General features: G+C 44.7%; 3 protein-coding genes across 4 annotated transcripts in view; 2 read left to right on the forward strand and 1 right to left on the reverse strand.

The window, feature by feature from the left end:
• The window catches only part of pdhx (pyruvate dehydrogenase complex component X), a 30,051-nt gene extending 29,071 nt beyond the window's left edge, over window positions 1-980 (forward strand). The window contains exon 11 of the mRNA XM_035522434.1: window positions 174-980. Coding sequence (XP_035378327.1) covers window positions 174-444 — 271 coding nt within the window. The 3' untranslated portion in view covers window positions 445-980. The remainder of the gene's footprint in view (window positions 1-173) is intronic.
• Window positions 981-9,110: 8,130 nt separating this feature from the next.
• On the forward strand, window positions 9,111-26,125 carry cd44b (CD44 molecule (Indian blood group) b). Its single transcript, XM_035523756.1, has 8 exons — window positions 9,111-9,706; window positions 15,862-16,030; window positions 16,521-16,657; window positions 16,882-16,965; window positions 23,175-23,522; window positions 24,232-24,336; window positions 25,000-25,078; window positions 25,362-26,125. The coding sequence occupies exons 1-8, from the start codon at window positions 9,265-9,267 to the stop codon at window positions 25,573-25,575; spliced, it is 1,578 nt and encodes a 525-aa protein (XP_035379649.1). The 5' UTR covers window positions 9,111-9,264; the 3' UTR covers window positions 25,576-26,125.
• Window positions 26,126-32,715: 6,590 nt separating this feature from the next.
• Window positions 32,716-59,662, reverse strand: slc1a2b (solute carrier family 1 member 2b). Of its 2 annotated transcripts, none has more exons than XM_027029097.2 (11): window positions 59,407-59,662; window positions 43,012-43,151; window positions 41,371-41,523; window positions 41,026-41,276; window positions 40,774-40,924; window positions 40,540-40,666; window positions 40,170-40,403; window positions 39,684-39,878; window positions 39,093-39,227; window positions 38,560-38,794; window positions 32,716-36,836 (listed from the first exon to the last, which is right to left on the reverse strand). In XM_027029097.2, the coding sequence occupies exons 2-11, from the start codon at window positions 43,139-43,141 to the stop codon at window positions 36,762-36,764; spliced, it is 1,686 nt and encodes a 561-aa protein (XP_026884898.2). In that variant the 5' UTR covers window positions 43,142-43,151; window positions 59,407-59,662; the 3' UTR covers window positions 32,716-36,761. The 2 variants fall into 2 exon arrangements, with proteins under 2 accessions (XP_026884898.2, XP_026884899.2); XM_027029098.2 differs by having other exon boundaries at window positions 36,746-36,836; window positions 38,606-38,794; window positions 59,407-59,661.
• Between the last annotated feature and the right edge of the window lie 1,286 nt (window positions 59,663-60,948).

The following is a 60,948-nucleotide window of genomic DNA, read 5'->3' on the forward strand; positions in this document are numbered from 1 at the left end:
GTAACCACTTGAGCAACCGTGCAAGAGACACTTCCGTTTGTCGGTCACCATTTCCTTACGAAAGTGTTCACCCCATGGGGAAGCGAGAGGGTCATCCACTTTCGCGCGATGGCGAAACGCGTACGTCTGGGCCGCGCCTCGCCTGACCACCCGCTCCCCTCTGCTCCCTGCAGCGTCTCCAACCTGGGCATGTTTGGCATCAGCAGCTTCAGCGCCGTGATCAACCCCCCGCAGGCCTGCATCCTGGCTGTGGGGTGCACCAGGGAGGAGCTGGAGCCGGCCGCGGACACCCAGGACGGTCCGCCGCCTGGACTCCGCACCCGCCAGCTAATGACCGTAACGCTGTCCAGCGACGGGCGGCTGGTGGACGACGAGCTCGCATCGCGCTTCTTGGACAAATTCCGCGCCAACCTGGAAAAACCCGAGCGCATGGCTCTGGCCTAGTGAGAGATGTAGGGGGTGGGGGGGGCATCGGATCACACCAGTCCAGTGGTGAGGCAGGACTTGCAGAGTTCAGCTAACAGATGTTAATTCTTCCTATGTCTGGATTTATTGTAGATCACTATTGACCCACTAAGCTGCATAAAAGCAGTTGCACAGACAGCAGCATTTTGGCACAGACTGTCTGTGAGCCTTTTTCCTGTCTATTCTTTAAGCAGCATTTATTGTTAATTCCTTTAAAAGAAAAACAAAAGGTCTGTCAATAAGCTTATAATGTGTGAGGGTCTATTTTGTAAATTTAGACTTATTGAGGTATTTATGGTGGTATAACATGGTGTCATGGTATCTCAGCAATGGATTAGTGTAAAAGTATGGCACTTTCTTCTTTGTTGAGGTCAATTTCATCTTGTATGCTGGACTTTTTTTAGTCAATACTACAGTAATCCTGTTCTTTCCCTCTAACCACAGACTGAAAAACCACAAAATCTTCTGTAGTGTCATAAGAGTCAAGCAAATAAAATCACATCTGCTGTATTAAACTGAAGTGCTGGTGTATAATTCATCAGTCTGATGCAAAGACCTGCACGCCAGAGCTGTGCCAGCAGATGTTGCCGTAGGAACGGAACAGTGCAGTGGCTGGATAACGGTGAGCCGCTGCAGGCGCGGCTCTCCTCACCCACCAGCGGCAGGCACAGAGTGTTCTGACACACGTGCTTTCCGCACTCGGGGGTGCACGGAGTTAGACGCACGGGTGTGCGAGAACTGGCGGGCTGAATAGCGTGTGCATGCTCATGTGTTTTTGTGTGGGTGGGGGTGTGTGGAGGTTTTTTTTTTTTTGGGGGGGGGGGGTTGTTTTTTGGAGGTTTTTTTGTTTTGGTTTGGTTTTTTTAAGGCTTTTTGCTCCTCACAGCTGCCTGCTACAGTGTACCCACTGTTCTACTGTTTCCCTGTGCACCCCTTCACGGTCTCCTAGTAACCACTGGGATGGAAGGGGTAAGGAGGAAGAAAATAAGGGGGGGGGGAAGCTCCCCTTCATGACAATAGACTGGGGTTGTAAGCGAGTCTTGAAGGATTTCTCACTGGTAGTGCTGCAGTCATATTCTCACACAAACTGTCATCCACTGCGCCTTCGTAGCACAACCACGCCCTACCAGACCACAGAGGGAATCACAAACCGCGGTTATCGGGCCTTTTTGTTCTCTAGAAAACCGTTTGAAAGACGAAATGGCCTTGTTAATTACTAATGGAGGAAGGGTAATTGAATTGGGGGCTAACATTAAAGAGCCGAGTCAGGCCGGAGAGCGTAAGACTCAGTAATTACCTTGTTAGCCTCCCTGCTGCACAATCACTGGATTCTAAGGATACTGTGCGTTTTAAAAACGCACGGGGCACGAGTCAGCGCTAAGTCCGCTGAAATTAAATTGGGGAAATCTTGTGGAAAGCCTCCAAGAATTAGTCACATTTACATGGAAAGCGGAATGTGACATTTTGCCTGCCCCCAGCTTCAGTTTGACATTCTGTGCTTTGGGTAGGGAAGCAGGGTAGGGATATCTCATTACAAAAGCAGTTGGAGGTGAGAATGATAGGAAATCAGATTTGCCTTTGGCTTCATTTGGCTTCTTGTATATGATGCAAAAATCTTTATTGCCTGGTAAATGCAACGGGTTTTGAAGGCTTTTCCTATGTATAAAGTGATTTGGGGTGATTGGTTTACTGGCACAAATACACGAGACAGTCCACTTGCACTTCAGGGATAGCACAGTTAAAAGGTGCTGTCATAGTGCTGTTCTGACTTTGTTCTGACCTTTTCTCATGCTCCCAGGAAGCATGCGGGGGTCAAACTTCCCTTTTGCATTCATTATTCAGTTTTAAGGAGAAACGGACCACTGTCCTGTTTGAATCCACCTCAGTATCACCCGAGTAAAGCTAACAGGCCGTGCTGAGAAAAAAAGGAGGATAAACTTCCCCTGTTTGTACAGGACCCAAACCTCTCGTCTCCCCGAGCTCACTTCAAGAGGCTTGACGAGAAGAACCGAGGCTCACGTTTCATCAGAACAAGGCTCTGGAGAGACGTCCCAGCTTGTCTGACGCTTCAAAAAGAACGTTCATCCTTGGAATGATTTTCTAACAATGCCCAGTGGCTGAACCTTAAATGCATACACATCTGCTTTCAAATGTTGGTTATTGATCACTAAAACAACAGTGAAGTTTAATGACACAATAGCAGAAATGGCAGAGAGGTAGGAAGACTGTCCTCAGGTGCTCTTTCTAACGAACATGTTAAAAAAAAAAAACCTTGAGCGTCTCCAAATGGGAGCTCCTCCTCCACTGACATTGTTCTGGTGAAGGTTGAAGGTTTTTAATTTTAACTTTCTGCCTGATCTGTAAAGCACCTCAGAGGTGGTGTCCCCCCTCCCAACGCACCATAATTTGACTGCCATGATTTGTTTTTAAACAAACCCTGCAGTGGTAGCAATTTAGTGGTATAGGCTGTCTATAGAAGAGTATATTTGGAAATGAAAGAAATCTGGCCCTGTAAAATTACCTTGTGTTATTAACATGAAATTGCTTATAAAGCTGGCGGTTTCACATCCTGTGTCTACTGTATAAGGTGGCTCTGAAAGCTTCTGGTGTAAGTGTAGTCCTGACGCCTGTCTTTGTGACTGACGCACACGGTGCATATACATACACATTAACAAACCCTTGTCATCTTGACATCTTTGTTGTTGGTTTACACAGATTAGCATGTTTCAACTAAGCCAAGTTAAAGAAGGCTTGCAACGTTGCTTGCGGTTTCAGCGAGCCATCTCCCCGTGATGCGTTCCCTGTGCTAGCCTACTGTTTGTTTTTGGGCTTCCTTAGCAACTGTGGTGTGACTCTCTATTAGTCAAGTATATGAAAACATAGCGAGAGCACCTGCATGTAGACGGTAACTATTTCTGACATCTCTGTCCAGACGACACTCTCTGGACCTCCCTTCCTTGTTCGTGCACCCAAAGCCTGTGTTTGTACTGCACAAACCCCGACCTTCGCTGGGCCCAACTCATGCTGCTACCACTCCAGTGGCTCTTCACAGCTACGGGGGTGAGAGAAACCCTCTGCAAATGAAGAAAAATAAATGTTAAACCACCTTCTTCTACCCTCTTGTCTTTAAAACTCTTGCATTGGTATGGACAACCCTTTCCACCCACAGTAAACCTTGCCTATTTTTTTCTCTAAATTTATGGCTGAAAGTTTCAATTTCATGTTTAACCAAAGAAAGTCCCTCTTGCTGTATGATTAATGCTGTTTGACTAAGGGTGTGATGAACAGTATGTCTATGGCATTTTCTTCCGTTGTGTTTCGTGGTGCTATTTCATACCACCAGAAACCCTCCACTTCTACCATGTGCCACATGATGTCACCACGTTGAGACTTGCACTTAAAATTTGCATCCCTGAGGAGGTTTCACCAGCTCCTATTCATCTCTTCTTTTTTTTTTTTTTTCTTTTTTTTTTACCGCATTCAAGCAAACCATTTGGGTTTTTACGGTCTGGTCCAAAGTTTTAAGCATCAGTCAAAACGCGTCGAGGCCGTGTGCGCGTCGAACTCGCATGTGGCCTTGGCGTGCTGCAGTGCTAGCCAATTTGGGCTTAAAAATGAAAAGCCATGTCACTCTGGAGCAATGCAAAGCAAGTTCCTTGAGTCTGCAAGAGCATTACGGCAGGCAAGGCATGCCGACCACGAGACGATATTAAAGGCTCATATCCCATAAGTCGTGTCAGAGACCGCGCTGGTGGAAGGCTGTGTTGTATGACTTTCTGCTGAGTGAACGGTCTAATGTGTAATTTTTGGATAAACTTTTTGGCAAGCCTGATAAACCTCCTCTACTGTTAGAGCGCTGGCATAGCAAGGATCTAATTAGAATAGGTCCGATTCTTTTAGGGTTGTCCTCATCCTCATTTTCCGTTAGTAAATAGCTAAATATCATTGGTTAAAGAACGGGGATGGTTATCTTCCCCAAAAAATCTAATTTTAGGCTCACATTTACCATGTGGTTTTACCCATGTTTGTTACATTAACTGTTACAGTGTTGACTGATGCTGGAGCAAAAACATTTGACTAAAGGAAATCAGTTTCCGCTTCAAAGGAAAAACAAGTTTGTTTGATGAAACTAATACTTTGGCCTTAACAATATAGAAGGTTTAGGCTGAAAAAACCTCACTTCTGAGAAATGGATTTCAAAGCTATTTATGAGAAATGATTGAGAATTAGTCTGCCTATTACTAATCCCCAGATGCACAAAAGTCATCTTGATGGAAGAAGCCTCACTGTCAGAATAAAGAATCAGAATAAAGGGATGATGCATTTGGCTTCGTCGCCTTATCTAATAATCCACCTGTGGCTATATGTTCCTAATCTTTATTTTCTGAAACAAAGGACTAACGAGGGTTTGCTTTCTGCATTCATATATATAATGTGTGTGTGTGTGTGTGTGTGTGTGTGTGTGTGTTTGTTACAGATTTTATTTCTTTAATTCCTTTTTTATGCTGTAAACCTTATTTTTAATGATACCTTTTATTCCCAGAGATTAGGTAAAATATTTGCATTATGTTTACCTCTAAAATTATTGGGAAATATTGAACCACCAGTGTGTTATGGGCATAAACACAAATACTCGACAAATCTTACCCACCTAAGGAACATAGTGGTGATGTTTTAGAAGCTGATGTAATTCCCCTGAAGAGGGAAAATGGGGTGGCTTTTGTTCTCGGAGGTGTTCTGAAACCGTGTGGGTGTTGCCTTGGCTTGTTTGTTTTTGTGTTACGTTTATTCGAGGTCTTGTGTGTAATTTCCTAGTCCCATTTTTGCCTCAACAATCTACCGGCTCACCATGTATAACAAAGAACAGGAAGAGGAAGACAGGCTGGTCGTGTCAGCAGTGATACTGGTGTGGTGGCGTCGCTGTGCTCTCGTGCCTGCATTTGGCTTGTTTTGCCTTTCTTTAACTTGCAACTCGGTGTATGACTTTGTATTCTGTCCCTGGCTAGCTAGTTAAATTCTCTCCCTCTAAATCTTTGCATTTTGCATATCTATTCTGTTGTAAATATCTTCATAGGTGTGGATATAAGTACAATTATATACAAGTACAGTGGTGGTGGACCATGGTGTTCTAAAGAGGGGCTGCCAGTTTGTTTGGGTAGTGGGTTTTGTCTGTTTTTGGTGATGGGGAGTGAGTGTAGGCTGTTTGTGTTTTCTTTTGGTGGAGAATAGACAGCTGTCTTGTTCCTTTCTAGCGTGTTTAGTTTGTTTCATTGGCCTTGGTCCCTCCTGACGTTGTTACACCGATCCCCTGTATGTTTGTATATTTATTCCAACTCTTTGTATTACACTTCTTATTCGCTGTGTTGACTTTGTCTGTTTCGTTTGTCATTCCACTCACCAATCATTCACTATCATCAGGAGTGTTTCTCGGGGTGGGGCAGAGGGCAGGGATGTCACTGGAATATGTTCGGTGTCAGAAACCCTGTCTGCCGTACGCCAGATTCCAGCCCTATGCTGGTGCTCAGGGTAAAGTTGGAGCTGGAGATTAAAAAGCAGGAGCGTGAGGCAGAGATCGTGGGCCTTGTACCTCAAGGCTAAAAGGGTTGACAAGGAGGCAGCGCTCCAGAGTTGGAGCGTAGGTCCGGAGGGTCCGACGCCGCGACCCCAGAGTTTCTCCTCCCCGATCCAGGACGGCTTGGCTAACGGTGGAATTCCGGTGTTCAGTCCAAAAACTCCGACGACTCCTGCTGTTCCTGATCGCTCCAGTGGCCCAAAGCTATGAGGTAAGTCGGCAAAAGTTTAGTTCCTGCCTTCCTTGAGAATGAAATTGATGCGTACTTTCCTATGTTTGAGCATATCGCAACTGCTTTGAATTGGCCCAAAGAACACGTTGGACGCTTGCATTGCAAAGTAAGGGAAAAGCACGGGAAGTATGCTCATCCCTGAACAGAGTTTCAGCCATGAGCTTGTGTAAACCTTGTTACTTCAGGCTTATGAACGGGGGCATACCGGTAGACTTTTCCGCGCCTTAGAAAAAAAACAAAAAAACAACCAGACCCACATAGGATTTGCCAGGAAGAAATTTTGTCTCATTTGAGAAGGGGAGCGCAGCCAGTAATGTGGAGGCATTTGAGCAGCTCAAAGGACTCATCCTGCTCGAAGAATTGAAGAATTGCCTTCCTGATGCCATTGTGGGGTATCTGACTGAATAAAAAGCGAGTAGGTCGACTGGGGCGGCATTCTGGCAGCTGAGGCCGTCTTATCTCACAAAGCAGATGTGTGCCATTCACCTGTCGCTAATCCTAGACCTCCCCAGAAACTGCCCATACACCTGCTTCTTCACCTGTAGAAATGAGGGATTGTTTTTATTGTCACGACGTGGGACTTATTGCTTCTTGCCCGGCGTTGAGGCTCAAATCGGCGCGCACAGCTAAAAAGGTGAAAATACTTTGTGCTTTGCCCCTCGACAAGCCTGCAGGCGTAGAGCCTGCGTTCATATTCCTGAGGCTCGGACTCTTACTGAGGGAGAGGGTTGTCCGCTAGGCCATCCTGGGTTTGAGGGTTACAGGAGGTGACTGTGTCTGTCATCTAGAGTGTGTTGCCTTTTCCCTCATCCAGTGGAAATCATGTGTCGGTAGAGGGCATGGGTCTGAGTGTGACGAAGCTTCCTGTGCATAACACATTCCTACGAGCCCATGCTTATACAAGACCGGCTAAGGTCGCCGTACGATCCGAGCTATTGGTTAATGGTGTCTCACGCATTTTGGGCAACGACTTAGCTAGCGGTATTGTATTTTCCATTCCTGAAGTGGTAGAAAATCTTGTTGAGACGGTAAACTCAGACCCAGGGGGGTCTACTTTGCGTCCCGCATGTCTTTTAACCCGTGCTCAAACTTGGAAACTTGGCAACGTAGTTCACTTAGATGGAACATTTATGTGGGATGTACTTGACGAGCCCGTTACTGCCGCTATGACCCCTGTTGACCGTGGACAACACTGTGCCTGTCGACCCCGATTCGAAAGAATGGGATTTGACGTCCTGAGAGGATCTTGCCAAAGCCCAGAAATCCTACAGTACCTTGGCACACTGTTTCACCCTCACTAATCAAAAAGGTGGAACAACGAGACATGATGGTGAATATTATGAGGGAAATTATATTTTAATGAGCAAATGAGTGCCATTAGAGATGGGTTGCACAGGTTGTCGTGCCTCTTAAATACCGATCGCATATTGTCTGGCCAGCGTATTTTGGAGCACTTTTAGCCATCGAGCAGGAGCAATGTTGCGTAGTACTGTCGATCCTGTCCTACCGTCTGCACCATGTCTATTCCTGCAGTGGGTGAACCCTTGTTCAGATGGACTGTGTGGGCCCCTTTCCTAGAAACGTGAGTGGGTCATTGTTACTTGCTAATTTTAATGGGTGCAGCTACATCCGGAAGTGATTGCACTCCGTTCGCTTAAATCTAAAACTGTCGTGAAAGCGTTGCATCCTGAATACTTTAGTCCACACCCAGGACTGATTCTGGGCTGATTGACTTCTTTGCTTTCGCACACATGAACTCTGTCTGAACTGTGCATCAACTGTACAGTTTTAATCACCACTTTTCTGCACATAGATTCGCGAAATGGTCAGAAGAAGCGTCGGTGGGGGTGGACTAGTGTGTAAACACCCTAAAAATGTGTAACATTGTAATATACAAAGAGAGAGACTCATGCAATCTTTCCCACAAAAAAAGTGTTACAATTCTGCTTTGATATTCGTATTGCAATATATTTCATGTGAATTTATCAAACAGTGTACCTATACAAAGGAAAAGGGGACCTTTTTGCAGACCGTGTGTGTATGTGTGTGTGTTGTGAAGACTTAAGTGAACTAGGAACTTCACCAGATGCATGTACTTTTCTTTCTATCTTATCAGGCTTATGGGCATATTCGTCATGATAAAAAGGGAAAAACAAACCGTCATTTCTATGGCAACAGCAGAAACAGGAAGTGAACAAGGGAGGATGTGTGAAACCTATGCAGCTGGGTTACTCATTGCTTGTATATCAAACATCACCAGTGTAAGCAGTTGGCCGCTTAAGGTCATGTGACGTTTTGGTCGACACCTGCGAGGCCAGCCATGGTTGAGGGGTGTTGTGTTGGAGAGGGGGCTGGTTGAAGGGTGTTGGGTTGATGAAGGTTTTTTTTTTTTTTCTATTCCCTAAACATCCATTGCAATTACTCTGTGTGAGTAATATGAGCCATTACTATCAATTAAAACATTTCCAACATTGTGCTGCCAATTGCCAACCTGTATGTTTTAGCCATTATTTTAATTTCTCTAAAACACTTTGACAATGTGGGCTGCGAGAGACATTAAAGCACATCTGTCCTTCTGGTTTTAATTTGTGATAACTTGGCTATCTTAACTAGTCCTGATCTAGTTTAACAAGGTCATTGAATAGCCTACCTATAGTCTATACCTAGTCTAACTGGAATCCGTTGTAGTTCCATACAGAACGTTTTTTTTTGTTGTTGTTTTTCCCTTCCAGAGGTATCCCACGCAGCCGTGAAGCGCAAGGTAACAGTTCGATTCTGATTCCATCCTCACATTCAAGAGAGGAGGGTGAGGGGAGGGAGGCTGAGAAACGGTATTGAATTGAGAGTGGTTTCAGTGAGAAGGCAAACACAAAGGTGCAGATGTGTGCACAGTTGATGTTGAGGACTCCAGCCTAGAGGAGAAGGAAGGAGGCAGAGGTATCGACAGAAGAATGGAAGACTTGGTTTTAAAACCACAGAAACTAAGGCTGAATATATGAGAGAGAGAGAGAGAGAGAGAGAGAGAGAGAGAGAGAAGGGCGTGTCCATGTATGCACCACCCTCTACCTCCATCAGAGCCGCAATAGTGAGATCTCTCCCTTACTCGCACACCCGCACCATTCAAAAGTTCAAGCAAAGTCTCTCGGCTCCAACAGGCTTCCAGCCACCCGTGACAAACTCCACCCCAGGGCAGTGGACTCGTGCGCCCTCGACGCCTCTCTCTCTCTCTCTCTCTCCTCTCACTCACTCCCTCATGCACTCACTCATTCAGTCCAAATCTCAACACCCTCGCTTGTCACCGGGGAGGACGCAGACATACAGGAGAGCCCCTCCACCACAGCTCCTTTGCCCTCTGCCTCAGTCAGCCAGCATGTGGATTCTACTCCTTGGACTTACCTCTGGATTCCTGGCCACTTCTTGGGCGGACACCAATCAAGGTGAGAAGACTCTCCTCGTTGAGGAGAGAAAGAAAAGCATTTCTGGTGGTTGTGGATTTTTCCTTTTGCTGAAGGAAAGGAGTGGATGTTTTTGTTGTTTGATAGTGGCATGGCATCTATTGGGGAGTGCTTGTGATTGTGTGTGTGTGTGTGCGTGTGTGTGTGCGTGCGTGCGTTGGGGGAGCGGTAAGTATGGAATATATGGATGCCGACAAAGCAGCGTGCGTTTCGTCTGGCAGACAGAACAGACAAAGGAGACGACTGCTTACTTGCTATCCAGAGACAGACAGAGGCGAGAGACGCACAGAGAGTGGGAGAGAGAGATAGACGGAGACAGACGGAGGAGAGGCAGAGAGACAAAGACAGTGTGAGAGAGACAGGACAGGGAGAGAAATTGAGACAAATGCCTAGAGAGAGAGAGAGAGAGGGAGATGTTGGGAGAGACACTGGCAGATAGAGAGACAGGCAACGCAGACGCTGAATCTGTGCCTCGGATATGTGGGATAATCGTTTTGTTATCGTTTCTATCAGTTCTCATTGTGTGCCGCCTCCACGTTAGCCCTGGATGAGCAGGGCTGTCTCGTGTTCTGCTCGGCGGGTTTAGCACGGCAGCTCCTTTCACGGCTTAACCACAGCCAGGACTCAGCTACACAAAGGAAATTGATCGGCTGCACAGCCATTCTACTTCTGCCTTTCACTGTTTCGCTTTAGTTCTCTCTCTCATCTGGAGTTGGGATTTTTTAAATTGAGTCATGACAGGACACCTTAGTATGGGAATTTGCTAGTGACTCCAATTGATCTGCCTGTGCATCTTTAAATGGGAACTTGGCTGTGTGTGTGTGTGTTTTGGGGGAGTGTTGGGGGCAGAGTCTGACTGACTGCCACTCAGCCACCAGCTTTAAATTTCTGTTCTGTAAATGCAAACAGAAGCCAGGTTTTATAACAGCCAGTGTGGGATTGGGGGCTTTGTATACTTCTGTGTAAAAGTGAAAGGAGAGAGTAGCATCAGAGGCAGAGAGCAGAGACAAAGTGAAGGGTAGACAGGGTGCACCAGGCTGGCAGACGCACTCCAAGGTGTGCTGGGAAAATGAGCTGAATGTGGAGATTTCCCCTGGGGAAATCTTGGCTCCACGCGCTCCATCACACCCTCGGGCAGCCTGGGTGGTATGGAGGCGAAACGAGGGCCATACAGGAGCCCCTACCCAACATGGCCCCCGCGTGCAGACTAATTGGGTGCCTGGTGCGACCCTGGCCTGCTCTGGGAAAGCCTGGGTGCACTGCCCGTCTACTCGTTATGCGCCAGACAGACAGACACGCGCGCGCACACACCCCCTGCTTCCCGCACACACACCGCTTTCCTGCTGCTTAACTCAACCCATCTGTGATGTAACCTTGGCTTTACATGTGCAAGGACATTGACACTCTTGACAAAAAAGAAAAACGTATACCGTCTTTCGACTTTTCTTTTCTTTCTTTTTTTTTTTCCTGTAGTAAAAAAAAAAAATTTGTTTCGATTCTTGTTCTCCAGAATGATTATCTTTCCGTAATCCGTTATGACCGAGCCCTGACTCGTCTGTGGGCTTTCCCATCTATAAACTAAACAGATGTTTATTTGGTCAGTGGAAACTCTGCATTTTCCTCCTCCGTTAGTCACTCCTCAGAGGAATGTGGGATTTGAGGAGGCGTCCTGCTTCTGATTCAGACGCGCAGACCTCCCTGCTGGCTGGTGTCTGTCTGCTCGTGCTCATGCCTACAGCCATGTGTCTGTGCATGTGTGTCTGTCTCTGGGTTTGCCTAAGGCAGCTTTGGCCTATAGCCAGCCCTGCCAGACTCCGGCAAGCTGCTCAGCAGCTGCGGTCATCCTAGACAAGGAGCATTTGGTCAGAGCCCTACTCTCAGGTATGTGCAGGGAAAGGAATGGCCCCCCTGCACGCACACACACACGCATGTAGTCCCCCAGTCTGCTGGTGGAGTCAGGTTTCGGGGAGAGGAAGGCCATGCGCTCCCTAGTCCAGCCCTCCCAGAGGCATGTGCACGCGTGTCCTCTTAACTGGAAGCCTGGACCAGCAAACCTCTAAACCTGCTCACATATACGTTCATGTGTACCAGCATGTGTCATCCGGGCCTCATACATGTGTTTCCCATAAAGGACAGGATGTGGAGAGTTCAACCCCAGACCTCGTCAAATAGCTTTAGAGCTCTTCTGCCCTCATGCCTCTCTCTTTCTCTTTCTTTCATTCTGTCTCTCTCTCATTCTCTCACTCTCTCGTGCCCCCAGCCCCAGACACTAATCTGTGTTTACACAGGTCTTAAAGGTTGTGAAAGGACTCTCATATTTCAGCTGAACTGCGTCTCCCAGAATGCTGCTAAACCCATTCATTACGTTTTAAAGCCTTTCACTGGGGCTGAGTCTCCCGGCTGCGCGCCTCAAGTCTTGCTCATTTTAATACACACACAGCCCTTTGTGGAGTGGAGAGCAGCACTGCAGAACAAGCTTTGTGCAGGCTTCCTGTGCACCTCTGCCCTGCCATACACACACACACACACACACACACACACACACACACACACAAAAAAAAAAAACACGTCTGTAGACTTCATCCATAACAGTGTCAGTGGCGAAAGGCACAAAAAGGCATAAAAAATGTGATGCTTCGTAGCTGCATGAATCACTGCTGCATTAATGGGTTTGGTAAAAGCAAACACGGTTAAATAATTTTGCTTGTAGAGAAACTTCCCACAAAACTTGAGCTAACAGGCAGCAAATAAAGAGAGAAAAAAGGGTATGTGCTTAGCGAGAGAGAGGGAGTCCGCTTTCAAGAAAGGCCCTTTGATGCCCGCGTCCTTCAGGAACAGTGCAGAAGCAGAGGGTTGGAGTGTGTCCTTCAGGTGCTTTTGCATGGCTGTCTTTGCACTCTGTGTGCTCTCTAGTTTCATTTGTGCAGCCTGCCCTTCCACCCGTGACTGGCAGTGGGGCGTGCAGACAGAGCCAGGCTGTGGGCACCGTTCACCTGGACGAAACACCCGAACACCTGCTCACACTTCTTTAAAAATTGATACTTTACATTAAAGTACTGTTAGTGTAACCATTACAGTTTAACACAAATTGTTGGGCTGTGCTTACATAATGGGAAACAGAGTATGAATGTTACATGTTTTTACTCAGTATTTAACACTTAATGGTAGAGTTACACAGTAACAGTGGCGATGTGAATTGTTTCTCTTTTCGGTATCAAATTGGCTCATTAAAGGTGACTTTACTTCACACATTTAACTTAAAAACAAGATAAAAACCAAGATTTAATGTAGCTCCATACTAGAAAATAACACTGCTGTTGCTGTGGCGGTGTGTGTTTTAATTAGAAGCCAAAACACCAAAGCAGAGATACACACTCCATAGAGCAGCTGGAGTTATTGGCACTCTCTATAGAAAACTCTGTTCTCTAGTCCTCTCTCTCTCTCTCCCTCCCTCCCTCACTTGCTTTCTCTTGTCTGTCCTTTTTCCTTTCACATCATTTGTTTAATACCCCAATCCCTTAACGTCATTAAAGGGGCTCCTTTGAAAACAAGCCCCTTTGGTTGGGCAGGACGGGACTCGGCACTTTGTGCCGACGGGCTTGGTTACTCATTCGGCATGCAGATGCAGCCGCGTCGGCTGTTGCGGGCATGCTCTTTGATCCAAGGTACCTCTGCAGGCCCAGAGGCTGTCTCTCCTTTGGAACACTGGGCACCGCAGGTCTCCTGGACCACCGCTGGGTCTAAGCTAAAGAGAGCCAGAATGGACGTAATAACGCTCAGCCCAACCACCATTAACGGCCACATGCGTGAGGCTTCCTCTTTGAGTTCCTGATCCGGACCCACGCAGTGCAGGCAAACTGAATAATGTACTGTCTTTTCCCTCGTGCCCAGAGCTCAGCACCAGATTTCGGTTGCTGTTTGGCTTGGACACTGTTGTCAGTGCATATGTGCCACCTGACCAACATTCTTATTGGCTGTGTTTTTTTAAACTTTGGCACAAGCTTTTAAAGACATTTAAAATAGCTGGACTATGGAGTCCTGTGTAGCTCAGTGCACTGGGAGAACTGGATCATACCAGCCATCTCTACAGTAACTGCTTTATATGTTTATATATGTCCATAAAGAGTATCATTATGCCAAAACCGAAAAGTACAGGGAACTGAAATTTAGAAAAAATAGGGTGTAAAACAAACATACCGAGATTGTTATATCTCATACAGTGTGCAACACATATTACATGTATTGAAATGTATATTTTGATTTTGCTATATATCCAAAGAATATTGTAATATGACCATTTTCATATATAATATATAACCTGCCATATGACAGTGTTAAAAATGCACTACAAATGAAAATTGATTTATGAAAGTAAACATGTACCCAAATCAAATATTGCATACATACATTCCAGCTCATAGAGGGTGCGTGTGTAAGTGTGTGTGTGTAATCATATGAGCCGTCAGCACTGGTCTAGGCTGGGTTTCAGGTGGCCGTTACTTCTGCTGGGGACAGTATTCCAGCACAGATTGCAGACAGTCTTCTGCTTCAGACTAGCACAGCTTGCTTTTCAGCGTGTTGCGGGAATGATCATGTTCCATTACAAAATAAATGGACTAATTAGTGTATTTCAGTTTAGGTGGCATGCTTGATGTAAATGAAACTCAAAATGTAAAGTGGTGTTTGTAAATATCACCATGGTAACCCGCAGACAGCACAGCCTGGTGGTGGAGCAGATGATGACAGACATCCTGAAGTTGCATGAGGTGCTGAGAAAAGCAGATGTCATCACAGGATATGCAAAATCTGCAAAAGCTTGTGTGCTGATTTCTGATAGCTTAGTAGCAGTTGTTGTGAAACAGACCACATGAGGACAAACGATAGACATCCTGATACATGGTGTCTGTTAACAATGTAATGTCAAATCTTCCAGCAATGAACTGCATCCTCCAAAATGACTAGGACAGCAGAGCTGGACGAGGGTCAGTGCAAAAGAACGTTTTCTTACAGCACACAAGATTACATCAGGAATCCAGGTGTCCGCAGTCTAGAGGCAGACAGGGACGTGTGTCCATGGCGACCAAACCATGTGGCGCTTTTAAGTGAAAATTTCAAATCGCCGTGGCCACCATGGTGCAGCCAACACTGAGGCTGTAGAAGATGAAGAATCCGAACTTCCCTACCTGCCTACCTCTCGGGCTGTTTTCTGCTCACCTTGGTTGTTGTTTTCAATTGCTGTTACAATGAGATTTCATCATGTGCTTTCTGTCTGATAATGTCTGCGTGCTTGTCTGTCGCCCGTCCGCTCGTCTCTATCTGCGCACCTCTTTTTCAGTCTTTGTTTGATGTGCGTTTCATTGGCGATAATCGCGTTTGACGCTAGCGGGAGCGGTTGGAGCGTTCTCCCTCCCTGCTGCTTCCGCCAGGGCTCACATGACTGGGCTGAGAGGAAGCGGGTTTATCCCCTGACTCTGACACGTTTCGACTCCGTTCATGAGGGACATGATAATTATGCGATGAGTATAATTTCTCTAAGTCAAGTCTTAGAGAAACAGGAGAAACACAGAAATGCAGTGTAAAAGTGTTTTGTGTGCATCATTGCCCAATTCGCAGTATTGTGTTATATGGTGAAAACCAAGGCAATTAATACAATACAGCATAAAAGTCCAATTTAATTATCAGCCACACTGACTACTAGTTGATGACCTCTTTCACAATAATAATAATAATTCTCAACCTTGGAGATGACATCATCCCAATCTTGGATATTGGTCGGAATCATATTTCTTTGCCACAATAATGTAGGAATTTGTTCTATGTGTAGGCTTGTTGGGAGGATTAAGCTTCTGGAGTGATTTCTGACGTAATTGCCTTCAGGCTCTCAGACTTGACTGTGCTTCCTGTAAGGAGTGCGGAGGGGCTCAACTTTGGAGCTCTTTGTGTCTGTCTTCAGAAAATGCAGCAATTAAAACAGAAGAGGGAGCAACAGCTGGACTGGGCCAAAAGAATATGGATTTTTTAATTTTATTTGCTTTTCTCTTAAATTTTCTTCACAGCAGTAAATAATCATTAAAATTAAAATCTTTCCCCTCACTCTCTCTCTCATTCCCCCCCCCCCCCCCCCCCCCCCCCCCCAGAGGTGATGTTTCGGAGCTGCAGTTTTTGGGGTGTGTTCCATATTCAGGGTGCAAGTCGGTACTCCCTGGATTTTGAGGAAGCCAAGGCATTGTGTGAGAAATTGGGAGCCACTCTGGCCAGTAAGAATCAGATGGATGCTGCCTATAAGAGTGGCATGGAAACATGCAGGTGAGTCGTCTGTTTGTCCCATGCACCAGTGTGTTGGGACTATCAGCAAAACCCATCAAGGGTTTTTAAAATAATCTGTACATGCACATATTAAAATTGATGTACATGCACATATTCAAACTTATTTCACACACACCTACACCAGCGAGTTTAACTCATCACAACATTATGAAAAGATTAGACAGCCATTTCTCTTTTTTTCTTAAAGCATTTCAATTGTCTTATCTGACAAATATCTGCTGTTTTATTGTAAATCCTTACAACAGTAAGCACACCTCTTGATCTAAAGGTGTCTGGTGCTCTTTTAGGAGCAGCACTGGGTCCCAAAACTGCAAGTCATGACTCCCCGTGCCTTGCATGCATCCACTCTGAAAATAAAGTCTCGTTATTACATGACAAACAGACAGACAGAGGAGCGCTTCATCAAGTCAATAATATGAAGGATGGCAATTAACCAGAGGTGTGTGTGTGTGTGTGTGTGTGTGTTCAGGTACGGTTGGACCGTTGATGGAAATATTGGCATTCTTCGCCACACAGCCAACTCTCTCTGTGCAGCAAACCTGACAGGTCATTTCCACATCAACAGTACGGACACCCACTTTGATGCTTACTGCTATGATGGAACAGGTAACTATGAAAAAAAAATGTGTTGTGTGTGTAATGGTTAGTTTTTTTATGAATCTATATTTGTACAGTCTGAGTTGTCGAATTTGTGAGAGGAGCTGTTTTTCTTTGGTGTAAAAGCGAGTTTATTGTGGTTGATGCCCTAGTGGGACTACAATAAAGAGAAATAAGTGCCTGTGTTTTAAAGATGTGTATGTCCAAAAATGAAACCCTGTCTCCCACATCAGACCTGTCAGAGAAGAACTGCACAATGACCTTCTCCCTTGATTCCACTGCTCAGGAGGCTAGTCCTGCACTACTTCCCACTGTTGGTGAGACGCAGTGCTCTCTTTCTTCTTCTTCCTGTAATGACTATGGTTACTGTTTGTTGTTGTTGCTGCTGCTCCTGATGAGGATGATAAACAAGCACACCGTGCAATAACCAACAACACTGATGAAAAGTGGCAGCCAATTTGTACACAGCGTACTCGCTATCAGAAACAACAGCCACATGGTGGACTGTACTGGGTGCAGGGAAAGGGGAGGAGGTTCAGACCAGGACAGAGCTCCACCCGTCACTGGACATACACACACACAGAGCACCACCCATCACTGGACATACACACACACAGAGCACCACCCATCACTGGACATACACACACACAGAGCACCACCCATCACTGGACATACACACACACAGAGCACCACCCATCACTGGACACACACACACACAGAGCACCACCCATCACTGGACATACACACACAGAGCACCACCCATCACTGGACATACACACACAGAGCACCACCCATCACTGGACATACACACACACACAGAGCACCACCCATCACTGGACATACACACACACACAGAGCACCACCCATCACTGGACATACACACACACACAGAGCACCACCCATCACTGGACATACACACACACAGAGCACCACCCATCACTGGACATACACACACACAGAGCACCACCCATCACTGGACATACACACACACACAGAGCACCACCCATCACTGGACATACACACACACACAGAGCACCACCCATCACTGGACATACACACACACAGAGCACCACCCATCACTGGACATACACACACACAGAGAGCACCACCCATCACTGGACATACACACACAGAGAGAGCACCACCCATCACTGGACATACACACACACAGAGCACCACCCATCACTGGACATACACACACACAGAGCACCACCCGTCACTGGACATACACACACAGAGAGCACCACCCGTCACTGGACATACACACACATAGCACCACCCGTCACTGGACATACACACACACACAGAACACCACCCATCACTGGACATACACACACACACAGAGCACCACCCATCACTGGACATACACACACACACAGAGCACCACCCATCACTGGACATACACACACACACAGAGCACCACCCATCACTGGACATACACACACACACAGAGCACCACCCATCACTGGACATACACACACACACAGAGCACCACCCATCACTGGACATACACACACACACAGAGCACCACCCATCACTGGACATACACACACACACAGAGCACCACCCATCACTGGACATACACACACACACAGAGCACCACCCGTCACTCGACATACACACACACACAGAGCACCACCCGTCACTGGACATACACACACACACAGAGCACCACCCGTCACTGGACATACACACACACACAGAGCACCACCCGTCACTGGACATACACACACACACAGAGCACCACCCGTCACTGGACATACACACACACACAGAGCACCACCCGTCACTGGACATACACACACACACACAGAGCACCACCCGTCACTGGACATACACACACACACACAGAGCACCACCCGTCACTGGACATACACACACACACACACACACACACACACAGAGCACCACCCATCACTGGACATACACACACACAGAGCACCACCCATCACTGGACATACACGCACACAGAGCACCACCCATCACTGGACACACACACACACACACACACACATACACACACACACAGAGCACCACCCATCACTGGAAACACACGCACACACACACACAGAGCACCACCCATCACTGGACATACACACACACACACACACACACACAGAGCACCACCCATCACTGGACACATACACACACACACAGAGCACCACCCATCACTGGAAACACACACACACACAGAGCACCACCCATCACTGGACATACACGCACACACAGAGCACCACCCATCACTGGACATACACGCACACACAGAGCACCAACCATCACTGGACATACACGCACACACAGAGCACCAACCATCACTGGACATACACGCACACACAGAGCACCAACCATCACTGGACATACACGCACACACAGAGCACCAACCATCACTGGACATACACGCACACACAGAGCACCAACCATCACTGGACATACACACACTCAGAGCACCAACCATCACTGGACATACACACACTCAGAGCACCAACCATCACTGGACATACACACACTCAGAGCACCAACCGTCACTGGACATACACACACTCAGAGCACCAACCATCACTGGACATACACACACACAGAGCACCAACCATCACTGGACATACACACACACAGAGCACCAACCATCACTGGACATACACACACACACACACACACACACACAGAGCACCACCCATCACTGGACACACACAGAGCACCAACCATCACTGGACACACACAGAGCACCAACCATCACTGGACACACACAGAGCACCAACCATCACTGGACACACACAGAGCACCAACCATCACTGGACACACACAGAGAGCACCAACCATCACTGGACACACACACAGAGCACCAACCATCACTGGACACACACACACACACACACACACACACACACACACACACACACACACACAGAGCACCAACCATCACTGGACACACACACACACACACACACACAGAGCACCGACCCTCACTGGACAGACACGCACACAGAGCACCGACCGTCACTGGACAGACACGCACACAGAGCACCGACCGTCACTGGACAGACGCGCACACAGAGCACCGACCGTCACTGGACAGACGCGCACACAGAGCACCGACCGTCACTGGACAGACACGCACACAGAGCACCGACCGTCACTGGACAGACGCGCACACAGAGCACCGACCGTCACTGGACAGACGCGCACACAGAGCACCGACCGTCACTGGACAGACGCGCACACAGAGCACCGACCGTCACTGGACAGACGCGCACACAGAGCACCGACCGTCACTGGACAGACACGCACACAGAGCACCGACCGTCACTGGACAGACACGCACACAGAGCACCGACCGTCACTGGACAGACACGCACACAGAGCACCGACCGTCACTGGACATACACGCACACACAGAGCACCACCCATCACTGGACACGCACACACAGAGCACCACCCATCACTGGACACGCACACACAGAGCACCACCCATCACTGGACACGCACACACAGAGCACCACCCATCACTGGACACGCACACACAGAGCACCACCCATCACTGGACACGCACACACAGAGCACCACCCATCACTGGACACACACAGAGCACCAACCATCACTGGACACACACAGAGCACCAACCATCACTGGACACACACAGAGCACCAACCATCACTGGACACACACAGAGCACCAACCATCACTGGACACACACACAGAGCACCAACCATCACTGGACACACACACAGAGCACCAACCATCACTGGACACACACACAGAGCACCAACCATCACTGGACACACACACACACACACACACACACACACACAGAGCACCGACCCTCACTGGACAGACACGCACACAGAGCACCGACCGTCACTGGACAGACACGCACACAGAGCACCGACCGTCACTGGACAGACGCGCACACAGAGCACCGACCGTCACTGGACAGACGCGCACACAGAGCACCGACCGTCACTGGACAGACGCGCACACAGAGCACCGACCGTCACTGGACAGACGCGCACACAGAGCACCGACCGTCACTGGACAGACGCGCACACAGAGCACCGACCGTCACTGGACAGACGCGCACACAGAGCACCGACCGTCACTGGACAGACGCGCACACAGAGCACCGACCGTCACTGGACAGACGCGCACACAGAGCACCGACCGTCACTGGACAGACACGCACACAGAGCACCGACCGTCACTGGACAGACACGCACACAGAGCACCGACCGTCACTGGACAGACACGCACACAGAGCACCGACCGTCACTGGACAGACACGCACACAGAGCACCGACCGTCACTGGACAGACACGCACACACAGAGCACCACCCGTCACTGGACACGCACACACAGAGCACCACCCATCACTGGACACGCACACACAGAGCACCACCCATCACTGGACACGCACACACAGAGCACCACCCATCACTGGACACGCACACACAGAGCACCACCCATCACTGGACACGCACACACAGAGCACCACCCATCACTGGACACGCACACACAGAGCACCACCCATCACTGGACACGCGCACACACACACACACACACACACAGAGCACCAACCATCACTGGACATACACACACACAGAGCACCAACCATCACTGGACATACACACACACACACACACACACACACAGAGCACCAACCATCACTGGACATACACACACACACACACACACACAGAGCACCAACCATCACTGGACATACACACACACACACACACACACACAGAGCACCAACCATCACTGGACACACACACACACACAGAGCACCAACCATCACTGGACACACACACACACACACAGAGCACCAACCATCACTGGACACACACACACACACAGAGCACCAACCATCACTGGACACACACACACACACACAGAGCACCAACCATCACTGGACACACACACACACACACAGAGCACCAACCATCACTGGACACACACACACACACACACACACACACAGAGCACCAACCATCACTGGACAGACACACACACAGAGCACCAACCATCACTGGACATACACACACACAGAGCACCGACCATCACTGGACATACACGCACACAGAGCACCGACCGTCACTGGACAGACACGCACAGAGAGCACCGACCGTCACTGGACAGACACGCACAGAGAGCACCGACCGTCACTGGACAGACACGCACAGAGAGCACCGACCGTCACTGGACAGACACGCACAGAGAGCACCGACCGTCACTGGACAGACACGCACAGAGAGCACCGACCGTCACTGGACAGACACGCACAGAGAGCACCGACCGTCACTGGACGGACACGCACATTGAGCACCGACCGTCACTGGACGGACACGCACAGAGCACCAACCGTCACTGGACGGACACGCACAGAGAGCACCAACCGTCACTGGACGGACACGCACAGAGAGCACCAACCGTCACTGGACGGACACGCACAGAGAGCACCAACCGTCACTGGACGGACACGCACAGAGAGCACCAACCGTCACTGGACGGACACGCACAGAGAGCACCAACCGTCACTGGAGGGACACGCACAGAGAGCACCAACCGTCACTGGACGGACACGCACAGAGAGCACCAACCGTCACTGGACGGACACGCACACACAGCACCAACCGTCACTGGACGGACACGCACACACAGCACCAACCGTCACTGGACGGACACGCACACAGGGCACCAACCGTCACTGGACGGACACGCACACAGGGCACCAACCGTCACTGGACGGACACGCACACAGGGCACCAACCGTCACTGGACGGACACGCACACAGGGCACCAACCGTCACTGGACGGACACGCACAGAGAGCACCAACCGTCACTGGACGGACACGCACACAGAGCACCAACCGTCACTGGACGGACACACACACAGGTCACATTCATACAGGACAATTTTGAATATCCAATCAACCTAACCTGTTTTTTGGACTGTGTTCTACCACACACCTAGAACATATAAACTCCACCCACATAGGGACTCGAAACCAAGACCCTAGCACTGAGAGGCAAACATGCTAACTCACCAAATCCATTTACAGAATCAATCAATCAATCAATATCTCTCTCTCTCAGACATACACACACAAAGATAAAATTGCTGCAGCTCATTTGGACTGGTCATTTTTTTCTAGTGTACCCATACCCATTTTGGCTGTAAGGATAGAAGAATATAGATACTCTAGATTTGCTAAACAATGGCTGATGTCATTGGTTGTGCTGTGAACAATTAGGCCTCAGATTATTTCCCAGAAACTGCCATTAATCAGAGCACATCCTCAGAGCAGCAGTGTGACAGGCACGGCACAGGTTAGAGTGCTAACACTGACATGGTTCTCTCTGAAGCAAAACATTAATACTCCTCTCTTGGACAAATGTCCCTCGGTATTTCCATGCTGCATGCTGGAATTTACATGAAATGTATAAAAAAAATAAACATCCAAAACATTCTTTGTGCAAAGAATAAAAAAATCTTTGAGCCCACCAATCTCATGTGACTGCCCCTGATTCAGACTCAGAGAAAGCTGGTGGGCCTACCGCAGAAAAAGACTCGAGCCCAGCTCCGACTGTATACTCCACTGTGGAGATGCCGACGGCCAAGCCGTACAACACCGGTCTGTCCAGCACCGACAAAGCCGACAACGTCACGAGCCTGACGGACACGGCCGAGGCTGATGGAGCCCCGGAGACAGAGGGTCCCACAGAGGCCATGCCTTGGCATCGGCAACCGGGGGCATGGACGTCTAACAGCGGAGGCTCGGGTATGGAAGATGCATTGACCACAGAAATCCCGAGACTCACCAGCAGAGATGAATCGAGTCACCATGAGGTCACAGACGCCCCAGCCGGGAATACAGAGGGTGAGACCCGAGTCTCAACGTCCAGCCCGTTTTCTAACCTTTTTAAAATGGAGTAGCCCTACAAAAGATACCCAGAACTGATTCAAATTTCTACGTAATGATGATATAAATGTTATAACAAGGTTATGTATTGCTAATAACTTCATGTTATTTGCTTTCTTATTCCATTGATGTGTATTTAATTACATGCTAAAAATACACAATATTGCACCCATTATGTGTAATATAAAACTGATAAATTATTTTAATTTACATTATAGCCCCTTACTGTGTACTAAAATGAAGGAGCATGTGCGTTTTTAGATCACTTACACTTCGAGCGTTTTTAGGCTGCTGGTTGGCTCTAAGCGCCACCCCCGTGTCAGTGAGCGGGGAGATGTGGGAGAGGTATTGCTCTTGCCGAGCGTCTCCACCAGTGTTGGTTTTAAGCCCCCTCTGCTGTTGGAGTTCAAGTCCATGGTGCTGTAACAGGTGGCTCTGCTCTCTCCGGCATGCCTCTCTGAAACTCGCCCCCTGCTGTTCACTGGCAGATATTAGAGAAGATTACAAAAATAGTTCAGAATAAATCTGAGAATAAGCTGTACGCAAGACAGTGCACTTTATACTATGTCCTGTAGAGCAAAAAAAAAAAAAAAAAGTATTTGAATAAAAAGTAAGCTTGCTTAATCTTAAAGTGATGACATATATGCTGTGTGTCTGCTACATGTAGAGAGGACTGTGTCAGAGGATCCGGACCCTACAAAGAGTCCGATGGCGGTGAATGAAGCAGATATGGATCCATCCGGAAAGGACAAGTCAGTAAATGGAGCAGCAGGTACAGTACCCCCACCGCCCAACAACCACCTCACACAACAATTAACCAAAAAAAATTTAAGTGGACACCTTTTGTGGTCTGGGCAGTGACATTCACATTTATGGCATTTAGCTGAGGCTTTTATCCAAAGTGACTTACAATTATGACAACTTGAGCAATTGAGGGTTAAGGGTCTTGCTCAGGGGCCCAGCAACCTTAAGATTACAAGTCAAGTACCTTAACCACTGAGCTACCACTGCCCCACCAACATAGCTGCACCATGTTTGAACATTTTTTCATATAAACCTGATTGTCTATTTCTGATCCTGAACCATGCTAAAAAACACATGTGAAATGTGAATGCACCCTGGCCCTCTCATATCCTGCGTCCTGCTAAAAAGTGTAGAATTCTGTTCACCGAGAGAGTCCAAAGTCATTCAAACTCAGAATCAGGAAACAAGGAAATAAGCAATGCTCAGGGGCTTGACAGACAAGTCTCTTTTCAAAACCTCTAGGCATTGTGATAGCTTGACATTGAATTTTGCGTATTGAAAACAAACTGTAATAAGAATTATTATTGCTATGAAACAATCATGTTTTGTATCTTATGTAGCTTCAGGGCAGCAGGGATTTATTACAAAATCATTGATCAATTATGGAGATAATGTTCTGTGTCCTTTGTAGATTGGCTGATCATTGTGTGTGTAGTCGTGGCTGTTGCTGCCATTCTCCTAATATGCGCTGTCGTGGCAACAAGGAAAAGGTAAACCTTTCTAATAGGCCTCGCGGCCTCCTTACGGTATGGGAATGAGGTGAATATGTATGGAATTAAAAAATTTTTTTGCTAAAATGGGATACTCAACTGATTACATATACAGTTTGTGATCCTTCGTCTTAATTCGATAATCAGTGGTCTGGGTGGTGTCACCGAGAGCAGTGGTTGGATGCGGGTCTGAACCAGCCTGTTAGGGCATGGGCTAGACACCAGCGCACTGGAGCCCCAGCCGAGCTAGTGTCCGTTCTGAGCAGGTGCGCTGCGTACACAGGTGGTGTGGCAGAAAGCAGACGCTGATGATCACGTCGAAGAGCAGCAGCGAGGGGAATGGAGCAGCCGCCTCGGCGGGCAGCTCCCGTGCCCAGGAGAGGGAGCAGGAGATGGTGACGCTCATGAACAAGGAGAAAGTCCAGGAGAACGGCAACACGGAGGAGTTCACGGTCATCACCCTGGAGGAGTCGCCTGAGAAAAAGGAGCAAGCGTGAGAGAGCAGAGGGAGAGAGCCGGGAGCAGGAGGGAAGAGGGGTCAGGGGGATTGGGGTGGACCAGCAAGAGACGGAAGCAGGTGTTGCACATTGGCAGAGTGAGTTATCCACTTTGGTCTGGAAACGGAACAGACACTCTGTGTAATAAAGTTAGGGCACGGCTATAAGTGTAAGGCTTCTGTAAGGCTGTGAGTGAGACTTCTTATGTCTTTTTATGTGATAATACGTTCTGTCAATGGTAATGATTCTTCTTCTATAATTTTTGCTCCCTAGTTGAAAAGGGACACCACACCAATGTCTTAAACTAGAGATGTAGACGAATGGGAAAATAAAGGTCTTCTCTGGATTCCAACAAATGGGGAGACTTTTGCCAAGCTTGAAGCTGTTGTCTTTCAAGCATTGCTCTATGTGTAGCTTGCCGTACAGGGTGAGAGGTGTCTTTCCAAAGTTAATCTTCCAGAAACATGAGGAGGCAGTTGGAGCTGAGTGCAATCATCAGCAGTTAAAACAGATTCATTTACATGTGTGTATGCATGGAGTGTTGCATACACACATCTCACCTCTGGCCTGTCATGTCAGCGCTCTGAGAGTAACACAGAGTAACACAAATTTACCGGTGGGTCACAATTAGGACTTCACGTCTGATTATTGTTGTTAGACTCTTTGAAATCTCATTTCACAAGGATAATGAATGTTCAACATTTCTTTAAAAATAATTCTTACAAAAAGACAAATCACTGAATTGGGGGGGGGGGGGGTCTTCTTAAATTTATAAGAATGTTGTGATATCTACGTTTGCTTTTGGGGGGGTGGGTGTATGATAGTGTGGGGGTGGATGCAAAACTGTAAATAAACACCATTACAGTGCTGACACAGGAAGCCCTTCAGAGTTGGTGTTTTATCTCCTACCAGTTAGAGCTGAAACATGGAACAGGTAAAGCAGTCAGCTGCTGGTGGGAGTCACCCACTCTGAGATAACAGGGATGACGTGGCCCCGCTGCTGTGTGTTACACACGCTTCTTCAAATGTCTTGACTGGTTTTCTTTACGTATTAACCTTGTGTAAGTATCTTTTTTTTGTTTCCTGTGGATGGCTTACATGTATAATTTGCTTGTTCCTTTCAGAGGAAGGATATGTTGCTATTTTAATTTATGCTTTTGAATGTTTTGTGTATATAACATGATGCTTCTTTACTAAAGGTATCACTGTATTTCCTGAGTAGTTCAATTATTTCGGTTGACTTTTTCATAGATGTATTAATTTCCAATATCAGTTTAAATGTAGTCTCACATTACATCATAATGATGATGTAGTATATGAGAACTTATCAGTGATTTGTTTGTATTTTTAAATTTCCAAGTCTATTAGAGACTGTTTTCCAAGGAAAGCTACTGAAAATTCATGTATCCACAACTCTCATGCATATGCAATTAACAAATGTTTACTTTGATCACAGGTAATTCGTTTTGCTTCAATAAAATGTCAGTAATTTAGTCTCTCCGTTATCCATAATACTAAACATGTCGGTTATTTATTTTAAGATAATGGAAGTAGTGATTGGATGATGTCACTTATTGATCATGTTGTGCACCTTACATTGCCTCCAAAGACTCAAAGCAAATGTACATATTTCCATACATGGGCTTTATCCCCATAGATGACAGAAACATGTTGTTGGCTGGATATGTTTTCTGTCACCATTTTTTTCTAGTCTCTCAATGTGTTGTGATGCATCACACCATGAAAAAATATATATAAATCACTATAGACTCCTTTGGGTTTCTGCTTTCTCTCCCTTCTGTTGTTTTGTGGTGGCAGTCATCTCCTGGATGTGTTTTGTTTGAGAAAGATTAGCATATGCATTAGTGGTAGGAGTGTGTGTAGCCAGAGTTTGTTACGATGAAATAACAAATGACTGTTCTTTAAAAAATCAATTTGTGAAGTGAGAACTGAAATAAATGTTTGGATGATGTTTGGGGGTTTTTTTTTTAAATGATTGGAATGAATGAATGAATGAATGAAAGATAGAGAGAGAGAGAGAGAGAGAGAGAGAGCAAGAGAGGGAGAGAGAGAGAGAGAGAGAGAGAGCAAGAGAGAGAGAGAGGGAGAGAGAGAGAGAGGAAAAAAAAAAAAAGGTGTGGCTGCTATGGCAGGAGACTGTGCAGTTGCCATGGCATCCAAGTCATGCTGGAAGATTCTCTCCACCCCGGCTTGGAGACGAGGGGGGAGGGGCTGTTTGAGTCCCCTGTCACTTTGCTTTCTCTGCACTTAAAAAAATGTACCTATGTGGAATTAAAAAGGTAACGTATAATACTCATCCGGACTGACATGATAATGTTTGCCTCATATCAACGAGCACTTGGGGGATCAGGATAACTCTTATTGACCTTAAATTGCCCAGTGCTGGTCAAGATATGACCACATGTTTCTATTTTCTTCTCTTTAGCACACTACATTATTGCTAATATTACTAATATATTTGAACTACGCATACATAATTATTTTATAGGAGAAGCACTAATATGTTTAATTTATTTTTTTCAAAAGGACATAGACTTGATTACTGTTTCAGTCATCTAATATAAATAACATTTTAAAATACTTGGATTTTGTGAATAATTTTTTTTGCTTCTGTTGCTGGAATAATACAGGATATACAGGTAAGACACAAATGTAAATAAGTAAATAATAAAATGATATGACACAACATAAGTAAATATTAAATGCAAAAATAATGAATAAATCAGCTAAATTGTGGAGTAAAATGAAATCTATTGTGAGAAATCATCCATCCCAACAGGATGGTGTCATGTGCTGAGAAAGTACAGGGCAATACAATAAGGAGTTCAATAAATAACAGATGACATGAAGATATAAATAGCACACAGCAGTGGTAATTGTACCTCTCACAGAGCTGTTAGAAAATCAGTCGATAGCTAACATGTTCAGTGAGCCATATTGTATATCCAAGCAACACGCCTGCAAGTTTACAACAATTTGTACAACCGAAATCACACTAATAAAGTTGTGAATAGTTAACGTTAATCCTGATTACTGCAGACCTTTTCTTAGCAAACGAGGAAATGGCAGGTGACTGGATGTGAGTGGAAGTCTCGAGATTGTAGAGAAGGGTTGCAGGGATCTTCTCACAACAATCGATTGTCCAGTGCTGGTCTGCGTTTGTACTGTCCTTGTTATCACCTTTTGTTCGCCGTCTGCTAGCTGGGGGGTGTACTGGGACCCAGTTTCCAGTTCCCAACCCCAGGGGATGATTCTTGGAGAAGACTTCACCAAGAATCTCCAACAGATACAAATCTCTCATGTAACTGAGGTGCTGTACATTCGTGGAGCTATTCCAAAGTTTAAAGTGCAGTTTCATTATTTATTTGACAACAAACATGACACAGTTGTTGAACGCCATATAAGGTTAAGCAAACTCGATAGATTACGCATTAATTAGCCATGCTTTTATACTTTAGAACTGAAGGCATTCATAATCCCCTTACATTTTTTTACATTTTCTGATTGTTTCTGATTCTGTTGTACATTATATTTGTAATTCTAGTGCCTTTGTGAAAACTGACCAAGGTCAGGAGGTGATGACGGTCCCTGAGCTAAGGTCGCCGAAGCTCATCCACCGCTCTCCCTATCTGTCCCTCCCCCTCTCCTCCTCCTGTGTCTCCCTATCTGTCCCTCCCCCTCTCCTCCTCCTGTGTCTCCCTATCTGTCCCTCCCCCTCTCCTCCTCCTGTGTCTCTCTCTGTCCCTCCCCCTCTCTCCTCCTTTTCTCTCCTCCTCCTGTGTCTCTCTATCTGTCCCCCTCCCCCTCTCTCCTCCTCTTCTCTCCTCCTCCTGTGTCTCTCTAACTGTCCCCCTCCTCTTCTCTCCTCCTCTTCTCTCCTCCTCCTGTGTCTCTCTATCTGTCCCCCTCCCCCTCTCTCCTCCTCCTGTGTCTCTCTATCTGTCCCCCTCCCCCTCTCCTCCTCCTGTGTCTCTCTATCTGTCCCCCTCCCCCTCTCTCCTCCTCCTGTGTCTCTCTATCTGTCCCTCCCCCTCTCCTCCTCCTGTGTCTCTCTATCTGTCCCTCCCCCTCTCTCCTCTTCTCCTCCTCCTGTGTCTCTCTAACTGTCCCCCTCCTCTTCTCTCCTCCCCCTCTCTCCTCCTCCTGTGTCTCTCTATCTGTCCCTCCCCCTCTCCTCCTCCTGTGTCTCTCTATCTGTCCCTCCCCCTCTCCTCCTCCTGTGTCTCTCTATCTGTCCCTCCCCCTCTCCTCCTCCTGTGTCTCTCTATCTGTCCCCCTCCTCTTCTCTCCTCCTCCTGTGTCTCTCTATCTGTCCCTCCCCCTCTCCTCCTCCTGTGTCTCTCTATCTGTCCCCCTCCTCTTCTCTCCTCCTCCTGTGTCTCCCTATCTGTCCCTCCCCCTCTCCTCCTCCTGTGTCTCTCTATCTGTCCCTCCCCCTCTCTCCTCCTCCTGTGTCTCTCTATCTGTCCCTCCCCCTCTCCTCCTCCTGTGTCTCTCTATCTGTCCCCCTCCCCCTCTCCTCCTCCTGTGTCTCTCTATCTGTCCCCCTCCCCTCTCTCCTCCTCCTGTGTCTCTCTATCTGTCCCTCCCCCTCTCTCCTCCTCCTGTGTCTCTCTATCTGTCCCTCCCCCTCTCCTCCTCCTGTGTCTCTCTATCTGTCCCCCTCCTCTTCTCTCCTCCTCCTGTGTCTCCCTATCTGTGCCCCTCCCTCTCTCGTCCTCCCATCTCGCTCTCACTTCTTAAGTTTGACCACACTCCACTGTTGTCTGTCTGACTGCCTGATGTTAGACTAGCATCCTTTTTCTGGCTAAGAAAAAAACTGATCTGAAGATTGTCATCGCACACAAATAGACATTGAAATTCTGAGGATCAACACAGTCTCCCGACTCTTCAATTTGATGTAGAGGACCTGAATAGCACATTGACACCTCTTTGGTGAGTAACGGTCTTATCCTGAAGCAGCTGTCAGCTAGATTTACTTCCTTGTAGGATATGAAAGAAAGAGTTGGGATTAGGGCAGTCTGATTTCATCCAAGTGATTGAGACGTATTGCTATAGCGGATTGTTCATCCTTTTTCCTCACCATGACTGATGGACAGGCTCCACTAAATTTATGGAAAGGTTCCTGCAAACCTCTTAACTTTACCCATCAACAACACTTTGCCTTCTTTCAGTGCATAATGTATTTGACTAAATAACTGAAAGTGTGCTTTAAATAGATTACTTCACAGTCATGGTTTGACTTTTGACGTTGCATTTCTTGTAACTTACATTAGACCTTTAGAAGCATATATAGATTGAGTGCCATTTTTGTCAAATGTCCCATAATATAAAAAATTGACATTAACAATGTTTTGCACAGATGTGTTTTGCTGAGGGGGCAGGACTGTCTTTTTTGATCTGGAAAGATCATACCAGGCAAAGATATGAATGCATGACCTATGACCTTCCTCCTTTTGCTTCCCCATTCTCTGAGACCAGACTATCTGTTTGATATTTTTAACTTGGCTACCTTGAGTACAGACTGAATCTTTATCTGAAAGAGCTGAAATGTGTCATTTCTGGTCGTTTTCAGGGTTCAGGAGCTATTTTGCAGGCCCGGTTCTTTGCCTTGCTTCCTTCAGCATGTCCATGAGCCATCATGGCTTTGTGGAAGCCAGCCAGCTTTTGTCTCAGGCCAACCCTATATCCCCCTGCATAGGGCAACACACATATCTATTCCACGTGTACAGTGGATTTGAAAGGTGAGTAGGTAAAATGTGTTCAGGAGCTGCTAAATGTTTTCCAAAAGGGGGTGGTAGTATTAGACTACTGAGACACCTCCGCACACATTCATATTACTGTCCACTAGACAATATGAGGAATTAGAAGACCTCTCCCACTGAGTAGACTATTAAACATGGTTCAGAAACACTGCAAAACTCAGAAAGTCTTGCTTACAAAGTCACAGAATAAAAGGAAATGCACTAAATGGCTCATCATTTGTCCAAATTTAAATTGCCTTTAATATGATGCTTTTTATTTAGATATATATTTAAATTCTCAGAAAGTGAAAATTCTCATCAAATCTTTCATGTAGGTAGTAATGGCCTCCTGAGTGTTCTGGCTTGTCTGCCGCACTTGTATCTGCCAGCAGGCAACTCTATCCGATGTTGTTCTGGTGGTCTCAAATTCATGTTCCAGGCAGCTGGCATTCACCCGAGCCACTACTACCCTGTGATGCCCTTCTCTGCTGTCACCGGTGACACCCGGTGACCAGAAGAGCACAGTCCTGCTCGTATACCCGTATGCTCCGGTGCTCATAGGAGCTGTCAAGCATGCGCTCGAGTAAACGTACGGATTAATGGACAAGCTGAGTGGTAAGCAGTAGATATGTTCAGCAACAGCATCTTGCAGTATCTGACACTGAGAGTTGCTGGCATCCACTGGCTCGTGCGGTGGGTTTTGGGGGGCTTTTGTTGCCCCCGCTCACTTTATGTAAGAGAAAGGAAAAAGGAAAGTGCAAACTGTCACTAGCACAGAACTGCCTGATAATAAACGCGTTTCCGGCTGGTTGTCTATAGCTCTCGCTTCAATGTCATCTATAGCTTTAGTTAGGATGCAAAAAGAATCTCCTTTATTCTTTTTGTGCATCTTAATTTTGTTTGTTTTGTGTAATAAATAATGGAACTTTAAAAATGATATACAGGACTATGATATACTTTAACTATGTGTGTATTATATACACATGTGTTGTAAAGAGTGTGTCAGCGTGATAGGAAGACAGGCAGAAAGAAGGGAGCTTTGTCTATATTACATAGACAATATATTACATATATTTATATTACATATATTACATCTGTCTATATTACCTACAAGATGTTTAGAAGACTGAGGTGTTGTAAAGCTGGACAAAAATTCACATTTGACTAATGACCTTTCTGGAGCATTTCTGGTGCTTGTTAGATTTTATCACCCATTCTAACTTCAGGACATATTCACTTTTGTATCATAAAGGCTCCAAGTGATAGGAAACCCACAGCATTAGACTCTGACCATCTACCAGCTACAATATCTTCTAACAGTAGTGCTAATGTCCTTTGTATAACTTAATATTCTGTGAAAAAAGAAAGACAGTAATTAGTTATGAATCAACATTTATTAGTTATCATAATTGTATGTACACCAATGGTACAACACACTGATATGTACGAACATACTTTTATTCCACAAGGTTTTTTTCCTTAATTTGTTTTCTTACTTATTCTCCTTCCTTTTACATTTTTAAAGAAAAAAAAGAAAGTCATAAAATAACATAAAAGGCGGGACAGAACAGATGGTCCCAAGGTGGAACAGGTTATCATATCTACTCGTGATGTTCTAAGTGGTAAGAAGCATTAAGAATATGTATGCTGAATAAAATAAAGTCCTGTGGTACTCTGTAGTACATAAGAGATCATGTGGGGTTGTACGTGTCTCTATCCAGGCTTGTGAAAAGGGACGTGCTTGGCTTTATATATATTTGAGAAGTAAAAGACCACCATAACAATAGAAACGACAGGGATTGAGGCTTAACCAAGTCCAGTGTCTACAAAGAGGGTTGAGAAGTTTCATCTTCTAGTGGCATGAGGGGATCAGCAGCCTTTGGAGTTATGACTTTAAAAGCAGCGTCCCTGTTGGACACAAATGTGATCTAATCCATCAGATCTAATCCCAAAAAATGCAGGATGCAGTGGAGCAAATGACAGGAGCTCTGCTGTACTGCCCTGTGCAGTTCCTCCCCATCTGCTACTGGCCATCAGAGAAGCAAAGCACCTCATTTCAGATCTTAATGTTTGGTGATCAACATCAATCCAAAAATTACTCTGAGCTTCTAAGTTACTAGAGATCTATTGAAATGCATTTGATGTTTTTTTGTTTTTTGTTTTTTTTTAAAGTTCATACAAACATTTCACATTATAATAACATCCACCTACACATCAGGGGCATACCAGATGAGAAGAACATCCTTATAATATCAAACTTGCTCTTCTCCCTTTCAATATGATTTCATAAACAAGACTCATTGTTACATCTGGAACAATCTTCATTGCATTTTAACAGTGTGAATCATATATATATTTATATTTATGTACAATGAAAATGAATGCACGCATGACTTTTTCTGTAGGGAACAATCAACTTACATTACATACAAAAGAGGTCTATATTGTATATGGAACATTTACGTGAGACAGGTAGATACAGCTATTTAAGCTTTAAAACAGGCAGTTCACTACTCTCATTTCTATGCATTTTCTAATCTATCTTCTGCATTACATAGAACATATATTTCTATAGGATTACAAAAAGTCACGCAATTAAACACTACATGTTTCTCCACTGAAAAATAAATGAAAACAAATTTGTTACCTACAATATGTACAAAAAAGTGCAAGGAGGCACTTTAAATTCATGCTTTAAAGAAACGGATGCAAAAATCATGAAATGTCCATGCTTCTATAACATTGAGCTCAAACACTGCATTTGATGGCAGTCCTGATATAACAGTATATCTGACTTTAAATCACAAACCTCAGCGACATTTCCCTTCGTGACTGGACTCATGTAACATACCCTTCGACGTTGTCTTGATGTGGGTAACATCTAACTGGAACACGACGTACTGATGAATATCTCAGCACAGAAAGTAACTGAGGGAATTCTGAATGAGCTGTGGGTTAAGATACAGGTTAGTGCTCATCATAGAGTTATTTTATATCATACAATGAAAAAAAAAGACTGCTCAGACCTGTGAGTGTGAAGCATATTGGTTAATGCTTTAGAGGCAAGGCAGAGCTTAAAGGAGGTTTCATAGCATCCATCCCTTCTTGTAAAACTAGGAAATACATCCTAAGAAGCAAACATTTAAATGTGTGTGTGTGTGTGTGTGTGTGTGTGTGTGAGAGAGATATGTGGTTTTTTGTGTGTGTTTGGGGTTGTGTATGGGTGTTTGTGCATGTGTATCGGTTTTTCATGCAAATTCCTTCATCTATCATTTGGTTCAATGACAATACTCTGGAGACTGTAAGTATAATTCCTAGATTCTTGTCTGTGGTTAGCCTTTCATATTTAACGGTCAGTAGGTATTGCAGCATACTTGGACTGGCAGGTTAGATATGCACCTGTGCTGAAGGTTTTCAGGACAAAGAGGGAAAGAAAGAGCACTAAGAAAGGTACATTAAGAATAGAACACTAATAAAGGTTCACTAAGATAACTGAAGCAAACAAAAGGTGCGCAGCTGGAACACCATCACCAGTTCTCTAGAATAATTAGCTAGTGCACGCTTGTTCTCTTCTCAGTTGCTTTATCCTTTATATCCTGCATTCTTCCTTCTAAAGAACAATGCAGTATTACAGCTTTGTTCTTATCCATCCGCAATTGTTTAGTGTCTTAGAAAAAACTAAATATCAAGATTATTTGAACTGGAATGGTATCCATTAGATTGTTCCTTAAAATGAACTTTTAAATTTGATTGAATTATTCCTATCGGAGAGTGTGCTTGCTTTTTTTAAAAAGAGCATGTTTAATTTGTTTAAAAGTGGAAAAGATGATCAACAGTCAGCAGGAAAAAGCTTATGCTTCCAGCATGAGCATTTGGGAATCTAAAGGCAGTAGGCATGTGGTCAGCTGTAAACCCACTGGGAATGTGTAAACAGTTACTCTCCAGCATATTAAAAGGGATTAATATAAAATATTTTAACTGCCTGCATTAGGAATGTGTCATCCCTGACAATGAGTGCATTTTCATTTGCCTGAGTATCTAATTTTCTACATACTACAGATTACAGAAGAAAAAAGGTTTAAGAGGCCATTTAATATGAAGGACAAATTATTTGTGCCATGGATTTCACACCCTACAGGTTTTCAGGGTATTTACAATTTTAGATTTGGGCACATTAATATTATTTTATATTATTATTTTTTTATATTCTTTAAATTGGTGTATATTCATTAAGCTTGTGTATCTTCATTTTCAAACACTTGTTTTCTTCAAGCAAGTTTCCTCCAAGCAAGCCAAATGCACAGGTTAACTTTATCCCAACAAATTAAATGTTTTTTTTTCTTCTAAATATCAGCACTTTTGATAACTTTATACATTGTCTGATTCATGTGCTAAGTATTATGTATTTCTTTCAGCAGTACATCATTAGGCTCAGGTGTTTACTGTACAAGACAGTGTGTGCTTAGAATTGTCTAAAAACAATGCTCACTAATCGTGGTGATTTCAGTGCCAGTCCAAATAAGTCATAGTCTGTTGTTTGTTTGGGCCATTCTCTGATATGTGGATATGCCTGAATCCCATCTACACACAAAAACAATCAAAAACACTGCTTAACGAATCTCTCGTCAGAAGAACCAAGACCCCCGCTTGGCTCTTTGTGATAGGGGATAGAGTACTGTGAGAGCACTCTAAACATGGCTTGTGCTTTTATTCCTACGAGCATGTGCAGTGACTTCTATCACATCAACACCAGGACCTCCCTGCAGAAGGCTGACGATTGCAGAGCGAAAACAGGTTGTGCCAGGTAGGTCAGAGGTCATACAGGATGAGGTAAAACAGGGGCAAGGTCACTGGGTGAATGGCTATTGCTCTGATGATGATATTGTAAACGGTTATAAGGGCAGTGGCTCTGTACAGACTCAGTACAATAATTAGTTCAATCTGAACTGCTAGGTTATCTGTGAATTCTCTCCCTACTTTCTGAGAAGCCTATGCATACGTCACTAACAGCAATCAACTGCCACCCTCACCATCAACCACATACCATAGGTTTGAGAGAAACAGAATGCATACAGTATATATTACCATCAGGAATCATTTCCAATTTAAATTATTTTGTTTGTTGACTCTCCCAAGCTTTGCTCTGCACTGTTAGGCACAGGTTAGTGCACTATCAGACAGTGGGATCCTAACCCTTGTTTAGCATTAGTAGGTGTTATTTCAGACATGTAAACAAACGGTAATGGAAAAAAACAGAAGTCTAAACTACAAACCCATCATTTGTTCTGTTTGCATGGTTTTAGATGTTTTTTCTCTTTCTCTCTCTCTCTCTCTCTCTCTCTCCCTCTCTCTCTCTCTCTCTTTTCCCTCTCCAAAAAGGAAAGCTTGGGGGATTGGACACAGGGCACAGGTGCGCTGACGTTAATCACGATTCAGTGGCTCCTCTTCAGTAAGTGTGTACTCCGCAGTAGAGCCATTTGTATCCGCCAAGGTTACCTGCAAGCAGTTACCAGGAAGATCTAAACAATCAGAGTCCAAAAACAACATAGGAATATAGAGCAAACAACTAATAGAGAGTGACCACTGTAGCTATAAGGTTGGGTGTATAATTAGAATGTATGAGAGGTAATAACATTTTCTTCTTTGTTGATTGTTGCAGAATATTTCCACCAAAAATAAATTCTTCATGGCACTACAAGGCTCTTTAAACTAAACTGAGCATTTATAATACATCGCAGTGAAACTCAATGCGCAAAAAGAGATTTAAAAATCTGTAGGTTTGTCTTTTAATCATTTGCTCTTTTATTGTTTTTGGGGGTAGCATGAACACAGTTTGGACCTGCACTATTGTAGCTGCAGAGTTGAGAAACATGGCCTTTACTTACAGACACATTTAATCATTGTAGTGGTTAAGAAACCCTGAGAAGCTACTGTATTGTTCAAGTGTTTGCTGATATTTACATCTTTGCATTTGGAACATCGCAGCCTCATCTGTAACTTTAGAAGTGTATGACACATCTTTCAAAAGCAACGCTAGGATGTTCATGCACTGTCATGCATAACCCATACAAAACATTCACCCAACATTCAGTTTGACACTTTTTATCACACACAATAAAATGCAAATACAATAATAAACCAAAAACAAAATAAGACCCAATCCCTTAAAAAAATAGTAAGATACCAAATTATTACAAATATGTGTGAGTGGCAGTATTAAATCTACACAATGTTATTTTGCAAGGCAGCTACAGTGGTTTGCATCTTTGAATAAATGGAGTTAGTTTTTAGTCAATTTGACATCACAGTCATGCAAACACAAAACACAGCAGCACAGCAGCTCCTGAGTCATCCATATGACATCAGAATGAACTGGTCATTGGTGTCTTAGCAACAAGATGAAACTCTAACCAATAAAAACCTTTCCCATTTGCTGAATGCAACCATTCCAATATAAATTGTAAATAAAGGTGTTTCCCTGCATTCCTACAGGTTCAACATCGATTCAGTTGCAGAATAATGTAGGTGCATGATTTTAAAATAAATCTCACTCTAAAAGTATTCCTCAACAATCATGGCCTTTTGTACAATCTGAGTGTACTCTGCCTGGTTTGTACAATGACATGCAGTGATAATGAAGTGTGTTGTCAGAGACAGAGCCTGAAAAAGCACATCTTCTACATATGTTAATTCAACAGTGTGCCACATCTGCTTTAATTACACATCACATGTGTTCCTGAGACACTAAGGGTGCAAGCCTGGTTTCCCAGCCTCATTATTCTTGCCTATAAGGCTGTGATTGTGAAAAATATTTAACATAAAGCTAAAAAAAAATAGCAAGTTTGCCCATACTGTAGATCTAGTGAATGCTACTCTTTGGGATAAAAGCCCTGGAAAAAATATTTTTAAATAAAATTTGCTGATTAAAGTTGTGTTTTAATTTCAAAATGAAACACTACCCTGTTCTAGACATTGTAAATAAAGCCGCATTCACAATTTCACAGCAATTTTTGTCTCGCGTACATGTGGATAACACAAGAACTGCTGCCTCAAGAGAACAGCCACTGAAATATATACACCATTCTTCTGTTGATTGTGTATGTATTTACACTGGCGTATAAATGTAAACAATACAAACACAAAGAAAATGGTAGAGCACATACGCATGCAGCAGGATGAGTTAGATACTGGTCTCTATGTCTGTAAGCATGAGCTGTACCTTGCATTCATCTACCAAGACTGAACTGTGAGCAGCAAGGACGCACTGGTTGGAGTTGTTTTCATGGTGATTCTTCATGTCGTCATAATAGGACTGCGTCTTGGTCATCATCTCGATGTCGTCAGATTTGCCGTGCTGTGCATCGAGGGCATCCAGCTCCGCCTTGGATAGGTGGTAGACGATGCCAGCACCATACGAGTCGCCCACCACATTGACAGAGGTACGGAAACGATCCCTACAGTGCAAGCATGGAAACAGTGGTGATATGAATGGATCCGCAAGTCTGCTTTGGGCCAGAGAAGACGTTTCGTGGACCTTCTCCCGAAGCTATGCGCGGTTGATGTGAAATACGTCGGTGCTCTTTTGTAAGTGAACATTTCCCAGTTGCATCTACAATGGCTGAACTGTCCAGTAGCGTCGCCATTCAGTCATTTAAGGGACTTTCACCAAAGTTTTCAGGTCAAATGAAACAATGATGCAACTAACACTCGGTTAACTTATGCAAAACTGACCAAGGTAAAAAAAATACTCACAGGAGCCAATCAACAGCTACGAGCAGACTGATGTCCTGAGTGGGAAGGCCCACAGCCGTAAGAATCAGCAGCATGGTCACCAGTCCTGCACTGGGAATACTGGCCGCTCCAACACTGGCCAGTGTAGCTGTGAGACTGAATGCAGAGCATAATGAGACTTTAAAATGAAAATGTGAGTGTAAACACATTCAAAAACACACACAAAATAGCTGTAAATCTCTGACTATTATGATTCTTTAGAAAATTATTCAATTTGTCATGGAACTCAAATTTCACCACAATTTAGCTTATTTTTAAATTATTTGTAGTTCTAGTTCATAATTAGTTTTAATCATGAAATCCAAATCACAGAGCTGCCATATATATATGCACTTATACAGAATATTCTGACCAATCATAATAATTTTTAACATTCCTAAATGCATAGATGCATTTACCCATTTGTACTGGTAACCATTTTTAGTGGCAAATGAGATAATAGGCAAAATATTACGTAAAGCTAATACAGTAAAGATCAAATTAGGTCCATCTTGCAGTAATACCAAAAAGTAGCAATGCAGCTGATTAAAACTTCTATCACGTGGAAGCTACCTGACAGTGACAATCTGGCCAGGGTCGAGGTCGATGCCGTTCATCTGGGCAATGAAGATGGCAGCTACTGCTTCATAAAGGGCAGTGCCATCCATGTTGATTGTGGCACCAACTGGCAGCACAAAGCGAGTGACCCTTTTGTCGATGCCCAGGTTCTCCTCCAGACAACGGAAGGTGACAGGCAGCGTGCCAGCGCTTTGGATAGAGGCAGGGTTAGATGGTCATTAAGCGAATTACGGGACTTACGTCTCAAGTATGAGGTCGCCATCAGTCACAGGAACCAAAGACTCGTACATGGTTTCCCCGAAAGGCCGGCATCACAAGTGTGTTCATAACTGATCTAAACTATTTATAAATCTAAATGAATTATAATTTATAATGTGGCTGAATCTCATAGCAACAGTTAGGTGAAAGCTTTGCAGATATGCTTTTACTGACTGACATACTGTAATGTAGCTGATTCTGGAATGATGGGCGAGGCAGTACCTTGAGGCAGTTCCCAGGGCAGTAATCCAGGCTTGGAAGATGCCCATGAAGAAGCTGAAGGGATTTTTCCTTACGATTGTGAAATAAATGCAGGGTAGGAATATGGCTCCATGGATGATGAGTCCAATGATGACCGTGACCATATACATGCCCAGCTGTCTGCCCACCACCTCCAGATCTTTGATGGAGATAATTTTGCCGCAGATCAAGCAAGCAATGCCAAAGGGAGAATACCTTTAAATAAAGACAATGCATGTGAGGTGTAAAATGCACTGGACTGCATATTGTAAATGTCCCGAGGCCTATGAACCAGACTAGAAAATCCATTTCGTGGACAGGCAGCTGAAGCGCCTGAACTGCTCCGACTAACCACATGATCATGATGACCAGCCTCATCACAATTTCGTTCAGGATGTTGAAGAAGTCAATCATCAGTCGGGCCTTCTCTCCCATCTTCCCCATGCATATACCAAAAGCAATAAAGAATCCGATCAACCCTGAAAGAGAGATCGAGCGCAAGGGCGTCAAGGCTCACATCTCTAACCAACCTTTACGCGAGCCAGTTTAGGACTTCATTCTGCCTCTGTGCTTTTTGCCTTCCTACCCAAAACGTTCATTCCACTCTTGAATTGCAAGGATTTCTTTTCTTTGTATATGGGAGGTGGTTTCGTGGCACTAGAGAGAAAATCATCTAATGTGCTGTTGGTATCTTCAAAATCCGGCTGGACTTCAACCTTCTTCACAACGGTCTGAATCTGTGAACAGAGGTGGCAGTCCAGTTGGTTCATCCCATCATATCCTCAAAATGTGGTGACTGACCTCAGCAGAGCTTGTGAAGGTTCGTGAAAACACTAACCTGCTGAAAGCAAGCTTGGACCAAATTCTCAGGGAAGAGGTTCCTGATAAGGTCAAAAAAGGCGTCGAGACTGGAGACCTCGTCGTTCTGGAGTCCCTCCCCAAGGTTTTCCTTTAGTTTGGGGTTGCCCGGGTGGATGATCAGCACCAATATTACTCCCAGAACAGCAGCAATTACAGTTGTGGTCATATAATAAATCATGGCTCTGGAACCCAGGCGGCCGCTGGACTTGGCGTCCAGGCCAGCGAGACCTGGATTGAGAATGTATAACAGATTGGTGTGATTCTATCATATCTCAGAACAACATCTATAGTGTAGTATAGTTCTGAATCTTTCTGTGGTCACCTGTAATTAAACTGGAGATGATGAGAGGAAGGATCAGCATCTTCAGCATCCTCATCAGAATGTCTCCAGGGAAGGAAATCACCATGACAATATTGTCATCAAGAGGAGAGGCCACACGCAGAAGCATACCCACCACTGCTCCCAGTACCACACCTGTGACAGACAGAATGAGGAGAGAGAGAGAGAGAGGTGGAGGTTGGTAGGGCAGGCGAGAAAAGATATTTTGAGAGAGCGAAATAACTGACTCATTTCTCACAGACCCATTCATTATTCATTTTCTGTGGCATGTAATTTCCCTAAGAGTTCCTGAAACTGAAAATGTGATAGAGTATTATAATGTACAACATAATTCCAACCAAATATATTTTCAAAATGTGGTGTGTCTGTGTCTGTCTGTGTCTGTCTGTGTGTGTGTGTGTGTGTGTGTGTGTGTGTGTGTGTGTGTGTGTGTGTGTCTTTGTCTTTGTCTTTTTGAGCACCGGGGAGGTACTGAATCATGTGCCTGAAAAAAAGTGTGAAGCCAGACGAAAAAAACTGAGTTATCAGTGTCGATGACAGACTCTTGGAATGCATGACTAGATAACCATCTGTATTCCCCAGGGTGGAGAAGCAGGTTTTCTAGCAGTCTCTTTGATAGTGGGCAGGAGTGACACCATGAGCCCTGGGCCAAAGTCAGCAGCCATGCTATTAATAATTTCCCCTGAGGCTGCTGATAGCCCCTGTGTTGTCCAGTGACCAGGCAGTCTGGAGCCCCCCGCAGCCAGACAATGCAGGGTCCTAGAACTACAGTACGCATTCCTTGGAACACACACGTCCTTTGTGCTCATACCAAAGCGTATAACCCAGAGGAACTGCGACTGTTTAGTGATGCGTGCTGTTATTCAGCTACTCCTGGTGACCCCGTAAGAGCTTTGCCACCTTTTACCAGCAAAGGCCTCAAACAGTGAAGACCACTGGCTTCTGAAGTCCCAGGAGTAGCATGTAAGGACTTTGCTGTCATGTGCGGTTCACAAAACTGTAGGGACTTCAATCTCACAGCAGTGTGAGCGGCCAGTTGAGTGCTATATGTCTTTTTATTATGCTCTAAAACACAGGTGCACACACACACACAGCTGTGTGTACTTATGTTTGCATGACCCATGTGACAGGCACACAGAGACCTGTGTGTAGTTATATATTATAAATACAATTGCCTGCTCACCATGAATAATCTTAAAGATGAAAGTTACTTAGGACGGAAGTTAATTTCTCTCTCTGCTTTTTAGATCCTCTTAAAAATGAACCAATCAACTCACAACTGTAACACAAGAAGCATAGTTACAGACTTCTGTAGTAATGCTAAATCAAACCTTACATCTCATATATTTGCCACCAGTCAAAACTTGCAGCTTTGTAGGTGACGGTGCTGCTTTCTACAGGATGACCTCCGCTGTGGGGGTGTAGCCCTGGCTGTACAACAGCCTGCATGCTATGCATGCTTTTCAGTTTCTCTCTACTGCGCATTTGTGCTTCTTGTTTTCTAAAAGGACCTGGAGCTTGTCCTTGGAGAGATGGGTCCACCACGAGCTGGAATTGCTAGGAGTGTGGTGACGGAGAAGATAACAGACGGTTAGAGGGAGAGGCAGGAGGGCCGAAACTCACCCATAACGGTGAGTGTGAGGAGCAGGTTCTTGCGCATCTTCTGGCAGATGAGGGCACATTTGGAGCGGGGGGCCGCCTCGATGGGCTCCAGGTGGCTCTCGTGCATTCGCACCTCCACTTGCTTAGGCATGCTGTTGGCACTAGAGGAGCAGACAGACCGAGAGAGACAGAAGCAGGTGAAGCCCACACGTCTATATAGAGTTAGGTGTACAATGATATAAATGCCAATAAAGCTAAAGACCACAAAGACCCAACAATGCAATGGTCCCACCTATATTGACTTTTCATGTAACCAAGAATGTCCTGTTCTTAGTGCCATCTATGGTTACGTAGGTAACAGTCTAATAGCGATTAAAAGCTTAAAAGCAGATTTCATCAGTCTTCATACACACAGGCTGTTATGGAGATACATATGTTGTATTTTACTTTTACTGTTGTTGATGAGCTCCTGTATTAGTACTTCAAAAGAACAATTATCCCACATCTGCAAAACTTACAGAAAAATGTCTATCCGCAAGAGTGTTTTTTGCTTGTTTGTTTTCAGTGGGCGTGCAGTGGGTGCGACCACATCAGTGCATGTCCCGGACATGCACAAGACATTCAGGCAAGAAAACAAATCTCGGCATGCAACCATTATATGGAAAAGGTTAACATACAGGTGTCTATGGGAGCCACTGTAAGGCTACGTTTTGCTCATCCTGCGGAGTGAGTTTGTGGGAGCTTCCACTGGGGTTAGACAGCTCTCACACACAGGGAGGGTGAGATGGCACTACCTTGGCTGAATGACTCTGACCTGATTTTAGCCGGAAAAAGCACAAGAGAAAAGCAGGGAAAGCGTTCACTCTATCGCTGAGAGTTCGCTCGTCCCAGCCAAAGTGGTGCCACAGCCGGCTGTAGGAAGGACGGCGTTACTCTTGTTCCGGTTTTCTGTAACGCTAGCCAGTCATGGATATCTTGGCTTGTCGTGTTTCGGAGGAAGCACATGCTTGCCTGAACCTTCCATGGTAGCTGTCGTATGACAGGGAAATCTAGCTGTCTGGTTGGAATTGGCATAATGACAAGAGGTGGGGGCCACTGGGGTCACTGGGGGCCACTGGGGGATTTAGAAACAAAGTACTTTGCGTTTTCCCCTTATAACGCATATGGTTATTATGATTGTCACAAAAGGAACAGTTATCCTGCACTTATGTTGCTGATAAATATTGTTCCTGTACAAATCTACACTTCCTGCTTCCTTCCTGCCTTATAGCCTGTAAAAACTAATAAGTGGCTCTATTCCAGGTGAGCTGTTACATTTATCAATTAGTAAGGAGGAGCAACTACACTTTTGTGGGAGCGCCGGAAAGATGTGATAGCAGACCAAGATGACAAACTGGCTTTGTCTAACACACGGATAACAGTGAGTGCTATGACAAAGCGCATATAGGATTCGAGAAACTTCCTGTCAGATGTCAGTTTAGAAGATGTCCCTTCCGGACATATTCTGAGTGAACACATGAAGAACAAATGAAAATGAGTGCTGTTCCCCTGGACCTTCCGCCATGTTCATGGAACCCTGATGTCAAACTAATCCCGAACTGTGTCTTACATTTACCGGTATGACTGTGCTTACCAATACATAAGGCATGTTTCTCAGGTAAAAAGCTTAAACAATGGCATGCTTCAAATAAAGGCACCGAAGCTTACTGGATGTGTAAGCTCTGTTAACACAGCCATGAAGAATGGCGGAATGCTTCTGTTCTACTGAGGTACATGTGTGTTCCCTACAGGTGAAGCTGGAGTGTTGTCACAGTCCAGGTGTGAATGTAAAATGCTCATTTTATGAGTAAAATTCACAATTATTTCTGATGCTGATACATTTCACACAATCCAGACGAAGGATATTCATAGCAGAAAAAAGAAAGCTGTTAGCTCTCGCTATCTAAATGTTGTTAGGTTACTGTGATTTACAATACTAATACTGCTTGCTGTTAATTACTAGTCAGTTGTGTTGTGTAAATGCCCCGGAAACTAGAGGCCACAGCCTGGTACCTCAGACTTGCTTGGTAATAAACTTCAGAATAAAATAAAATGAAATGTACTTAAGATACAATAATAACCAGCTATTAAGATAATACTAATTATTTTGTCAGCTCTTAGATATTTAGCATGTACACCCAAGTAATAATGTACACAGCAAAGCTGTGTTATATAACAACTGTAATGGCAGCTTTATGAAAGCATTAACGTTACTGTACCTGTAAGAAGTTGGAATGTGGCTGTAATGGCTGCTTTCACTGCACATGAGGTGGCATGTGGTGCAGAAATGAAAGAGGCTTTATAGTGACCATGATCATGTCTTTATCAGACCAGCTAAGGTGCACTGATGGAGTCTATGACTGAAACACATCTCTCCTGCTTTAATGCCATCTCATCTGGGCTTGCAGAGATTAGCCCCTGCCACAAAAGTAATTGAATTATTCAACCATAAGGGTTGTCATAAAGTGTGTGTGTGTGTGTGTGTGTGTGTGTGTGTGTGTGTGTGTGTGTGTGTGTGTGTGTGTGTGTGTCTTCAGAAGAGGGGTACAGCTGTGGCACAGAAGGGTCAGGGATGGCCCTGTGAAAAGGTTAATGAGGCTTCACTCAAGGTGCCAGGCATGATGGTATTTCTGTACCGTGTGCTTTCGTCAGGGCTCTGAATGTCAGACATCAAGGCCTACGTTCTTTTCTCTTCTTCGTCTCTCAGTCCTTCCTTCACCTCTGTCAGCTTTATATCAATCATTGATAATACGGGTTTTCCATTTTTGATAGATACAAGTGCTGTGAAGGGTCACCTGGCCAAAATAAGTTGAATGGACACTATGCCTCTTTGAGTGTTTGTGTGTGCGTGTGTGTGTGTGCGTGTGTGTGTGTGTGTGTGTGCGCGTGTGTGCGCGTGTGTGTGCGCGTGCGCGCGTGCGTGCGTGCGTGTTAAGGAGCAAGACCCATTTTCTATTGCAACCTCATAACTTTCAACATAACTTTCCACCTGATGAAGAAAACAAGGTCAGACAAACAACTAAGTACCGAGGCACATGTGTCACCTGCAATCTCAGTGCAATTAAACTAACATGCAGTAGTGAGGACACCTTCAGGACCCGTCTCACCCAGCCCAGAGACAGCCCAGAGGACATTCTGATTCAGGAGAATAAATATTCCAATGCTGCATCCCTCTCTCTCATTATATTCCACACAGCACCTGGACCCACCATAACAGGTCATGATCGCCAGACAACAAATACCTCAAGCAGTGAACCTCTGAGGTCATGGTTAAAAACTACAGAGAGCATAAACATGTGACACATTGTTTAAGGAAATGGGGAATACTTAATTGAAATCATACAAATAAAGGAAAATGATACACATTATAAAACAATAAAACACAGAGTAATGACTTGAAGACTATATGCAGAGGTTTGCCCTTAGAAAACATGTAGTCATAAAAGGAAATGAACTCACATCATCTCTGGTTTGCTGATCGACTGATATATAGACTGATTCAGTCATCGGCCATGAGCTCCTGAGCAATCCACCCAACTTTGTGCCTCTCGGTCTCCTGCAACCAGGAGTGTCCAGCCACTTCAAAGCCGGCCCACCAGACACCAGAGTTCAACTCGCTTTCAGACCCACAGTGAAACTGACCCCCCCAAGACCCCTCTCTCACTGGAGGGCCAGCAGTGAAGCCCTTAGCCACTGAAACCGGGGCCAATGGCTCCCAACAACACCGAGGGTGACGTTCCCAGAGGCTGATGTTCCCAGAGGCTGACGTTCCCAGAGGCTGATGTTCCCAGAGACTGACATTCTCAGAAGGCAGCAGCTCCAGCCAGGATAGCAGAGGGAGGAGTCATCAGCCCAGATTAGATGTAATGCAGAAAATCCCTTTGGGAACCCTTTGCTCTCTCTTTCTCTTTTCCTTAATCCCACCAAAGGCATGCTCAATCACTCTCACAAGGCAGAGCTGCCGTTTCATCTATCAAATGCCCTGACAATTCTCATTTCAGCTATCAAAGCCTTTCCAAATGTCAAATGTTTAAGGTATCTTGATTAATGATTATTAGTGATTCCAAGAAAGCAAGTTTGCTGACAGGGTTTCTGTGTTTCAGTTTCTGTTTCCCCCCATGGTCTCAGTTCAGAGCCCCAGTATCCGGTCTGGCATTCCAACTCCACTGTTTAACAGTACATAACAATGAGAAAAATGTGCATTGTGTACTATTAACACTAATTACACTAATCGTGTGTTACCCTTTTATCTCACAACAATAGCGTTTAGCAATGGGCTTGTTAGGATACAGTGTATAACAATGGTAAGGGTGTCAACACTGAGAAAGGATTTATCTTGAAAGGTTTGAAGTTTATCTTGAAGCACCCATGTTTTCTCTGGAGCTCTCTTTTGCTTTTGTTAAAACTATCGCCTACAAGTTTTAAAAAACAAAAATAAAAAACAGATCTATTAAGAGTCTGGATGAAGAATGACAACTGAAAGCTGTAGTCACATTAAGGCAAAGTGAAAAACTACTCCAAGGAAACAGCCATGGGAATCCCTCTCTTCAGAGCTCTCTGATCCTCTCTCCTGCTGAAGTCTGCCTAAAACACTCTGCGCTTTCAGCGTTTGAACAGAAACTGGATGTATGGGCAACGTATAGGGGGATGTGGAGACTTGTGTGTGTTAGTGTGTACCTCGCACCACCCAGGCAAAAGGAAGCAGTCAGTGAGAGGCATATTAAATCTCCCTCCCTCTCTCCCTCCATCTCTTTTTCTTGGCTAGGACCATGTGAAGTTTCCCCCACGCCTCATCTGTGGGCTCTTTGTCCTACAAGCAAACAGCGGTAGTGGCCCCTGCTAGCTCAAACCCCTCACACCACCACTGCACCCCAGCCAAGCTTGGGCTCCGGGGCCACGAGGGTAGAGGGAGGGTAGAGGGAGGGGAGAGGGAGGGCAAGCAATATGCAGCATGCCAGCTCCATTCAGGCAGCTGATGTCATGCCCATGCCCAGCGTGGGAGAGCTGCAGATGGGCTTCGGAGGCCAACGCAAGGGCCTTTCTCCTCTCCCCAGCCTCTTTCTGGGATGAATGAATCTTTCAGAAACGGCAGCCCTTTGTGTACCGTAATCGACGGCGATTATGCTGATTTTATGCTCTCTCTCTCTCTCTCTCTCTCTCTCTCGTCACTCTCTCACTCACTCTAACTTTCCCCAGTGCTTTCAAAGAGGAGGCAAGTCAGTGACAGCCCTCACAAGTTGTCTTAGCAACCTCGGCACAGCTTGAAGACAAGAAAAGGGAAGGACAGACAGAGAAAGGGAGAAAGGAAGGAGACGCAGAGAGAGACCTCCTTCCACCCAAGCAATACAAATGACTATTAAAGTAAATGACACAAGATAAACAGAATCCACGTTAAGACACGGAACGTAGTACAGCTACACCAATGCCAAATTCCATACGCCTCTCCTGTGAGTACCTGTGAACCCCAACGCTGTCTGTCATTCCCCTTACACGAGGAAGCTTTCCGCTGGCCGGAGCTTTTCTCCCTGTTCGCTGTCAGGGTTCCGATAGAGGCAGCAGGCTTGTAGTTCCCCATCCCACTGGATTCATGCTCTTTTAAGGCCTCACATATTTTCATATTTCCATGGTGGTGACCACTGGCAAGCAAATGGTGTAAAGTAATAATTCATCCACAGTAACTATTGCACAATCCACCAGTCCTGGAAACCGAGAATCAGTTCATTTACTTTGACCTACTGACAAGACAACATTGTTGTCGATACTTAAAATACAAATTCATTAAATCATTTAAGTAATAATCATTAAAACTATTTAAATAATTTAGGCATTCTGTGTTAAATAGAAGTCATTTTGACAGAAGAAGACACACTGGAAATTACTAAATATATAAGAAATTATTAGATAAAAAAATACATTTTCCTGACGAAGATAAACTGGCTACAACCAGGAACATTTATGTGTTGTTCTTTTGGGTTTAGTGACTGAAATTATTAGTGCAATTCCACATTGGGGCTGTTTAAGGAGTAAAAAGGTCTCTGTGAAGTTTCAGAGAACGGGGTGTCTGAGAATAGGGGCTCTGTGAAACTTGTCTTCATCTGGAACACAGTATGTTTTTTAAGGAGCCATCATTAGCATATGTATAAGCCTAATGTCTGAAATCTAAAATCACATGTAATGTTTTAGACTACAAAAATTAGGATTTGTACTCAACACTATGGAAATCGACTTGAAAAGAGGGCATAGTGAAATATCTAAAGTGGGTAGTGAAACTGGTCCTGAGTCAGGACAAAATCACAAACTGTTTTGGTTATATCAGCCAACATAGCTCAACATATAACAGCAACCCAAAAACAAAAAGGTTTTAACTCTCTCTCCTACAAACACATTTTTAAAAATTATTTTCCAAGACTTTGGGTCATACATATGTCATATTATATTTAATTAACTACATATATGTAACAGGAATGATCTAAAACCTGGTTGAACCTGACCTTTACAACAGTAATTACAAACTACCCCTGTTTTTTCTGTTTTTCCTAGATCGTACTAAGAATGTTCAAAAACAAGAATACACATGTACACACAAGCACAGACACCAACAGCGCCGTTCAAAAAAATCCGCATCTCTATATAAAGGTCAAAGTACTGCCGCAGGGTACACACATTCTTGGCTAAACATTTTGAGAGGGCTTCTCTTTTGAAAGAGAGAGAGTATGTGAAAGATAGATACAGAAAGAGAGCGAGAGAGAGAGCGTAGCGGAGCTAATGATTCACTGTACGCATGTGATGATGCTGCATCAAGCAAGACCTTTTATAACTTTTTCTACTCCACACTCACCTAATGGCCAACTAGAGGTGCAGAGATACAGACACAGAGTCTGGGCAATAAATGTTAGGAAAATCCTGACGGTCTCTAACTCACTGCTAACACACACACACACGCACATATACACTGAGCTGGCAGGTTAGATACACCTAACTTGTAGGATGTTGGGTGTCCTTTGACCTTCAAAGCAGCATGAATTTGCCTGAGCATGGATTCCAGAAGGTGATGGGTGCATTGTGCCTGAACGTTGTACCATTCAGAAGTGGATGGCTGTACGGTCTTGCAGTGAACAGCCCTTTGCACCTCATCCCAAAGATGCTCCAGAGGATGGAGATGAACCTCGTTAGCAATAATGTAGTTAGAATTACAGCACTTGACAGAGACTCTTACCCAGAGTCATTTACACATTCATCAGTATGTATGATTCCTGGGAATCAAATGCATGACCTTGGTAAAGCTCTACCAGGTAAGCTGCAGGAGCAACTTTCAGACATACTGTGCCACTTACACTTTCATCTGTGGGTATTAGGCTCTTTAATGTGCACCAGAAACCCATCCCCAACACCATCACCCTGTTAGCACAGTCCCAGCCTGTAAAGTGGAGGATCCCTGGGCCGAGTCAGCGTGTTACAAAAGAAGCGTGTACATATCAGTACAGTGTGTAAATGAGAAGGGTGTAGAATAATATGACAATAGTGAAGAGAAACCACACACACACATATATATTTATGAATTATACCATATAGGTATTAGCCATAATCACTATTCCACTCACCCCTTCTCCTTCATTCACTTTGTTTCTAGTGACCTCACTGTATCATAGCGTCAGCGTTGATTATGAAATTACGGGAAATTTTGATGTCACAGTGCATAAGACTTTCATGTGTGACCACAGTTGTGGGCTGTCAGAGACCAAATTTGTCACCCTCATCCTTTCCACTCTTCCTCTTCTCACTTTCGAGTCTCGCTCTGCTTCTCTGTCTGTCCTTCCTACTCTCATATACACACAGATCATTTACAGTCCTGCACTGCCCGGTCAGAGTTCATATTATCCAGGCTTTGCCCAGGCCCACAAGCCTGTTGGGGATCTGTCCTCCACCCTTCTGTTGCTTATCACACAACAAATGGGAATCCAGATCTCCACCTGCGTCTATTCCTCCAGAGCAGTGCTGCATCTGTTAGGGGACTCGGGCTTCACTAGCTGCAGTGCGTCGGAAGGACAGGCTATGTGTGATCGCCTCAGCTCAGTTCCCCTTAAGGAATTCATCAAATCAGCCTGGACCAGCCACCTGACAGCAATCGCTACCTACAAACTCCACTACTCATACAGAGGTTGACACAGACATGTAGAAAGAGAGCTGTTAGAGTCAAGATGGGGACTGTCAATATTTTTATGGAGGATATTTTATTCATACATGCAGTCGTTCACCTCCAGACCGCTACACACGCAGGCGCGCACACACGCACACACGGCGTGGAATATCCTAAAAGATATATGGGGGATGCATGGTGAAAACACGTAGATATAAAAATACTCTCCTCACTACTCACATACCTCAGCCTGGACCAGAGAGGTAACAGGTAGCGTCACGTTCTTATCCTCACCGTGTTCTAAACTAAAGATACAGGATTTCACAGAACAAGCTTCCGCTGCCACATCTGTTGGATAAAACTAATCTGTAATCTGAAAAATAAATAATATGCAGATGAGCACTAGTGCCCTTCGAAAATGAAATCAGGCACTAATTGCTAATTTCTTGACTAATGTTATAAATAATAATGTAATCTGGATTTTGGATTTTGTTTGGATTAGTTTTAGTTTCATAGCCATATTTATTTCTATTGTTTGTGTAGTTGCATGTATGAGTGCCTTAATTCATTAAATTATGTGATTAATTTAATTTACAATTTCTGTAGAGACTTGTCCAAGAAAATGCAGTCTGCCTAGGCACACCTGAGCGCTGAGTGTCAGGGCGGAAGTCCAGCTATGTAAACTGCTGCCCATGCCAGAGGATTGCCAGGAGGAAAGCGTGGACGGTCCGTCACCCTGCCTGTGATTGTTTAATAGAGCCGGATCCCTGCATGGTCACCAAGTAGTGCATGGACCGCCTTTCAGATCTTCCCATCTCAATGGGAGTCTATGGGATTTAGAGCAAATACCGTTTTATACACTCGGCAAGGGAGGGTAGTTTGTATAATTTAGCTCCATCTGAAAAATGTAAACATAATGTTGTGGTCCACAGCTCTCCTGTATAAAGAATGACAAGCTCTGGTCTTTACTTACTGGTATGGATTCTGTAATATGTAATGCAGTAAAGACTACTTTACTGCACTTTGATTTAGCAATCTGATGAATAACCCAAATTGCATCTAATAAATATTTACCTACCACAAGACAAAACTGTCAGAATAAAATACTGAACACTCATTTCCATAGACTTATAGAGCACAGTATTTTGTGCTATATATTTCATTTAAATTTCTATATTTATTAATACATTAATTAAATTTTCAAATTGAATAAATAAGTAAACCATGAAAATGACTGAATCAATTATAAGGAGTTGTTCTGAGCTATGAATTGTTAAGGGTAAAATTCTGAATATCTGCACTTTAATCTACAATGTGTATGTTTGCATGCGTGTTAAATGTGGGTCTGTGGAGTGCAGTTACACGTGGGTTCATATGTTTCTAAGTAAAAACCCTCATGTGGGGAAAAAAATAGTTAAAGGCATAATCAACTAAAACCTAAACCCATGATTTACTTCCCCAAGGCTTAGCGAAGTAACCTCCCAGTAGGCTAAACACTTTTCAATTAAAGAAAAAGGCACACGGCAGTTCGTGCATGCGGTACATGCAGACGCGCGCGGTTGCTGTCTCTTCAGGACCACGCAGCGCGCTCCGTAGCGCGTGATCCCGCCGTTAAACGTAACCAACGCAAACAGCCTGGCGCGTGCGCGCAACGTAACCTCGCTGTTCCTCGTGGATGCGTGTGAAAGGGAAGATTTTGGATACAATGACATGATACACCGCATATGTGCTGCTTGTGGCGTGTGAAATCTCTTGGCCCGGAATCACTAAAAGTCATGCATTTGTTTCCGCCATGCGCATTTCAAACTAGGCAAATATTTATTCATCTACCAGAATGCCACGAGGCTAGACAGCGCGTGGGCACACTTTTATCTGTTTAATTATGCAGTCCCGAAAGTCTTCCTATTTAGTTATGACATTTGCTTCTGGCAGAGTAGGTCAGATTTGTTTTATTTCACATTAACAGACACAGACTGCTTAGACTCTTAACCTACTAACCCTCAGCTCTATGAGTTCCCCTATGGTTTGTGTGCAAAAAGGCCCAAATCTTAAGCAACTCTGAATACCAAGAGTCTGTAAAATGTTGAAACTAGAAGCACTCTACAACAGCAGAGTTGGGGCTGCATCTGCCTTTTGTGAAGAAGATCCTTATAGAAGCATACACTCTTTATAGACAGCCTTGCATAAACTTGTGAAATCTAAAATAAAACTGAAATCTAAAAGAGTAACACTGTTAGGTCATTTAGGTTTGTTACCGAGTCTCTAACTTCTGTGGATTACGAAGCTTTAGGTTGCTAATAAAATAACAGCCATAGTCCAGGAAACATTAAAATGCAAACACCACTGCCTCTTGTGACACTATATAGTGTGTCGAGAATCCCATGCTGAAACAGATAATGTGGCGTAGCTATGGAGCTCACAAGACAGGCCATAGGTAGGTGGACAGACAGATAGATGGATAGATAGATAAATGAAAGCAATTCCTCATTAACCAGTGCATAGTGCGGCGAGCCAAGTTCCCCACAAAAAGTCCACTGTGTAGGGCCGACCATTGAGGCGAGCCGCTCTCAGAACACGCCAAGCACGGTTAGAATAATAGGGCCGTTTCGAGGGCTCCTCGCCCGTTCACAGGCTCCCTGTGCTGGGAAACTGTTCGCACAGAGGTTCAGGAGGGGTTTTTAATTGTTTCCTCGTCTCTCTCTCCCCCCTGGGCTGAAAAGCGGGACTGACAAACAGGCGGTGAAGGGGATTGTTTAGTGTTCCGCTGGCCGCGGCCGGAGGCAAACAGAGGCGGCCCTGTGTGCCCGCGCACCTCAGGCAGGCCTCGTTGGGAAGGGATGGGGAGAGGCGCAGCACGGGAGGAGCAGCAGGGGCCCTCCGGAAGGAGAAAGTTGCGGGCGCAGGGCGCCTGCTGTAGCCCCTCGGGGAGCTGGCATTGTGCGTGGCACTGGGGTTCTCATGTGTGCTCGTGAAGAGCACGTAAAAGTGATGAAGCTCTCTGAGATTAAGTGAGTAAGTGGCAGCTCGGCGCTCCGCTCCCACAGCTCCGGCCATTTACATCCTCAAGAGAGGAATTAATGTCCCACAATCCCCGGCCCGGGCACAAAGGCACGCACAAAGCTTCCTCAAAAGCCCATTAGAGCTGAAAATGAGAGGAAGAGAGAGAGGAAAGAAGAAGAGAGGTGCTGAGGTTCGTTCAGAGGCCATAATGGGGCTGAGACTGCTCCTCAAACTACCGAGCCTCAAACTGCTGCTCCTCAAACTACCGAGCCTCAAACTGCTGAGCCTCCACTCTTAGTGTAACACTATAAATGCAAGTCTATGACAGTGTGGTGGTTTTGTGCCCTTTATGTGATGTAGTGAATTCACAAATACTCTGATAGAGGAGTTAAATATATGATAAATAAATGAGAGACACTAAATGCCACTATTAACACCACTAATAGATGGAGTTGGTCAGAATCTTATTTCTAGCATGCAAGTGTGTCCATGTGCTTGTGAGGAACATAGATATTTGGTTTGGATGGGTGTGAGCACAATGTTCTGGTCATATGACATACGCGTTTCCGAAGTGTGACATATGGAGTGTGACTGTTGATATTTCCATTTTATTTGTTGACTTCTTAATTCATTTGTTTCTCTTAGACAGTGAGGAATTTTCAGCAGACTGCATTATTTCTAACAAGGAAAAGCACACACGCACACACACAAACCTCCCCCAGGATCTGATGTCTCTTTGGAGAGCCTGTTCGTGACTCTCCTCTACCGACCTGAATTTGGGAGCGGCTGGCACCAAAGGAACTGGAGGGGGTCCAGGCAGTCAAGCCTGAACCATGCACACTCACAGCAATTATAACCATCTAGAACTACAACTGCACTAATTAGAAGGCAAAGCAATGAGTAAAGCAGTGTGTGTCTCTCACAGACAACTATCTAGCTGTTATGAACAGGAAGGTGTATCTCCTATTGTGATAAAGTCTTCAATGACCACAGTAAAGCACAATACAAGCAAAACCTCTAATTCACACTTACTAAACGCTACCCGATGAGAAGGGGTAGTATGTTTTTCAATCAATCCATCCTTTTCTCAGGCTGTTGAGGTGTTCAAAAAGTTTTATTTGCTTGATTTTGAATCTGTATTTTTTATTCCCATGTGCAAAGCTAAATTACTCAAGCAATATCATCTACTAGTTACAGTTAGTATAACAGGGGAACAGAGACATTTCTAAGTCAAATAACAGAGGACACTTAACATAATCAGTGATCATGTAAATATGCCCACAAATGGAGTTTGTTCCTAAAATAATTTAATCCTCTCCCTCTGTGTCTCCCTGTCTGCTCCATGGGGATGAATCATTTCCAGAACATCTTTAAACAATGCTGTCACACTGGGAAGTGTGAGGTTGTCTAGAAGTATCAAATACACTAAACAGGTGTGATGGACATGTCACTGGGTAGGAGATTTATTCAGGAGCTTCTCCTCCTCTGAGCGTATCCGTGCCATGGCACACTAACTCTAAGTGGAGCCACTCCTTCTACTGGTGTGGCTCATGGGACTAAGCCGGCTCTCGGCTCACTGAAGGTTTTAGTGAATCAGATGGTGGGGGGCATGACCAGAGGAAGGCTAGCTGCTCTGTGCTTCACGCCCATCACCAGTCTACCTAGGCCATGCAGACGCACGAACGAGGGAGGAGAGGAGGATAAATATGAAGCAAAACAGATGGATAGACACAGGAAGGAGTGATGAGGAGAGAGACAGAGAGAAAAGGAGCTGGATGGCACTTTGGCAATGCCCGCATGTTCCCAGGGGGATTACTCAAGCACTACAGTAGGTGCCGCCCAATGCCAGCCTGTCCATTGCTCTGAATAGGCTGAATGGACGTGAAAAAACAGGCATACACACCTACCCACACACACACACAAACACAAATATCCTGTTTTTTTCTACTTGAAGGCTCTCTCCGTACTCCATTTCTATTTATTCAGTCCTATTTAATTTCGCATTTCATACTTCCTCAAAGGACACATAACCAAGCCACTAAAATGTACATTATAATGTCCCAACTTTCCAGTCTTCCCAGTGTCCTGTGTGACTGTTAGTCATAACGTTCTCTGTATTGATTATATTATAGTCATTGTTTCCTGCTTCGTTTGCTCTTATATCATACTGTTGTACAGTCCAACATATTGTACCAAAACTGTGCTGTTGTACCATTCTTCACCATGGACCAGAAGAAATGCCATCTCATCCCAGTGTAAGAAATATACGGAGTAACAACGATAAAACCTGACTTTATATGAGTGCGGTGCTCCTTTTCCACACTTTTCCACTATCTTTTTCCCCAGCTCTGGGTCTACCCTCTCCAGGAACAAATCCCTATCTCTTGCGCATTAAGAAGTGGTGTGCACATTTGCACAGAGCCTCATAAGAATGGGCTCACCAGGTTCAAACGCCCCAAGCACTGGGCACTGACACGATCCATCAACTCCTCCTCTGTCCTTTCATCATCCTATCCCAGAACCCCCCACAGCTCACCACATGAACACAGCCTGACTGTCTGTCATCTGTTCTCCCTCTCTTTCTCTCTTTTCTGCCCCCTTGCTCCTGTAAAGACAGGGCTAATGGATAGACCACTGTTCCCTTCATCTCAGACGCACTCCCTCTAGACTTTGTCCAGGCAACCGGCAGAGTGTTTTGCCCCTTCTCCATGCTGCTTTGTTGCTCAGTGAAAAGATTGCACACAATGATATCGGATCTCATACAGTGATAATAAGGCCTACAGAAAACGCTTATTTGAAGGTCTCATTTCATGATATCACATGAAATCTGTTACCATAAAAATGCAGTACCAAACAGAATGGTATTACTGTGGGGTTTTTTTTTTATTTAAGTAAAATCCTATTAACTATGTGAGAATTCACTGTCAAGTTAATTCTGTAGGCATTATAAACATGTAAATACAAAGTGACCAAAGATCTATTTCTTAAAACACACTTCAACCTATCAGAAATGTGCTAGCATCATCACAGGAACAAGACTCATCTTGTCTTAAAAGCTGTTTTTTCTTTCTGACCCCCCCCCCCCCCCCCCCCCCCCCCCAAGAGTGGCCAAAGTGGCCAATCCACTCAAATGCCCCCTAACCCCACTAAGGCCCCTAACTCAAGTCCCCTAACTCAAGGCCCCTAACTCAAGTCCCCTAACTCAAGGCCCCTAACTCAAGTCCCCTAACTCAAGGCCCCTAACTCAAGTCCCCTAACTCCAGTCCCCTAACCCCAGTCCCCTAACCCCACTAAGGCCCCTAACTCCAGTCCCCTAACTCCAGTCCCCTAACTCAAGTCCCCTAAGTCCACCCGAGATCACCCCGACTGACATATAGTCTAATTAAACCAACAGACCTTCACAAAAGCTATTTTCACTTCATTAAGAAGAATGTCACTTCTCCTGCTCTCTGTGTACACATGCAAAACAATAAATAGAAGTATTTTGCTTGCACTATTTCTTTGCCAACATTGTGAAACACTTTCAGGAAAAAATTATATATATATATACATATCAGAGATGTGCTTTGCTTTTTATTCAAACACCATTGTTAAATGATTCTACACCCTTCTCATCTAAACACTGTACTGTATATACAGTATGTGAAAAACACACATATGTATTAGGAAATGCCAGTTTATTAGTTATTATGGGCATTGATTGACATTACTGTGGGAAAGCATGTCCACAATAATGAAAAAAATTGCAAACACCAGTTCCTTCAACAAACCCAAACCATTAAATCACTTCTGCATATTCTATTGTGAAAGGAATGTAATGCATGTGTATGACTGGGACCTCAAGGACCAGATCAAAATTGATTATATTCATGGATATTCTTTCTTTCAGACTTCCGCCACAATCACATATAGCCAGCATTCTATCAGATATCAGCCAGAGGGCAGATTGGGCCCAGTGTTCAGCCCTCCCACTGGAGTTACTAATAACATTTATTTTCCACACCACACGGTAACTGCCAAATATGATTAATTTCGAAGTTATTTTATTTTTATTAGTATAGTTGTTTTATTTTATTTTTGCAATTAGGAGTTCAGGAAGGCAGCTATAATTACTTTTATGCTGTATGTGTAATTGCTATCTAAACAATTATGTCTGTCTGTCTGTCATTATTACGAAGAGTCCGTTCAGTGGGTTTTGCAGTACTTCCTGAGGACTACGAGTCCACCACGACCCACGTCCCACTCAGAAGTGTCACCCAAACGCCCACCAATGCAAACTGCAGTTATCATTGCACTTGTGTGGGAGACTCGTTATAACACGCGTGCACAATGTGTCAGGCGGCACACTTTCCACCTTCACGTTCCACTAGTTCATAAGTGAGCTTTTCTAAGAGCTGTGATATTAGGTAAGGACAGCCCCTCTTTCACCAGGATTACACGCGTGTCCTCATCAAACACACTCCCATAGTGCACGACCAGAGCTGGGAACGGTGGCAGAAATCGCCCGGTAATCAGCGAATATACGATCAAACCAATCAAAGGCTGTCAGCGGATAACCGAGACGTGACCTGAGCGTGCCCCTTTACCGGGGCGCTTGCGCTGCAGATATAGGCGAGTTTTAAAGACAAATACACTAGACTACTAATGCTCACGCCAAACGACAGGCAAGGGTTTGTAGCCTTCGGTGCGAGCTCCAGTGTCCATGGACGGTGGGCTCAGTGATTGGATTTTGGACTGTCAGCCGGAAGCCTTTCAGTGCATTGCTCCAAAGCGTCCTCACGCGCCGCGCTTTTAATCCCGTACTTTAGTTAACGAACGTCGCGTTTAGCGCACAGTGAAGAGAAGCGACCGGCTTTCGACATTCTCATGTTTCATAGTCGTGAACATTAGTGCAGCAACTTGCAAAACAGACATAATACAATATCAAGATGTGCGGTGAAATCATGTAATCAGCTACCCCATGGCACGCATTGTATAAACCGTGTACTGAAAGTGTTATGTACTACTACTGCTACTACTACTATTACTAATAATAATAATAATAATAATAATAATAGTAGTAGTAGTAGTAGTAGTAGTAGTAGTAGTATTCAGAAATGTATATTTTGCGTAACGCAATAGCCTTATAACGAATGTTTTAAGTAATCTTCTCGTGAGGAAGCTCTTTGTTCAGTAGTGATGTGGTTGAATTTATGATGTCCGGTGCAGTTCCATGTCCATACCTAAAATGACACACTCACCTTCGGAAATCGGAAGAAGCAAGTTTCGTGTTGTTTGGTGCTCGTTTGCGCCTCGCATCCACTTCTTATGTGAGACGGGCAGAAATTGTGAGAAGTGGAGAAAGCGGACACTTCGCAATGCGTGTAATCCGTGGAGTTCCGCGCTCAGCAGTCCCTCTGAATGAGAGCGAGCTCACGGAGGATCTGCTGCCTTCCTTTACTCCTTCCTATTTGCTGCGCTGGAATGCTGTCCCTCCTTGGTCGCATTCAAAGAGTACGAGCCGGTCTTTCTCAATCAATGTTTCAAATCTCTCTCTCTCTCTCTCTCTCTCTCTCTCTCTCTCTCTCTCGCTCGCTCTCTCAGGGGTAAATTGTCATGGTGGGTCAAGTGGGGTAGCTATCTCACCATAAATCGATCTCCATTCCAGGGTCATCACAATGTGAAGAACACTACAGTGTTTTTTTTTTTTAATCTGTTTTCGGAAGGTGTGCAAAGTATTTATTTCTCCATGACAGAGAATGTGAGCACGATGGAATGCATCTTCACGGTCGTTCTTCTTAGTGTACCATGTTACACACTAATAGGGGCCTGTTAGAGTTGCAAAAGACACCTTTAAATCAATAGACACAATGGCCTACTTTCATATCCGAAGAAAATGTAATAAGATTTGAGGGTGGGAAAATTAGTCAAACATGCAGTTTCGTTTTTAATCCGATGTCATGGCAACCCATTATAGTCTGTCGTATAAGGAGCAATTGCTCATGAACAAAATTATTTCAAAACGTACAATTGCTATTTAGAGTATGAAGTGATAAATCGTGTTTGCAGTATGGAGTCATGCAATCTCTTTACAGCTAGTCTCATTTCTGTGAGTTTTCTTCTCTCTTTTTTTGGAACAAATGTAGTAGGAAACCCAGTGACTTTTTTTTTCCATAGACACAAATGACAAAGAAATGAAGCAAAAGCTGAGATTGGCCCTCCGCCATTAATGGCAGAAGCAGTGAGCCTCCATGACGGTTTTCACACCAACATCACAAGGCTAGATTCAATTAGAATCTTTCACCAAAAGCAGTTCCGTTCGCCTCGCTGGCAGACAGCGGCAGTCGTGACAGAGAGCGTGGGATGATTGCGCATACAGAATACTCCATTTAAATCAGTCAGATATCTGTCTTTTGTTAAATATCGGACAGTATCTGAAGCCATGGAAACAGATTTTTGATTCTGATGTACTCTACATTTTAAACATTTGAGACAATAATGTCTGGTATCTTGTATAAGCTTTTAAATAATTACAGCTTCTTAAGATTAATTATGTTAGTGGAAGACTCCGAATCTTCGGGCAATGCCAGACTCAGTAACTTGAATAATCTCTACATTCATTTGTTATTTTCCCACTCATTACATCTAGGATAAAGGCACAGGAGACCACATATTATATGGCAGGTTTCATTAAACTGAGGCTCATCTTTTCTGAAAATGTCTTTTGATTAAACCTCATTTCACCATCACATATGTGGAGTTCTGATTGCTCCATTGGTCCATCGCTCCATCAAAGCATTATT

The sequence above is a fragment of the Electrophorus electricus genome, chromosome 2 (assembly GCF_013358815.1).
Source record: "Electrophorus electricus isolate fEleEle1 chromosome 2, fEleEle1.pri, whole genome shotgun sequence".
Taxonomy (NCBI): domain Eukaryota; kingdom Metazoa; phylum Chordata; class Actinopteri; order Gymnotiformes; family Gymnotidae; genus Electrophorus; species Electrophorus electricus.

Excerpts from the sequence above, each read along its gene's own strand:
- cd44b (XM_035523756.1), top strand. The coding sequence starts at position 9,265 with ATGAGAGAGAGAGAGAGAGAGAGAGAGAGAGAGAGAGAGAAGGGCGTG. Across the intron at positions 9,707-15,861 it reads TTGGGCGGACACCAATCAAG|AGGTGATGTTTCGGAGCTGC; the intron begins GTGAGAAGACTC and ends CCCCCCCCCCAG. Across the intron at positions 16,031-16,520 it reads AGTGGCATGGAAACATGCAG|GTACGGTTGGACCGTTGATG; the intron begins GTGAGTCGTCTG and ends GTGTGTGTTCAG.
- slc1a2b (XM_027029097.2), bottom strand. The coding sequence starts at position 43,141 with ATGCCTAAGCAAGTGGAGGTGCGAATGCACGAGAGCCACCTGGAGCCC. Across the intron at positions 41,524-43,011 it reads CCTCACACTCACCGTTATGG|GTGTGGTACTGGGAGCAGTG; the intron begins GTGAGTTTCGGC and ends TGTCTGTCACAG. Across the intron at positions 38,795-39,092 it reads GTAGCTGTTGATTGGCTCCT|GGATCGTTTCCGTACCTCTG; the intron begins GTGAGTATTTTT and ends CTTGCACTGTAG.